The 72,089-nt window shown below is 33.5% G+C and overlaps 1 protein-coding gene across 1 annotated transcript; it reads right to left on the bottom strand.

The window, feature by feature from the left end:
* Nucleotides 1–28,125: 28,125 nt before the first annotated feature.
* LOC141668485 (uncharacterized) lies at nt 28,126–32,552 on the bottom strand. The gene is made up of 3 exons (XM_074475377.1): nt 32,419–32,552; nt 31,832–32,311; nt 28,126–28,551 (listed from the first exon to the last, which is right to left on the bottom strand). The coding sequence occupies exons 2-3, from the start codon at nt 32,303–32,305 to the stop codon at nt 28,477–28,479; spliced, it is 549 nt and encodes a 182-aa protein (XP_074331478.1). The 5' UTR covers nt 32,306–32,311; nt 32,419–32,552; the 3' UTR covers nt 28,126–28,476.
* Nucleotides 32,553–72,089: the final 39,537 nt, after the last annotated feature.

The following is a 72,089-nucleotide window of genomic DNA, read 5'->3' on the forward strand; positions in this document are numbered from 1 at the left end:
TGAACCCGATAATCTAATTTGTTGTTAGGGTTCTCAAGCACAATCTCTTCACAAAGGTGGTTAGCTAACATCATAAGAAATCTAGCATAATACACATTCTTGCCTCTTTTATTTAACTCTCCAAGTTTAAAACCTAACTCAAACAAAACAAAATTACTAAAATTAAAATATTTATCTGTAACTAGCATGTAGAGCATGTTAAGCATGGAAATATTCACTGAATCAAAAGTACTGATCTTTCCTGAGAAAACCTTTGTAACTACATCACACATGAAACTCCATTCTTTCCTAAGACCCATTCTCATAATGTCACTCAGTTTAGAAGTAGGAAGTGCATAGTTCATGGAATTAAGTATATTGATTATATTAGTGTCAATGTGTGGTGAGGTCACATTATCATCAGAAATTTTGAAACATGCTTTTATCACATCACTATTGATACATAATTCTTTACCTTTAATGGTGAGTGTGATGGTCTTATCTTTAGAGTTGTATGTAGCAGTGGTCCACATCTCTTCAACAATTTCACAGAAGATTGTGGGTGATTCCAGCATGGCGTAATTGAGCTTACAATTCTTCACAAAGTCCATCATCTTGTGATAATCACCAGAATGCTGAATACCCTTGTTCACTAGTGCAGTGAAATTGTTCTTCTCATAAATGAACCCAGTTTGAGACATAATCTTTACAATAGGTGCCATTGTTAGAGAATAAGAGCTTGAAGAGAAAGAGAGTAAGTGATTTGAGAGAGAATGAAATTAGAGCAGTTGAATTGAGAATGATAAAAGAAAAGCGATTGAAATGAAATAAGCTTTTATACTATCTCAAAAATAACTGATAAAAATAAAAAGTAAAATAAAGTAACCAATAGAAATTGCCTAAAATAGCCGTTTAAAAATAAACTGTAAAAATTCCATCCATTATTCGTCGTGTTATGCTTACAAACTGTAAGTATACTCGATGTATAATGTACAGGGAATTAACGGCTGGGATTAAGACAATTCGACATATGAGGATAAATTGTTATCCGTCGAGACATAAAATATTCCAGAAAAATAATTGATTTTTATTAGCAAATAATATACCAACGGATGATCAAACTCGATGGATAAAGATCATCCGTCGAGATGTAAATTTTGACTTAGCCTAAATTTCATCTATGACTGAAAAATCAATTAAATTTCTGGCTGCATTTCAACTTGCAAATTAACTCATATAGATTTAAGAGTAATTAAGCATACCTTACCCACTTACCAACCTTGAAAAGGTGGATTCATCCAGTGGCTTGGTAAAGATATCTACAAGCTGCTTCTCACTTGGAACAAAATGTAGCTCCACAGTACCATTCATTACATGTTCCCTTATAAAATGGTACTTGATATCTATATGCTTTGTCCTTGAATGTTGTACTGGATTTTCAGTGATGGCAATTGCACTTGTGTTATCACAGAAAATAGGAATCCTCTCAACTTGCAAACCATAGTCTAGCAATTGATTTTTCATCCATAATATCTGGCACAATAACAACCAGCAGCAATATATTCAGCTTTAGCTGTAGAAGTAGAAACTGAATTTTGCTTTTTACTGAACCAGGACACAAGCTTGTTTCCTAGAAATTGACAGGTTCCTGTTGTACTTTTTCTATCAATTCTACAACCTGCATAATCTGCATCTGAATAACCAGTTAGATCAAAACCAGAATCTCTAGGGTACCAAATGCCAAGTTTTGGTGTTCCCTTGAGATATCTGAAAATTTTCTTAATAGCTTTTAAGTGAGATTCTCTAGGATCAGCCTAAAATATAGCACATAAACATGTAGCAAACATTATATCTGGCCTACTGGATGTTAAGTACAAAAGTGAGCCAACCATGCCTCTATAACTTGAAATATCCACAGACTTTTCAGTAGTGTTTAATTCAAGCTTAGTTGCAGTGGCCATGGGAGTTTTTGCAGATGTGCAATCCACTAGATCAAACTTCTTTAAAAGATCAAAAATGTATTTAGTTTGACTAATGAATATTCCATCACTAACTTGCTTAACTTGTAAACCAAGAAAGTAAGTCAGTTCTCCCATCATACCCATTTCATACTTACTTTGCATCAGTTTGGCAAACTTTTTACAAAGTTTCTCATCTGTAGAACCAAAAATAATATCCTCTACATAAATTTGAACAAGTATACTAGAGCCATTAACATTTCTGTAAAATAAAGTTTTATCTACAGTACCTCTTGTGAAGTGATTTTCCAAAAGGAACTTTGATAAAGTGTCATACCAGGCTCTAAGTGCTTGCTTCAGTTCATAAAGTGCTTTCAATAGATAATAGACATGTTCTGGAAAATTTGGATCTTCAAAACCAGGAGGTTGACTGATATAGACTTCTTCCTCCAAATCTCCATTCAGAAAGGCACTTTTGACATCCATTTGATAGACCTTGAAATTGGCATTGGCTGCATAGGCTAAAAAGATTCTGATGGCTTCAAGTCTTGCAACAGGAGCAAATGTTTCATCAAAATCTATTCCTTCTTGTTGACAATAGCCCTTAACAACCAATCTAGCTTTGTTCCTCACTACTATGCCATTTTTATCCATCTTATTTCTGAATACCCATTTGGTGTCTATTGGATTCTTTCCTTTAGGCTTGGGCACCAGCTTCCATAAATTATTCCTTTCAAATTGGTTTAGCTCCTCCTGCATAGCTAAAATCCAATCAGGACCCAACAAAGCTTCTTCTACCTTCTTTGGATTTTCCTTGGAAAGAAAGCTACTGTATAGATTGAGTTGCTCTCCTAGTTTGAATTCTAGAAGAAACATCACCAATAATAAGCTTAAAGGGGTGATCTTTTGTCCATTTTCTTTGTTGAGGTAGATTAGCTCTAGATGAAGAAACCTCATTGTTGTCTTGATGTGTGATTGAGTTTTGATTGTTAGAAACTCCCCCTGAGTTTGTGGATCTTTGATTTGAGAAAGGGGAACTTTCAAAAGGTGATCTATCTTGACTTCTTGCTCCTTTTGATAACCCGACGGATGGTGAATTTTGAATACCGACGGATGAAGCTGGTTGTCTCCCGACGGATAACACAGATTGCCTCCCGACGGATAAAGCATTATGCAACTCGACAGATGTTGAGTTTTGTGCTTCATTGGTAGTAGATTTATCTGCATTATCCTTAGACACTGTTTCTTGATCACTTTCATCATCACTGTCATCACTAACCATCTCCACATTTTTGAATTTGAGGCTCTCAAGGTAATCTCCATCTTTCAGTCCTTCAATCTTTTTTATCATCAAACACAACATGTATTGATTCCACAACAATGTTAGTTCTTAGATTGTAGACTCTATATGCTTTACCAACAATATATCCAACAAAAATTCCTTCATCTGCTTTAGCAACAAACTTTCCATTTTGATCAGTTTGATTTCTCAAAATATAGCACTTACAGCCAAAGACATGAAGAAAATTTAGAGTTGGCTTCTTGTTCTTGAACAATTGATAGGGAGTCATGCATCTAGCTTGATTAACCAGAGAAATGTTCTGAGTGTAGCATGCAGTATTTACAGCTACAGCCCAGAAATAGGTTGGCAGTTTAGATTCTTCAAGCATTGTCCTTGTAGCTTCAATAAGTGATATGTTCTTCTTTTCCACTACTCCATTCTGTTGTGGAGTTTTTGCTGCTGAAAATTCAAGCAGAATCCCATTTTCCTCACAAAATGCTCTCATGACAGAATTCTTGAACTCAGTTCCATTGTCACTCCTGATTTTTCTAACCTTGAAATCAGGATGATTATTGACTTGCCTTATGTGATTGATGATGATTTCACTAGCCTCATCTTTAGACTTTAGGAAATATGTCCAAGAGAACTTTGAGAAATCATCTACAATTACTAGGAAAAATCTTTTCCTTCAGATGGACAACACATTGACTGGTCCAAATAAATCCATGTGAAGCAGTTGCAAAGGCTCTTCAATTGTTGAATCAAGTTTCTTCCTGAATGATGCTTTAATCTGCTTCCCTTTTTGCCAGGCATCACACAGTCCATCCTTAGAAAACTCCACTAGAGGAATGCCTCTAACCAGTTCTTTCTTTATTAGCTCATTCATGGTCTTGAAGTTTAAATGGGATAGCTTCTTGTGCCATAGCCAACTTGTTGGGTTTCGAAGGCATAAAACGCAGCGGATAAACGTAAATAAAACAAAAAATTTCGAAACCCAAAAACAGGATCCATGTATAATTATGGGCAGATTATGGAGATAACGAATCATACCATTCAAGAGCTTAACTTTCACGAACTCAACGGAGATCCTAGCTATCACACTTTGTGTCTACCTCTCGGAGAAACACCTCTATGGTATCCACACGAGCACCTTCAAGAACGTCTCACGAACTTGACTACGGAATGGATGTACTAGCCTCCTTCTTGACGATCTGAATTGCCTCTGCCTCTCTTTGCTGCTAGGGTTTTCTCAAAAATGTACAAGCCTCTTTAACCTATCATTATGTATTTATAATGGTTGATTAAAATGGCCCATAACAACAAAGCCCAACCCTAGTAGGTATTGGATTAAATAATAAAAACGAATTTCTATTATTTAATTAATAACTAAGTCATACTTAATTATTACGGGCAAAAACATTCCTTTTAATTCGAATTTATATTATCTCAATTAAGTCTTACTTAATTATAATAAAATTCAAATAATCATCAATTAATTTAAATCCATAATTTAAATTAACTATTCCATTAAGTGCTCTATTTGTGCGACCCTATAGGCTATTATTTAATTGGCAATAATTTTATTCTCTAATAAAATTATAAACAATGAGCGGTATCTAGTAATACATCATTGTTACCCAATTAAACAATAATTAAATCGTGATTAGATAAAACCTTTCGTGATTAATGTTTTTCGTGTAATATAATCCCTTTAACCATACATATTATAGATTAAACTCGAGGCATGTATTTAGTCATCCTCTTCAACATTTAATCCGGGTTTACTTGATCCATGAGTAGATTATCGAGACAAATCATTATTTGAGCATGGCCATTCTTTTATAATCTCACTCAATCAAGAGGCCAATAATATCTCTCCTAATTATAAGAGGGTTAAATCCTTTATCTATCATTCATATTTCTCATACGACTCATGATATACCCGATGTCCACTTTTATCATCACCCGATCAAAAGTAACTTTTAATGAAGTCAAAGTATATATTAATCCTCGTATAGAAATATAATGATTTCAAGTCAAAGGATCGTTACACCATTATCACTGTGAGTCTTTCTTATGACTTTATTAAACATGAAGAATCTCACTGTGGGTCTGTCCAGTACCATGTACTCTCACATGTACCTATGTATTGACTTTAGTATCCCCATACTTATAACCAATGAGATGTGGTTATCTTTTCAAACAACATACTAGTCTATCTATGTATTATTATTGTCCTATATAATAATACTCGACTAGGGACCTTTAAGAATATGATATATTATATAATCTCAAGTTCAAGTCATGTACTTAAACTATACAATTTGTATCATGATTCTAAGGACATTTATTATGCTAACAAAATATCGCAATAATTAAGGTCATAATAAATACATTTATTGAATGATCAACTGACATAAAGATTATAAAAGAATAATGTATTGCCTCTAGGGCCCCTACACTAACAATCTCCCACTTGCACTAGAGCCAATCACCCATATATCTAATACCCATGGAACTAGTGTAACCATCGTGCTTCTGCTGCGACAAGGCTTTGGTCAGTGGGTCTGCAATGTTATCATTTATGTGCACTTTACATATATGTATATCACCCCTTTCATTAATCTCTCGAATAAGGTGAAATCTCCTGAGTATATGTTTAGCCCGGGAGTGTGATCTAGGTTCTTTAGCCTGTGCAATGGCTCCATTATTATCGCAGTATAGATCAATGGGATCTGCGATCGATGGAACCACTCCCAAATCAGAAATGAACTTTTGAATCCAAACGGCCTCCTTAGCTGCTTCACAAGCTGCAATGTACTCAGCCTCCATTGTAGAATCAGCTATTGTTTCTTGCTTTGAACTCTTCCAGCTTACAGCACCTCCGTTTAGACAAAACACAAAACCAGACTGTGATACAGTATCATCTCTGTCTGTTTGGAAATTTGCATCGGTGTAACCTTTTACAACGAGTTTCTCTTCTCCTCCATACACCAAGAATGAATCTTTAGTTCTTTTTAGGTACTTAAGAATATTCTTAACTGCCGTCCAGTGACCTTCACCTGGATTAGACTGGTATCTGATCGTCATGCTCAAAGCATACGAGACATCTGGGCGAGTACATACCATTGCATACATGATAGATCCAATTGCTGAGGCATATGGAACTTTATTCATGTGGTCCTTCTCCTCCAATGATTTCGGACACTGGTCCTTAGAGATCGTAATCCCTTGAGACACGGGGACATATCCCCTGTTTGCATTTTGCATTCCAAAATGATGCAAAACCTTATCAATGTATCTGCTCTGACTTAGACCGATCATCCTTATAGATCTTTCTCTATAGATCCTCATTCCTAGAATGTAGGATGCATCTCCTAAGTCTTTAATGGAGAAATTGCTCCCTAACCAAGTCTTAACAGCCTTTAGAGAAGGTATATCATTCCCCATTAGTAGTATATCATCAACATATAGTACTATGAATGCCATATAGCTCCCACTAACCTTCTTGTAAACACACGGTTCATCTTCGTTTTGAACAAAGCCATACTCTGTGACTATTTCATCAAAACGGATATTCCATCTCCTAGAGGATTGCTTCAATCCATAAATGGATCGACACAATTTACATACCTTGCCAGCATTCCTTGGATCGACAAAACCCTCAGGTTGTGTCATGTACACATCCTCTTCAAGGCTTCCATTAAGGAAGGCTGTTTAGACATCCATTTGCCAGATTTCATAATCATGGAATGCTGCAATGGCAAGTAAAATCCTTCTAGACTTGACCATAGCCACTGGTGAGAAAGTTTCATCATAGTCAATACCATGAATTTGTTTGAAACCTTTTGCAACCAGCCTAGCTTTATAGGTCTGAACATTTCCATCCATGCCCTTTTTCTTCTTAAAACCCCATTTGCACCCTACGGGTTTTACCCCTTCAGGTGGATCAACCAAAGTCCATACTTGGTTTTCGTACATGGAATCTATCTCGGATTTCATGGCTTCAAGCCATCTCTTAGAGTCTAGACTGTTCATAGCATCTTGGTATGTGAGAGGCTCATCTTCATCTATGAGCATCAAGTCACCACACTGAGTCATGAGAAATCCATATCTATCTGGCTCATGGCGAAATCTACCAGATCTATGAACAACCTGTGTTTGTTGAGCATTATCATTATTCTGCTCTTGTTCCACTTCAGGTTCAATGCTATTTTGCGGTTCTCGATCTTCATCGAGATCTATAGTTCTCCCACTGTTTCTTTTGGAAACAAAATCTCTTTCCATGAAGACAGCATCTCGAGCAATAAACACTTTCTACTCAGAAGGACTATAAAAATAATACGCCTTTGTTTCATTAGGGTATCCTACAAAAATGCACTCTTCGGATTTAGGTCCAAGCTTGTCAGATTCTTGATGTTTCACAAACGCCTTACATCCCCAAACTTTCATAAAGTTCATGCCTGACCGTTTCTCCTTCCATATCTCATATGGAGTCTTTTGAACCTTCTTAGTAGGAACACGGTTAAGTGTGAAAGCCGTTGTTTCTAGAGCATAACCCCAGAAACTAATTGGAAGATCTGCATGACTCATCATCGATCACACCATGTCCAACAAGGTGCGATTTCTCCTCTCTGAAACTCCATTCCATTGAGGTGTTCCTGGCGGAGTGAGTTGTGATACAATACCACACTCTTTCAAATACTCTCTAAATTCGGTGCTTAAGTATTCACCCCCACAATCGGATCGTAAGATCTTAATACTTGCATCTCCGCCAATTTGCTTCTCTACTTCAACCTTGTATTCTTTAAATTTTTCAAAAGAATCGGATTTGTTCTTCATAAGATATACATATCCATATCTACTGAAATCATCAGTAAATGTTATGAAGTAGTAGTAGCCTCCTCTATCCATTACACGCATTGGGCCACATACATCACTATGTATTAGCTCCAGACGTTTAGTGGCCCTTTGACCCTTACCAGTGAAAGGGGCTTTAGTCATCTTACCAAGCAAACAAGATTCGTATTCTTGGTATGATTCAAAATCAAACTTAACTAAGTATCCATCCTTATGTAATTTGGATATGTGTTTCTCATTTATGTGGCCTAGACGACAATGCCAGAGGTATGTTTAATTTGAGTCATTCATTTTAAGTCATTTGTTTTCTATATTACAGACAGGGTTATCTAAATCAAGAATATATAAACCATTAAATAAACGCGCAACACCATAGGTTAAATCATACAAAGCAAAAGAGCAACTGTTGTTCTTTATTGTAAATGAAAAACCTTTCTTGTCCAAACAAGAAACATAAATAATGTTTCTGCGAATCGCAGGCACGTAAAAACAGTCTTATAGTTCTAAAACAAGCCCAGAGGGCATAGATAAATAATAAGTCCCTACAGCTAAAGCAGCAACTTTTGCTCCATTGCCTACTCCTAGGTCCACTTCTCCCTTAGCCAAAGTTCTACTTCTCTGCAGGCCCTGCACATTTATACAAATGTGAGAAGCACATCCAATATCAAATACCCAAGACGTAGAAATAGACAAATTGACTTCTATAACATAAATACCTGATCCAGAAATCTGAACTGCTTTCTTTTTCTTCAGATCCTCCAAGTAAATTGGACAGTTTCTCTTCCAGTGACCATCTTTCTTACAGTAGTGACATTCACCCTTGGCCACACCACCTTTAGGCTTTAAAGCCTGTTTGGGACCTGACTTTGGCTTGGGTGTAGAATCAGATCCAATCTTCTTCTTACCCTTCCATTTGCCCTTCCCTTTGGCCCTACCTTTATTTCCCACCATCAGTATGGGAGCAGGTTCAGCTGTCTTCATGTTGGTCTCATATGTTCTCAACATATGCAACAATTCAGTAGGTGTTTTGTCAAATTCATTCATATTGTAGTTCACAACAAACTGAGTGAATTTTTTGTTCAAAGAATTCATGATTAGGTCAATACCAGTTTCCGGACCAATCGGGAAACCCAAAGTTTCAAGGTACTCAATGTAACCAATCATCTTCAGAACATGTGGGCCAACTGGTTCACTCACCCCTTGTTTGTAATTAAAAAGTGACTTACTCGTGTTGAACCTTTCTTGATGAGTTTGGCTTGCAAACATGCTTTGCAAGTGCTCATTGATAGTATATGCATCCATATGCACATGTTGTCTTTGAAGCTCAGCACTCATAGTTGCCAACATAAGACATGCAACATCATTTGCATCATTCTCATCCCTTGTGCGTGCTGCTCGTTCATCAGCAGTAGCACCCTCAGGAAGGGGGCCTGGAGGAGGAATATCAATGACATGAAGCTTGCGCTCCTGCCTGAGGACAATCCTCAAATTCCTCTGCCAGTCTAGGAAGTTGTTTCCTCCTGTCAGCTTGTCCTTCTCAAGGACTGAACGTACGGATAGTGTGTTTGTGTTGTTTGCCATTACTCAGTATCTACAATAATAAAAGTGCAAAATAAACATTAGATTGTCTGAGTTAAAATTTTATGTTCATATGATTATGATATATTCATAATATATCTCCCACTATTTTTTTTATCAAATTAATAGCCCTAACTATTAATTCGGAAAGTATATCCCATAAATCTTTCTAGTGAGCCAAGATCCATATTTCGTCATGTTCTAAGTCAACCACTGGTATCCTTAAAACATGATTATTTAGGTAGACAACAGTTGTCAATTATATCATATATAATTCTTGGATAATTTGGTGAACAACAATTGATCTTATCTATCTAATAGATTTTTAACCAAACTCTATGCTTCTAAGTTAATAATAGTTGAATATAACTGTTTATATTCACCTTATTATGATGACTCAGTTAAGTTAGACCCAATGATACAACGTCCGAATATAACCGTTTATATTCGTCATATTTCACCATGATAGATAGGAGTCCCCTGCCACTGACAGCCCTTCCCCTTATCGATCTAGGATTTAATGAGTGTTCATTCATTGGAAAGCATCTGATTAAAACTTAATATTTTTACTTAGGGATTTTTAATTTAGAACGATCATGATCCCATCATAAAGAGATTCCCAATTTTTCCTTCAATAAAATACTTCAAATCAATACTCGTCAATGGTTTGATTTCCAGGTAGTGGAGGAGTCACATCGGTCTCGCTTAAAACCCACAGCCTTACAAGTTCTATGAACCCGTTGTTGACAAAATCGCCCCATGTCAGAAATAAAGAAAATTCGTATTTTATTCCGTGTTTCATAAACACGAGAATCTCATGATCGTTTGTTAATTTTAAATCTTGAGTCGTTACAGATTTTATCTTGTTTAAAGGCATGTCATGGGTGATGTATCTAATACATACATGCATCATTAATCTAATTAAAACATGCATTTTTCTACTCTACACATACTATTTATACATCATATGAAAAGTGCGTAAAGTAAACGTGCAATAGTTATGGCCCAATCCTATGTGATCTTTTCAGGCTAATGAAAAGATCAAGGTCAGTCTATGGTGTAAAAATAACTATTACATATGTCTTCTCTATTGCTTCCATTGTCTCCTTGGCCTCCATAGGATGCCTCCTCTTTCCCTTGTCCTTCTTGGATGTTACATTAAGAATTATACTAATGAACTTACAAAAGAACTCGAATTACATTTGAGATAAAACAACTACAAATAGAAAACGACATGCAAGTCGTATTTATTAAAAACCAAAAGAATAAACCATTACAACTAAGGTCTTAAGGCCATAACTATGCACCATGCTCAAGTAACCATTAAAGAACATGATAGATCATATAAAGATGACATACTATTTATCACTTATCATGATCCAATCAAGAATAATAAATAAGTAAAGCATATGTCATAAGCACAAATTAAAAACGAAACCCTAAGCACGTGGATCGACCTGCCACTGACAGCCCCCCGATGGCGGAAATTTTTGCAAAATCAAGTATCAGAATACTAGCAAAACATGTATCAGAATACTATTCCAGAAGCATGTATCAGTATACACACGATCCATATCCCAGTTACCAAAAACATGTATCAGTATACATATTTTAAGAGATCGCATACATATGAGTTATGACAGATCTTAAACATACTAGTATCATCATATAGATCATTAACAGATTCATCATATCATTCATATAACATAATTGTTATCATGGCAGACTCATATAACATAACTGTTATCATGGCAGACTCATCACACATGCATACTTGTAAAAATACAGTAAACACGTAACCAAATCAGCCCTTATACACGTAGCTCTGATGCCATTGTTGGGTTTCGAAGGCATAAAACGCAGCGGATAAACGTAAATAAAACAAAAAATTTCGAAACCCAAAAACAGGATCCATGTATAATTATGGGCAGATTATGAAGATAACAAATCATACCTTTCAAGAGCTTAACTTTCACGAACTCAACGGAGATCCTAGCTATCACGCTTTGTGTCTACCTCTTGGAGAAACACCTCTATGGTATCCACACGAGCACCTTCAAGAACGTCTCACGAACTTGACTACGGAATGGATGTACTAGCCTCCTTCTTGACGATCTGAATTGCCTTTGCCTCTCTTTGCTGCTAGGGTTTTCTCAAAAACGTACAAGCCTCTTTAACCTATCATTATGTATTTATAATGGCTGATTAAAAAGGCCCATAACAGCAAAGCCCAACCCTAGTAGGTATTAGATTAAATAACAAAAACGAATTTCTATTATTTAATTAATAACTAAGTCATACTTATTTATTATGGGCAAAAACATTCCTTTTAATTCGAATTTATATTATCTCAATTAAGTCTTACTTAATTATAATAAAATTCAAATAATCATCAATTAATTTAAATCCATAATTTAAATTAACTATTTAATTAAGTGCTCTATTTGTGCGACCCTATAGGTTATTATTTAATTAGCAATAATTTTATTCTCTAATAAAATTATAAACAATGAGCGGTATCTAGTAATACATCATTGTTACCCAATTAAACAATAATTAAACCGTGATTAGATTAAACCTTTTGTGATTAATGTTTTTCATGTAATATAATCCCTTTAACCATACATATTATAGATTAAACTCGAGGCATGTATTTAGTCATCGTCTTCAACATTTAATCCGGGTTTACTTGATCCATGAGTAGATTATCGAGACAAATCATTATTTGAGCATGGCCATTCTTTTATAATCTCACTCAATCAAGAGGCCAATAATATCTCTCCTAATTATAAGAGGGTTAAATCCTTTATTTATCATTCATATTTCTCATACGACTCATGATATACCCGATGTCCACTTTTATCATCACCCGATCAAAAGTAACTTTTAATGAAGTCAAAGTATATATTAATCCTCGTATAGAAATATAATGATTTCAAGTCAAAGGATCGTTACACCATTATCACTATGAGTCTTTCTTATGACTTTATTAAATATGAAGAATCTCACTGTGGGTCTGTCCAGTACCATGTACTCTCACATGTACCTATATATTGACTTTAGTATCCCCATACTTATAGCCAATGAGATGTGGTTATCTTGTCAAACAACATACTAGTCTATCTATGTATTATTATTGTCCTATATAATAATACTCGACTAGGGACCTTTAAGAATATAATATATTATATAATCTCAAGTTCAAGTCATGTACTTAAACTATACAATTTGTATCATGATTCTAAGGATATTTATTATGCTAACAAAATATCGCAGTAATTAAGGTCATAATAAATACATTTATTGAATGATCAACTGACATAAAGATTATAAAAGAATAATGTATTGCCTCTAGGGCACCTACACTAACACAACTTTCATCCTGACTTCCTTTATTGTGAAGACATGTAACAGATTCTGTATTAGATGCGTTAAAATCAGCTAGGTACACATTTCCTTGTCTCACACCGGTGAGAACCACTTTGTTGCTTCTTTTATTAGTCACAACACAGGCTTCTGAGTTGAAGGTTACTGAGTTGCCTTTATCACAAAGCTGGCTGATACTCAACAAATTGTGTTTGAGACCATCCACTAAGGCAACCTCCTCAATGATGACATTGTCCTTTAAAATCAAGTCATATCCCACAATATAACCCTTGTTGTCATCTCCAAAAGTAATACTAGGGCCAGCTCTCTCCTTAAACTCTGTGAGCAGGGTAGAATCACCAGTCATGTGTCTTGAACAACCATTATCCAAGTACCAAAGATTCTTTCTATTTCCCTGCACACATCAAAATCAAATCAAGTTGATTTTGGAATGTCATACTGTTACGAACGGCATTTTATGTAATATTATTTGTGGATTTGGTATAATATTAAAGTCAAATGAAAATATATTCAATGATTGTACGCTAGTGTGAGTGAAAATTTCTGCATTATAAATTTGTTTTGTGTAGTATATGATTTTTCAAAGCAAAAGTTTATTTAATTTCTTTATTTTTGATTTATAAGGAATATTCTAAGCTTTGGAAAATTTTAGGTATTTTGTTCACAAATTTTGAAAATGATTTTATAAAGTCTCTAAAAATCCAAGTTATTTTATGGTATAAATTTTATAATTTTTGAACTTGTATTTTATTTTATAAAAATAAATCATTATAAATTTTAGTTGTCATATTAATCAAATTACATAAGAGACCATGCATACAAATCACCCTTCTATTCTCTCAAAGGGCAAATAAGACTTTTCCAACCCCACTAACTCATTTGATTATTACCAAATTACTACATTAGCCTTGCATGCAAAATGGCCTAACTTTAGCTAAAGGACATTTTTGTAAGTTCTCACTTCCACTCATTATTTGTCAACCAAAAAGCATAAAACAAAAAAATCAAAGTGGGAGAAATCATTCCACTCATTCCACACTCCAACACACCACAAATTTTCTCTCTTTTCCCCCTCCCACCTTGCTCTCGGCCGAAGGCCAAATCCCCCACCCCCCTTCCATTTTTCAATTCATTCTTCATCTTCCCAAGTGTAAATCTTTTACCCACATTCATCTTATATCCTTTCCAAGTGTTTTGAGACTTGAAAGTTGAAGTTCCATGGATGCATGTGTAGTTCTTATGTGATCTCCAAAGAGAAACTCTTGATTCTTGTGAATTCAAGAGCTCTCTATGAGATATATTATGTATATGTGCTAACTAAGTGTTTTATGGAGATATCATACTTTAAAATCCTTTGCATGCTACTGAAATTTCATTATATATTTATGTTTAGCCATGCATACTAGTTTTAAGACATTAAAATGATGATCAACCATGTTTTGTATGCTATTCTTTTCGAAATCATGTTGTTATGTTTAAAAATCTATAAATTCGAAATAGGTGTGCTTAAAATAGATTGTTTCCATGATAAATTTCTTATTAATAATTAAAAGAAGTTATATTTCATGATTATTAAGGATGAGTATTAGGTGCAAGTCGATTTTGCAAGCATTTAAAACTTTATGCCTAGCCGAAATCTTGTTATGTGCTTTCCATGAGTTGCATGTTATATATTTAGTTGCATGTTGTTGTTTTTGGGCATGGATGATCTCACCCAAGGTTATTTTGAGAATAAGGGAGTTAGTTCAGTAGATTACTATGTATAAGTCTTGGTTTAAGTATTGAGTTGTTGTTAGTTGAGTTTGTCAAGTCAAAACCTTGGAAAATGAGAGTTATAGTTTCTGCAGAAAATCAGTTTAGTACCCTGAGGTTTAGAGTGAGTTTTTACCATGTCATTGATGTGCACTTTGAGGCCCAAGCCACCAGAAGTTAGTATTGGGAGTATATAAAAGGTTTTAGGAGTTGGTTGGAGGTTTGCATGTCATTTGGTTAGGTGCCCAAGTAGAATAACAAAATCTGTCCAGCAGGGGACAGTTTTGTTGCAACTTAGAAATAGGGAGATTTGACCATGTCATGGGTAGGCCCTCATTAGGCCCAATTGGGCCTTAGTTAGAGGGAGTGTCAGAGAAGTTTTTTCAACCATAGTTCATAGGATACGAGTTAGAACCATGTGTCACAAGTTAATTCAAGTCAGGGCGTTTTCTGCCCAGAAAAACAGGGGAACCTTGGACTTTTAGCTTAGGCCCAAGAAGGCCCAAGCCAGGCCCTTGAGCCACATCAAGTTTGTGAGATGCCCTTAGGTCAGGAGAGTCTTGTGTAAAAGTTTTGAAGAAAAAATTGTAGTTTAAGAGTGCCTAATGCACTCAAGAAACTATAGTTGTCATTCTGAAATTTGCACCTGTGAGCGCTTTCACTTATCACATAGTTTTAGAACACTTAGAAGTGAGTATTAGGTCGACCACCATAGTTTTAAGATAGTATAAGGTCAGTAGAGAAAAAGGCACAAGTGAGGGTCAATAGGTTTTGGATAATTTAGGAAAGGCACATCGAGTTAGGAAGCCAAAATTAGAAGACCTTGTCTAGTTTAGCGACCAAGTGACTTAAGATGTGAGTCGAGATCATCCAAGCCTAGTGTTGCATTATGGTATATATGGTGTTATTTGGTGTTAATATATGATATGTGAATATGTGGCTATGTGTGTACTTTTGTAATTTAAAAGTGAATAAAAAAATTAAGTGCGTATAGGCCTAAGTGTCATCCGTGTTTAAATTCGGTTTGTAAATAGGTTAAGTTAGTGAGAATACATTATAATGAGGATTATTATTATTTATGTAGGATCTCGAGACGAGGAAAAACTTGCCATAAAGGTCGAGTGAAGCTCCAGTTGCTCCTACCAGTCAGATCAGACCAGCCTTTCTCAAGGCAAGTGATTCAACTTGACCTTCGTATTTACTATAAACAGTTCATATATATATTGATGCAATTATCCTGAGTCATTTGATATGTTTTAAATCAAGCGTATCTTATGTTTATCTTTGAATCATATAGAAATGCCATGAACCCTCGAGTACGTATTGCAAGTAGTTCAAAAGTCTTATCATGTCAGTATATTAAAGTAATTCGAATGCCATGATAAAATAAAGAGTTGTTATAGCACTCGGTTGATCCTCTTGATTACCATGCTAATGATTCCTAAGTAATGATATATCATCCTGATACTTGAATCCCTATAGAACCTTACCTTGATACCTGAAAGCCAGATATTTATCAAAGTTGTCCCTAATTGATTGATACCCCTCTTTCTTAACCTAAAGCTTGTCAATTCTGATATATCCTGAGCTAAAAATCATTTCTTCATACCTTAACACCCTTAGTATTCATGAAGCTTACATTCTTGATGATCCAGCACTTGAACCTTGATGAGAAACCATTGCTTTAAGCCCAATTTGGCACTTCCTTTCATGATATCCAATAGCCTCACTAAATTCCCTTGTCCAAACTTTGATACATAAAAACCATTCAGTTACCCTAATAGAGTTTAGTTTTGTGAATCATGGCTCTGAGATTTAGTACCATATTTCCCGTGTTTCGAGTTGATCTATAATCCTTTAATAAGAATGTTTATTGTAAAAAGAGATTTTGTCATAATTTGGCATCAGTTTTTGAAATAAATAAAATATGGGTTTTTCAGTCCCAAAGGGGGATAATTGTTTTCTTTGAACGGTGGATCTGGACTGAGACGTGAGTCCTTTCTACACTTATATTAGGCTTAAAAGTTGCCTAGGGATTCCCGTTAATGTTTTAGAACCCAGCGAGGTTCGGGATTACTTCGCGGCTGATCACCGGCTGTAATCCGTAGCGTCATAAAATGATTTTGATTAAGATATGATTTTAAAATTATTTTGATACAAGCAAAACGATGCCATCTCTCATAGTTTTATCTCTCGTTTCCATTGGTTATGTCTTTCCATTGTCATTCTTTAATGTATATCTCAATTTATGTTTTGTGTCGTACTGTTAGCACTTATTGAGCTTTTGGCTCACTCCTTGCTTTACCCTGATATTACAGCTAGCAGCTATGGTTAGATTCAAGCAGACTGCCCGTAAGACCTGTGATGCTGATGCTTATGTTCGAGCTCAGGTAGAATAAGTAATAATAGTTGTGTGAGGACTCGGTATTTGTAATCAGATGTAATAGTTGGTAGTGTTGGGCTATTCCAAACCCTAAACTGTAAGATCTTGGAGTTGGTTGTGTATTCTTTCCTTAAAATGTTGTAATAGCTATATTTATTTTGCTATTTAATTTGGGGGTGTGACACATACTGTTAGTAAACATGTTATTCCATTAAGGCATGCTAAATGGCATTTGTGGCATACTAAATGCAGCATAATAAGGATTAGGTGCAAATGGCATGTTAGCAAACTATGTATTCATATTCTGTGTAGACATAGCATTCATAGGCATGGGAGGCATGGTATTCATGTTAGGAAATTAAGGTGGCACAGACATGGAAGTAGGCATGGCAGATTTACAATTAACAAACAAATGATTTACACTACCACACTTGACACAGATTTTTCTAGGAGCATATTTATCAGGTGTGTAGTTATTGTGTTTGTTAATCCCTACTTTACCATTTCTATTGTTTTTCTTTTTAGTCTCTGTTTTTATCTCAATCTTTTCAAGTCTGTCACTTAACTGTTTGACAGTCATGTGACCAACATTAGCCTTTTTCCCTTTCTTAACCTGACTCGATTCTCCTGAAACAAAGTTCTTGGAAACAGACCCATACTTCTCATTCAGCTTAACAAGTTTGGCTTTACTAATGGGCTTACTCACAGCCGACGGATGAGGATTTTCATCATTCAATGGATTACCCTTTTTGTTATCCGACGGATGATCCTCATCATCCGTCGAGTCTATATCTGTCAGCACTCCATCTACCAAATTTGGTTCTAGTTTCTCTTTGTTCTTTTTCCAGGCTGAATCACAAAAAGACTCAATTCCTTGAACTTTGGTGATTTGAGCATGGACATCTCTGGATGTTTTCCATGCCTTAATCACCTCCTATTCACGCTCGAGCTGCTTCTTTAAAATTTCTTCTTTCTTCATGGACTCAGTTAATTCCTCCTTGGCAATCTTACACTCAATTCTTAACTTTTCAAAGTCAATGAACTGAGACTGAAGTACATAATTTCTCTCAATCAAAAACAAATTATTTTCTTTGATTTTAGCATTTTCTTTAGTAAGAGATTTAAGTGTAACACACAAATGATATAACTCTTTAGACATGTCATTTATGGCATCATTACACTCAGCTTTAGATAAATGTGCAAGGTTTGTAGTAATTACCTGATTACTTGAAGAGCTTGTCTCTGTTTCATCAGACTTGACCATTAGGGCTAGATTAACATAGCTAACATCTTCATCGTCATCCAGGCCATCTGCTGCCCTGTCATTTTCTTGTGTTATGAAAGCCCTTTCCTTTTGTTTGAGCAATTCAAAGTATTTTTGCTTATAATCCACAGGCTCAAACTTTTTCTTGATGGAATCTGACTTTCTACACTCATTGGCAAAATGCCCTGCCAAGCCATATTTGAAAGATTTGAATTTTGATTTATCCACCATGTTTCTATTTGGCTTGGCTGCTCCAAAGTTCTTCTTGAACTTGAGCTTGGAAAATCTCCTGGAAATAAATGCTAGGTGCTCATCAATGTCCTCCATGTCATCTTGGCTCAAAGAATCTTCACTTTCTACTGCAAGCCCCTTGCCCTTGTTCTCACAGACCCTTGAAGTTGATTCAATAGCTTCCATCTTCACTTCCTTTTCTTTCTCCAACTCAGCAACTAGTGCAATGGATCATCCTTTCTTCTTTCCTCTATCCATCCTCTCATCTTGCTCTATTTCAAGCTCATAAGTTTTCAGGATGCCATACAGTCTCTCCAAAGTAAACTCCTTATATTCTTGTGAGTTTCTTAATGAGACTCCATTCCTTTGGAAGAGATCTAAGGAATTTCATATTGGAGTCTTTTGTCTGATAGACCCTTCCATGCAACTTTAGAGCATTTAGTAGTTTTTGAAACCTACTAAAAATGTCAGTGATAGACTCACTTTCTTCATTATGAAAATGCTCATATTGCTGAATTAAGAGCCGCATCTTGTTTTCTCTAACTTGCGCAGTGCCATCACAGATGATCTGTATTGTATCCCAAACATCCTTGGCAGTTTTGCAGTTGATAATGTTGTCAAACATATCTCCATCAACTCCATTAAACATGATGTTCATGTCCATTTTATCCTTCTGGACTTGTTCAATGTCAGGATCAGACCATTCATCCCTTGGCTTGGGAACTGATGGCTCGTTTCCTGTTGCAGCTATCATTGGAACATGAGGGCCTCTTTCTATGCAGTCAACATAGGCCTCATCTTGAGAAAGCAAATGAAGATACATCTTTACCTTCCAATGATGGTAATTATCTTTATCCAGAAAAGGGATCTTGACTCCAACATCCTTCTTGTTCATCTTGCTGTATTGTTTTGATCTTTAAACTCTTTGTAAGTTAAGAGATTGCTCTGATACCAACTGTTAGTCCCTTAACAATATAACAAGAATTACAGAAGGGGGGTTGAATGGAATTCTTGAAACTTTTTCTTGAAATAAGAATGTTCTAACTCAAATATATGTATAAGTGAATTGATTAGCACAATGCGGAATAAAAACTTAAATGAATCAAATCACAAGTAATTAAAAACAGGAGTCTTTAAAAACTTTCGGGTGGATTTGAATGATTCCACCAGAGATATATATTATATATCGAGAGAACTCTGTGTGCAAAATGCTCACAGCTGCTTACAACAATTGAACAACTAAGGCTACAGAGAAATGCTAAGAATTTTGCTTACAAATGTTTCTCTGCTATGTTGATTAGATCGATAGTTTCTTAGTTGCTACATCTTGGTTTATATATCACCAATATTACAAAGTAATGAGACATGATAATAAAACAAAACTATTTAGTCTATTACAATGCTACGTCATTACTCTATTCCAACATCTTTGAATATCTTCATAATAACATGGAAATGGCAATGCTTCTTTGTTCTCGAAAACCCAGTTGAATAGGCTACCATATTCCATTTGCATCCACTCGACACATGTGACTGTGTTGTCATTGTCAACAGATATTTGAATTCTTTATCCGTCGGGTTCATGATCATCCGTCGAGTCATTGTCATCCGTCGGGTTGTCTAGTTGATCATTCGTCAACTTTATTGTAGTTTATCCGTCGGGTAGCAGTCTGGCACTTGACTTTATTTCATTTATGCAGAATTACAAGACATCATCTATGTACAATTAATCAACCTATTCTGCATATCTAGTTAAAGTCAACATGATTTGAATACTACTTACAGAATCTATACAATGGTGTATGCAGAAATGTGCTACAGACTTATTAATACATAAGCTACTCACTCGATGGATAATAAGTCATCATCCGTCGGGACTATAATGAGTCATCCGTCGGGACTATAAATCTTATCCGTCGAGTGCTATATAATTTCACTAAGTAAAATCTACCAAGGTGTTTTGTTCATGTAATCATCAAGTACACAACATATACACAACAGTACTCCATAGTGTAAATGAGTGTATGTAAAGGTCATCAGAATTCGAATTCAAATACTTTGGTTTTTTCCCAAAAATCCACCAGATACCGATATAATTAAGTATAAGGTAATATGATTAAAAGGATTCAATCCAAGGATTATAACAAAGGATCATTACAGGAATATAAGATATCAAGATACATACCTTCAAAAATTAAGAGGTTTATTTTCTTAGATTTCATAATTCATAACTTAGTTATGCTATGAGTTTGAAGACAAGATTCCAAGGTGTACTAATCTAATCAATTCATCAAAGTTGTTGATGAGTAGTGTTTTCAAGAAACTAAATTTGTGTTATCTTACGTTTTCTTTAAGATCCAAGGTTAGTAGAGATAGTTAGTGGTTAAGGCTCCCTAAGTGATTCTCCACTCTCCAAGGAAGGTATAACTCCTCAAAACCATAGTTTTAAGTTTGGTTTATTTGGATTTTTTGATATTTAGATGATGGGTTAGTAGAATGGATGTTTAAGCATGTTTAGAGCTTTGTTTGTTTAGTGTTTTTGTTGATTTTGGAGTTAAGAATGATACTTGTTTTTATTGGTGATTCTTGGCTTGCTTTGACTTAGATTCATAGTAAAATATTGGTTGTTGAGTAGATTTTGAATTGTGGATGAGTTGTTGATGGAATGCGATTGAATTCGTGTAGATTAACATAGTTAAAAATTGGGAATCGTTAACGTATAGCCGTCGTTAGGGCCATTTTCCTAGAAACTGTTTTTATGCATAACTTTCGGAACAGAACACCCACTGTTCTGAACTCACCATTTCCATGATTAGATAGGTTATCTTTTAATCTTCATTTTGATATGTGCTTCACTTAGATCCGATTTAGGGTTTAGGAGAAATGACCATTTTAAGTAACGGCATTTCGCGAACGAACCTTACCCCTCGCATAACGTTGAGACCATGTTTAAGGCCCTTAAAAGACTAATAGGATCACGAAACAATTATGTAAAGTGTATTAGAAAGTTGGTAATTAAAATGTTAAACGGTTAATTTTATAAAATGGTGGAGCCGAGGGTACTCGAGCGACTAATGTAAATCCTTAAGCGTAGAAGCGAGCGTTAGGCTATGAATGTATAACGTCTAGTTTCTTAAGCGACCGAGGATTAATTCTGGATAATGTATTGTTTTGTAGGTTACCAGACTCACCCCGGACCCATTTCCACCCCAGATCGCTCAGGAAAGTTGTCTATCCGTATTACTATGGTTGTGATGTTATATATATGTGTGTGTGTGTGTGCGTTATCTTAAGATAATTTCCTGGGTATTGTTAGAAAAATCTTGCGATATATATATATATATATATATATATATATATATATATATATATATGCATGCATGTTTTGAAATAAGATATTTCATTGTCAAATACTATTATTCTAAAGTAGAGCTTATGAACTGCATAATACCTATGCTAGAGATCAGTAGTATTTGCATATACCTTAGTATAAGGGACCCAAAGTTGAACATTTTTCTAAACGGGAGGCGATGTTCCCAAGTATATTATATTTATAATTTTCTATAACTATAAATCAAATAAGGTATATTCGATAGTTTTGAATAATAATCAAACATTATTTTCGATTATTCAAATAAAGATTTTACCTTCGTATAAGTATATCTTTTGTTAATTATTATTCGTTTCAAGTATTAGTTTCAAAACTTTTACTTCATTTATTTTTATAAAAGCTATTATTTATTGGAATATTATTAAAAGAATAATATTCAGATATTCTTATAATATTTTGGAACTGATTTATTTTAGTAAATGATCCTTATCTCAAACGTTTTCAAAAATATTTTCAAGTCTTCAAAATGATTTTAAAACTTAGAGCGGATCCCAAAACTTATTTTCAAATTTAAGATCTTCCTTTCGAAGGGGATTTAAATACTCTCTTAAAATCTGAGGGATCCGACTCTATGGTGTAGTTTTGTCACAACGAAGTTGCTGATTTGATAAAAGAGTTTTTGATTACTTGCCCAACATTCGGGAAGTAATTCCATCAAAATGCGTCGGCATAGGCGACATAGCCCAAGGTACGGTATATCAAAGTGTAAGTGGATGGGGTACAGTCCATCAACGCATAAGTGGTTGGGCGACAGTCCAACATGAGGTCCTAATGCGGTCAGGGTGATGACCGGCGAGGAATTCATCCGTCTACTAGTAGAGAAGTGACTTGATTGATATCTTTGCCTTATCTACAAGGTAACGGGTTTATGCCAAAACATTCCTCCTTCCAAAATCATTGGATATTACAACTCTGTTTATACTTTTCATAACAGAGGTTTTCAAGAAGTGTATGATATATATATATATATGTATATGTGTGTGTGTTTGTGTCTATATATATATGGACTTAATGAATTATCTCGTAACTTCATTTCTTTAAATGATATTTCAAAGATTGATTATATACAAGTTTTTCTTTGTAGCTTCATCTATGTGATGAACTTTTGAAACTAATTATACTTTGAACAGTGGTAGTTTAAGTGTAATATACGTGAACTTAATAATAATAATAATAATAATAATAATAATAATAATAACAATAAAAAGGTGTAGGGAAATAATAATAATAAGTACGATTTAGAATAGAAATAGAGATTGGAGTCCTATTCGTATTTGATTACTTGTGCATATATATAATCAAGTACACTCACCATATTAGATTAAAACCCTAAAATAAGAGAAAGAATTGTTTTGCGCCGCGTGAGAAGGAAAATAAACAGAAAGAAGAGGCAACAGATAGGTAGAGATACTTTGTTCTAGGTGTGGTGCTACTCGGTGACAACTGACAAGTGAGGTATAATATATTATTATATTTGTGTATAATGTTTGTTGTGATTCACTTTTCTTCCTTGAATGCATGTTACTCTGTTACTCTGGTTTTGCATGGTACCTCTTCTTATATACATTAAATTGACTTTATCATCTAATTTTTGTGTTCCTGGTAGTGTAAATTAAAAGTTGTGCACTGGTCCATAAATTACTAGTATTTAATTTTGATATACATAATTTTGTTCATTAATTTATTCTAAAAATTACAATTTGATATTTTGATATAATATTAATGAGTATAGGCATTTTGAATTAGGATCAGGTTTTTAAATTTGCATTAACATTTAATGGTTACCATTATATTATTAAAAAAAAACCATTTGACATGTTTTATATTAATTTATTTACGGTCTCTGCATGTTTCAAAAAATATTACTAATGAATATTAAATCTTTTATTTTACTAAGTTAAGAATTTGCATTAGTAATATGTATAGTCCGTGTTTGTTAGCCTAAAGTAGAACATTTAAGTTATTATGGTGCATGTGTTGTGTCAGGTTCGTGGAATTGGAAAAGGCTGAACTAAGTTTTAAAATTCTAATAAAATAATATGATATCATGGTATATATGAATTGTTGTCATTATTACATTACATTCATTTAGCTTGTTATCTAGTACACCAACTATGCTAGTTATCCTGTGCTTGAAAGTTATCATGTGCGGATTTTACAGTCAGCATCTTTGTATTATTTTACTACATTTTATTTATTATATAAGGTATATATATCTTATGGTTTAATTGTTTCTGTAAGCGGCTAATCAATTTTATAGATTTTGTCACGCGAGTATGATCACTATAATTTTACATGTGTTATTCTTATTGTGTAGTTGTAAAATAATAATAATAATAATAATAATAATAATAATAACAAATAAATTTTGTAATTAGATCGCGAGCCGAGAATTTAGAGGATTGTGTGCAGATTTCGTTAATATTTTAGTTGCGATATTCGAGATACGGATTATGTCCCCTTTTTATTCGACACAACTCCTCTTAACATTTGGATATATCTAGTTCACTCATTTCTGTATTCTGCTCGTTCCATTAAATATTTGATCTGACTGTTTTGACTTCCAAAAATGATTTTTGTAAAATTGATTTGGAAAATTATAAATATCTATTTATGCGATTTTTAAAATTTATTTATGACACCCTTCTACTTTGCAAATTTGTATCATTTGTCTGAGGTGATTTTTAAATTTTGCGAAAATATTTTTTATTTGAACCCTTATAGATATAGGGTATACCGAGTTAACCAGCTGTAGGGGTACTACAGCCATGTCATTGCGGCACCAATGACATGACACTTCCGTGACAGTATGATTGGTCACGGCGTATCTTTTTGTTAGCTCTTGGGAGGAGCTTTTGCGCATTTGATATTTGTTCAGGATATGTGGTTGCACCCAGAGTTTGATTTGTGATTTGATTTATGGTGACGTTGTATATGCCGTACACGTTATCCATTCTGTTGCACGCATTAGGTACCCTATGATATGTGTATTTGTATCCGTTCTGATCTCGGTATGAAATGTCCTAACCCCTCGTTGCTTCAACCTTACTTACTTTTAAAATTGTTGTTTTATTATAAATTGTTGATTATTTATTTCTGATCTCTTGTTTTATAAACTGTATTCCAAATCCGTACTGGGCATTTGGCTCATGCCGTATTCTTTTTCTAGCATGTGCTTAGGGGGGGTCTGAGACTGTGTGATGGAGAGCTACCCCATTTATTGATTAGGATTTCGGACTTTATCAATATCTAGACTTAATTATTTATTTATAGAATTCAACATTTATATTATTAGTTTAGACTGTTTGGAGATTTAATATTATTTTGGAGATTTCAGATTGTTTAATCATTGTTTAGAAATATATTAGTGCTCTATTTGCAGGTTTATGGATTATAATAATATCTCCTTTCATTTTAAAAAGGGGGCGTTACATTAAGTAGTTTTCGAGAAAGATATAAGTATATTGAAGTATTTTGCAACTTCATCTTTTAAACTTATATCTATTAAATGATTATCTTATGCATAAAAAGACTTTCAGAAAGTTATCGATACGGTACTTTGCACTATTGAACAAACTATATATATATTTTAAAAGTATACATATATATTGAATATTTTGCGACTCCGTCGCGTTAAGATATCAAACTTGGTTCATTTTTGCTTGAACAAAACTTTCATAAATATTATGAGAATGCACATATATATTATTAATCATAATATACATGTTATTTTGGTGAGCTATTTTGCTCATCCTTGATTTACTCATTCATCACACAACAACAACTAGACAAGATGAACATGACCAAACTCCCAATTCGCGAATGGACCGGAAACATTCCACAGTTTCCTGTAGGCGTTGATGCCGCTGTGGCTGAGGTAGGAAATACCAATAGGATAGGTTTTCAACTTTTGATATAATAGACTTATGTATATCTATGAATTGTTATAATGGCAAAGAACATGTAAATTTATTCAGAAATACTTTTGAGATGTAATAACTTATAATTTGTGGATAATATTACTTGTATTATTTTCGGTTTTATCTCTGAAACTATAACGTGTGGCGTGTGTGTGTAAATTGTGGGGTTTGTATGCAGTAATTAGTTGTTGATTCAAGATTAAATATTAACAATGGAAATGGAACTCATGAAAATCTGGATCCCCGACCCCGGGTTGGGGGTGTTACACATACATGATTTTCTAAAACTTACTTCAATTTTGATTCTAATTGAAGTCAACTTAATTTATCAATTTAAATTCTAATTTATATCGAACTATATTTTATATTTCAGTTGATATGAAAATCAACTTACTTTATAAATTTATATTTTAATTCATATTGAGGTCTATATTACTTTAGTTAATATTATATGAATGAGAAATTAAATTATTATATATATAGTAAAATATCCTTATTACATATATATAGTAGAATATTTAATCATATTGTATTTATTGTTACATTATTGTATTATATTAATTTGGTGTTTGAATATTAGAATAATTTAATACTTTTATATTTATGATTTGTTAAATTTATAATCATATTCCATCTATTAGAACATTGTATGGTAATTGATGTTTGAATAATAATATTATAATATAATTATTTTATATTTATGATTGTATTAAGAATACACTTTGTCTAATAAAATATAATCTTAGCCATTTATTTTTATTTATATCAGATCAACAGTACGTGACCAAAATTTTGGATAATAAGTAATGTCCTCTTATTATATATATAAGAATATAATAATACTATAGATGGATATAGTAAAAATATTTATAGTACGTATTAGAATCACAAAATTTAAGAGTAATAATTAAGATAATAGAAATTACATCAAAGGTGAAATCTTATATCTAATTTTTTTAATCAAAATGTTAATATAAACTAGCACAAAATTCAGTATATAGTTTTCTATATCTATTTCTGTAATAATGAAATTCACATATAATTATTTTATGCTACATACTATTCTGCTTTATGAAAATTTTATGCTTATTGTTAGAATTTTAATTTGAATAAAATTTATGTTATTTTCTATGTGGTTTTATATTTAGCTTTTATGAACCTAATACAGATTAAAGATTACTTATAGCAGAATATTAATTATCACTTAAACATATTAATAATTACAAATGAAGTTGACATGAAATTTATTCCGAAATAGAATAATAAAATCCCACATTATTTTCTTCTAGTTCAGACTTGTGTTGTTTTTAACAATATTTAAAAATAGCGAGTAAGATACCTCGTACAAGAAACTAGTTAATATCCGTACAAGAAAATTTTGTTACCAAGTCCCGACTTAGGTAATCTTAAAATAAATTATTTATAACTTAAAATTAGTAACTGCAACATGACAATACAAGTGATAAATAGAAAAATATTTATGAATTATATAAGTGTTTGTATAAATTTACTTTTAAGTCAGCAACATATTTACTAAGTTAAATTTAAATAAGTAATTATTAAATATAATTATTTTAATTCATTAATTTTTTGAAAATTACTTAAAAGATATATGGTAGAAATTAAAATTAATAAAAAGGGGAAAAACTAAAATAAGTTGGAAAAAAGTACGCCGTTAATAATTTTCAACCGATCTACTTAGAGCAAGTCCAATGCAAGCACTACAAGAAAAGTGGCTAAATTCGATCGATTTTCACGCGGTCATTTTTTAGCGAGTCGAATTTATGAAATCGGTTATTTTAACTAAATTTGACCTACTAAATATGACCGAATAAATTCAACCGGCTAAAAATGGCCGAATAAATTTGACTGAAATCGGTTGAATTTAGAACTGCCCCTTTCTTTTAAAAATTTGAATTTTTACTTTAAATTTGAAAATTCCGCTTAAAAATTTAAAATTCCTCAAAAAATTTAAATGTCCCGCCTAAACAAATTCAGCCGTATGTGGCCGCTTTTGATTCAAGCACTTTTGGTTGAAAGAATAGTACAACCTATTTTAGATGAAAAGTAATTTTGTCTGCTATTGGTCAAATAGTAAATTCAACCATTTTTACTAAATTCGACCATATTTATCCAAAAATAATCTCTTATATTCAACTGGTTATAGTCAAATTTAACAACCCAAAAAGAAAAATTGTATACGAGGAAAACATACATTGACAAATAACAAAGTAGAACACTTGACCAAACATAATTAAAAACCAATACTTGGTTTACAATACCAAAAGCCCATGAGTTATGTCCATTCTGCTAGCATTGTTGTGATGGCCTCAACCCCGGGGTCAGGAGCTGACGTCACGATCAACAATAAACCGAAAGATAATATAATTAGAGTCATTATTATCACAACATAAACATAACCCCCCTTTCCAAGATCTTTTCCAGGTTTAAGTATTAACCAACTCAACAGACCACATCTGGTCTGACAAAACTACCTCAGAGGAGCCTGGTGCGGAAGAAACTGGAAATCTGCCCTGACTACGATGGAAAGGGGTCTTCTAGACATCTGCAAAGAATATATACAAAACATTTTGTAAGGGTGAGCGATCAATCGCTCAACAGTACCACTATATGAATAACAAGTAAAACAAATTACGATAAAACAGTTATAGGAATAAAATTCATAACATGTTACAAAATAAGTAAAAACAAGTATAAACTGGATATCAACAACTAGCATGCTCTGTACAACAATATCACCAGTCGTGTGCTATGTGTAAATACCAGAGTCCAATTTTAGCATACTATTTACAATATATTTTATCACGACATGCATGTATTATTGTAAAATATTTATGTTTATAGTTATATAGTTATATACATTCGAATGATATTCCCGATATTTTACAGGATACGTTCCCGGATTTTTGGAATTAATTTCCCGAAAATCGGGCAACGTCTCCTTTTTTATCGGACTACCCTTCGAAATATAATCGACGTCAATATCCAAATCCCAATCAATTACATAATTCCAATCTCGATACAATCTTTTAATACCAAACAAATATTTCTCGTTCTGAAAATAACTTAACGAACTAAATTAATATTTTAAAATTTTAGGACTCAGAATAATTCATCACGGTCCACTGTCGACTCGCCGAGACTGATCGTCGACGACAGTAAAATTCGGTGGTACCCATTAATTTCGGGCGTCCTAAACAAATTTCACCAATAAAAATAATTCCTATTTCGCAAATATCGTAAAATTTTCATCACGAATTAACTGCAATTCGGTAATTTCGAAACCCATGGCCACGCGCACACGCACGGCCGGTGAAGAGAAAACCAGGGCGGCAACAGAACGCAGATAGCACCACAACCACACAACCGGACAACATACATATAGATACGCATGTGTATATGTATGTACACAATCCAACAGGAAAAAATAAAAGCAACAGCCGGGAACAGCGACGGCGGCCGAAAATTTATAGCGGCCGGAAAAACATAAACCAGGCGATGCAACTTACCGTGAACAGGGGAGGATGGGGAAGAGTTGAGGGAGAGAAAAATTGAAAGGAACAGGGGAAAATCGAGGGAGTATAGAGATTAAGATGAATCCGAAATGCTTAAAATGGGGGTGGGTTTGTATCTGTGTGTTTTTGTTCTATTTTTATTTATTTATTTTTTTTGCTTAATACGTAGCAGTATAAAATGGGAGAGGCCGCCACGTTTCTGTCTGGTTTTCTAGGATTAAACACGTGTACTACCTATACAAGTGGTTGTCTAACATAGGGTAGTTCGATTCTGTAGGTTCTAGTCGGAAGACCCGAAAGTTGACGTCGGACTAGAAATAGCTTAGTGATCAGTTGACAATCTCAGCAAGGTTCCAAGCGAAGGACCCGAGTTTTAAAGTCGGATCCAGGATAGTCTAATAATTAGGCGATAAATACCAAACGTCCAAGTCGGTCAAAGGTCAATCAGTGATAGTTATAAAGCTCTGCAAGGCAAGTACCCCTGACCATACTTTTATGGTTCATTATATATAAATGAATCGTTGTTTTATTTTCGAACAGGAACAAAAACGTTTTAAGTGACGTATCCCCTGTATTGAAAAATGTTGTTTAAAATATGTTTTTGGAAGAAGTAACTTCTGAAAGTACCTATCTCAAATATGTGATTAAAATGGAAAAGAGATTTTGAATAATGTGATGTGATAGAATTGTTTTTAACACGAGATATGTAAAAGTGATTTTGAAAACTGGATAAAATGAATCAGATATTGGATAACGTTGCGTAAGCGGCTATTTCGGTTGTGCATCCTATCTTCACCGATTAGTCCAGCATAGTTAATCAGAGACCTAGATAGTCTCTACGGATCAGGTTGATTTGTGTGAAAGCCTGATCAGCTTTCCTAGACAATTTGTGTGATAGCCCAGCCAGCTATCATAGATAACTTGTGTAGAGACTTGATCAGCCGTCCCTAGATAACATCTAATATATGTTTGATTTTGGTTTTGTGGTTCCCTTAACGAAACAGATGAAATTGTGGTTCTAGAAATGGAACAGTGGTTTTGGAAATGAAATCGCATGTTAAAATTGGACTCTGGTATTTACACACAGCATACGACTAATGATATTGTTGTATAGAGCGTGCTAGTTGTTGATATCCAGTTTTTACTTGTTTTGTAACAAGTTATGAATTCTGTTCCTATAACTGTTTTATCGTAAATTGTTTTACTTGTTATTCATATAGTGGTACTGTTGAGCGATTGAACGCTCACCCTTGCAAAATGTTTTGTATATATTCTTTGCTGAATGTCTAGGAGACCCCTTTCCATCATAGCCAGGGCAGATTTCCAGTTCCTTCCGTACCAGGCTCCTCTGAGGTAGTTGTGTCAGACCAGATGTGGTCTGTTGGGTTGTTGTATTAAGTTAGTTGTGTCATAATTGTTTGCAATAAGTTGGTCGTATTAATTGTGTAACCTAAATCATACTTAAACTTGGAAAAGATCTTAGAAAGACGGTTGTGTTTATGTTGTAATAATGACTTTAATTGTATTATCTTACGGTTTATTGTTGATCATGACGTCAGCTACTGATCCCGGGATTGAGCCCGTCACAATTGTCATGGTGTTAATACCATCATTAGTGCTAGAAGGTCAAAATATCATTAGTTACATGCCTGGATAAATTGAACAAAAGTGCTACACAGCTTTGCTTTACAAAAAGGGAACTAAAAGTAATTGGCTAATTGCATACATAACAAGCATATTCAAATTATAGACACACAATTTTCGCCATTCATTTATTCTGATAAAATACACAATAAACAAAATATCTAAGAACAAGGTACCTTGCATATATACTTCCTAATAGCATGAGTCTGATACATCCGTAGTTTATATTAAAAAAAATTATGATGACATGTCAATGCAAAATTATGCCCCAAATCTAATGAGATAATATGCAACAGATTAGTGTGTTGGAATGTGATTGAACAAATCCAGAACTTCCAAAATTATGATTGAAAATTACATGCAAATATATATAAGCCTTTTCACATATTTATCATAAAAAGGGAGTAAACATAGTTGCAAAATGCAAATGCAACTTATAATATCCCAAAAGAACATAAAAGTCAATTTTTTAATAAGGGTTCCAATAATTTAGTAACTACAGAAAAAAAATTATTTAACAATTTCACATGACCTTCATTGAGCAGTTTAACAAAGATCCAAAAACAGAGAGGCGACAAAAATACTAACGATTAGGCGAAGTTCAAGAAATCCACATTCATGAATTCACAAAAAATAAAAAAACCCAAGTAATTAATATAAAAGTACCTCTACAATGATCTTGTCATTGTTCTTCAAGATATGACCAAGCAAACCGCTTGCAGTCCGCAGATAGTGGTTGAGCATTGATTGCTGACTCGGGTCCGGAAGACTAGCAGTGGCTAATTTATGCACCTCCTTGTCGAGAACCGATTGCTTCACCTCACGGGAAGGTAAAGAACAAACCATCTGCCTCACATCATTTAAGATTTCTGACATCATCAAGTAAATGTTGTTAAGTACATCCACCAGAGATTGAGATTCTTTCACTTTTTGTTTTTTAATCAACTGCAGTGCATCCCTTGCTCCCAGAAGCTCTACCAAGGTGTCTTGCTGATGAAGGTTGACCTTGCCCTTCCTTGGGAATCTTGCCTCCGCCAACACAAAAATATCTGTCTGGTGCTGAAGTGCCCTTTGAGTACGAGGGGATGTCGGTTCATCATTCTCAAGCTTAGGTGCCAATTGAGCTTGCACCCTTTTCATTTTTTCCTGCAATATGTGAAGTCACACAACAAAGTTAAATTATGTTCTTACTATTAATGAATCACAAAGAACATGCAGACATAACTAAACTTAATATAATAGATGAACCTTACCACACTATACTAGCAGAAAACAACAGAGCAACACGCAATTAGGATAGACTAAAAAGATGTTAATTTATAATTCTTCCTCTAGGGGTAAACAAATTGGTTATTATTTATAAATAATTCATGTCATTATATCCTGGCGGTAACCAGAAATAATGTCACAAAGGTTATCGCAAACAAGAAAAAGGAACCAGAAAATATATAAGGGTTAAATATCAAAGTGACCACTCAACTCAAACCTATATATCACTTTTGTTATCAAAATATAACGGGGTAACTCAAAATATGTGCTCGAAAATTAAAAAATTATTTTTATGAAATTCTAGACATTTTTCTTGAATTCTATTACAACCACATTAAAATGTATAAATTATAGTATTTTTGATAATATAGTGAAATTTTTAAAAATTGATCTACTATTTATTTTTATTTTTATAGTGATATTTTTTTTATTTAAATAAAAATAATTAGTAGATAAATTTTTAAAAATCTCATTATATCATCTAAAACACTAGAAATTCATAAATTTTCATTTGGTTAAAATATGATTCAATAAAAATGTATAGAACTCCATAAAAATAATTTTTAATTCTCGAGCACCTTTTATGAGGTATCCGTTTGATATTTATTATGACTTTAGTGATTCAAATGATACCCCGTTAAGTTTGATGATGAAACTGATATACGGCCTTCAGTTGAGTGACCACTTTGATATTTAACCCAAATATATAATCACAACTGAAATATTTTGTCCAACTATAAGTTATAGGTCATCAGCACTCTAATAGTCAGCCTAAATTATACCAAATATCTATAGTTACACTACTGTTATTATATCCTATTACTTATAATTATTTAAGATATTTTTTACTTACTAACATAATTATAAATAATATTAATCAATGCTCCACTAAAGGTAATAGTTAAGAGAAATAGAGTAAATACCATTAAAGGTAATAGTTAAGTTTATCAACAAAGTATTATCAACAAACTTTATAGTTCAAGTTGATAATTCCGGTGAGCGGGGCGGCTTCGTCCGACGCTGTGCCTGGACCTTCTGGGTGTTAATGAAGTGTAACTGATGATTGGGTATCTGTAAAATATGCAAAATAACACCGGAAGGGGGGTTTGCCTCTCACGGCGCCTCCGGTGTAAGAATAAGAATACGGTTTTGGGGAGATGAAGATGTATGTTTGTAATAGAGAGGTTGTTGTGTGTGTATATGAGTGTGAGAGAGTGATTGTGTAAAAGTGTGAATGTTTTTCTAACCCATAAACCCTTCATCTTTGGGGGTATATATAGCCCAAGGGTAAGGTTTAGAGATTGTTACCTCTAGATCAGGTCCGTTGGTTCTTGGGGGAGGAGGACGCCTGACTTGGGTGGATTGCCTACACGTGTCCAGGGGAGGACAACCTTAAGGGTGTCCTAACGGCCTTCTGACACGCGCCGTGTTTGTCTGATATATTGGTTGTTGATAGTTGTTATCGTCACGTGCCCACGTACCTTTCCTTGGCGGGTTGTGGAGTGCGCATGTGCTTGGTGGGACCCCCCTCATGGCGATCTTGGCCTTGGTCCGGATCCAGGTAGGCAGATGATCTAGGTCATGGTCTGGATCCTGGTAGGTAGGTGATCCAGGTCATGGGCTGGACCCTGGTAGGCAGGTGATCCAGGTCCCGGGTTGGATCCTGGCTGTGAGATGATCCAGGTCCTAGGTTGGCCCTGAGCCTGGGTCTCTCCACTCGATTGCGCTGGGTGAGGGGGGTCTTGGTTCATCAATTAAGTCTGGTACCCCTTAGATCCAGGTTGGGCCCTAGCCGGGTTGTTTATACCCTATCACAAGTAGTATCAAATTAAACGTTAGATTGAAATGGTATAATTTTAGTAAGATAATACTTCTTAAATTGAGAAGTCTGATAGTAAAAAGCAAGGTGTGACTAGAATTCTATCCTAATTGGCTTTAAGTGCTCTCCTGAAGGTTGGTAGGAGTAACAGAACTTACAAAAGAATAATATAATTAGAATTTTTTATCAGAAAGGATTGTCAAATCATGAAAATCCCACTGTGACTACCAAGTATGATCTAATAACAAAAAAGTTAAAGCATGGAGATACATAAAGGGAAATGAAGTATAAATTACGAGCTTGTGATTATTCAATAAAACAAATTACCATGAGGGGTAAGGAAAGTAGATCAATTACCTAGGGAAGCAACTTATTTTAAAAAGGTAAATTTAAAAAGTTTGTATACATGTTATATACGCTACCTTAAAGGATATAAAGAATCTATGATATTACTGTATGCTACTTTAAAGGGAAATAATTCGTTTACATGTTACTGTATGCTACTTTAAATAAAAAGAAAAGTTTAGGGGTATAAGTAGTTGTTATCAAACACTTATAATGTTAAGATGTTAAAAGGAGTGGCCTGATGTTTGCAGGGCTAATAAATATGTCATGCTCTTAAGTACGAAAGAAGTGTAAACATAGTATAAATTCTGAAGATGTAAAAACACTCATATCTCATGTGATACCTTTGTCTAAAGTAAAAATTGTTGTATGATAAAATTAAGAACTGAATGTATATAACTGTAAGCTGCCAATATATGTTAATTATAACAAAATCATGATAACATAACCCTCTACGTTGAAAGCATTATTATAGACAACACTAGAACCGTTGGTAACAGAAGAGATGAATAGATCCTTAGCAAGAGAGTTTTCTAATATAAAAATTAAAAATGCAGTGTTTTATATGTCAGTGGATAAAATCCCGGGACCAGATGGGATGAATGCAATGTTTTATCAATAACACTGGGACATTGTAGGGCCGCTCAGGATGAATGCAATGAGTAATTTGATTAAAACTGAAAAAATAAAGGAAATAAATAAATTGATTTCATGAAATAGATATATAACAAACCTGCAGATCTTTCACAGCTGGTTGAGTGGGGTCGTACACTATATTCATAAATTCATCATCACAGATAGGCAACGGTCCTTCTTCCTCTCTTTCTTTATCAATTTCCTATCATATGAAAAGATTTTATGAAACATTTATGTGGAAATAAAAAATTAAAATGCAAACTATTCAATATATTTACAAGAGAAAATCATACCTCACGTCTCTGTTCAAATGATTTGGCCCTGCTGCGGGATATAAATTCCACCTTTTTACGGGAATTTTGGCCATTAAGCGAATTCTTTTTAAAGTCTTCTTCCTTCCAATAATCGACAAAAGAATTCCAGACGATTGGGGAGAAGTAGTGAGGCCTAAACCATTCATCCCTAATGTCGATATCATCTTCACCATATTCAGATTCCAGAAAATGAGACACCTTTTCCAAGAGTCAGCTCCTTTCAGCACTAAGATAAGACTTCCAATTCCTCTTCAAATTCTCTCTGACGACCTGATCACCGTCTTCATCTTCATAAGGCTCAGGATAAGCATAATAATCCTGCAAAATTGCATTGTATTAACAAAAACAAAGGACTAAATTTATACATGGTCATCTAGCTAGACCCTGGCCGCTAGACCATGGAAAATCCCAGATACACATCATACAAAATTAAGTAAAATCACCTCAATAGATATTTTAAAATTGTATATATTTGAAAACATTTATTTTTTAAAGTATATGAATACAGTGCAAGGCATATATAGAACAATTAAGTTTTAATTAAAAGCAAATACTTACTTTGAAATTATTGATACAAGTGTTGTAAAAAGCTGTACGTAAAGCTCCCTTTGTCCATATCGTAAATTTATCCCATTTCATGTGAATAATGTAACACAAATTTTTCTTGGATTTAGCCTCCTTCAATGTGTAACAACATAATGAAGATATACTAGATTAATTACATTAAATGTGTATGATATTCTAATAAACTGTATAAATAGTTGATAAAAACATAATCAGATGATTGAAAATCTTAAGCTAACTTGCACGAAAGCTCACAGAGTATAACTGATGACAAACATCAGATGCATTGATAAATAGAATGGGACCAACAGTTTTTGAATGAAACAACAACAACTAGGAGAGAATTTATAAATAAAGAATTGTGTATAAACCAAGAAAGAATCAAATTAAAGAATCACATCTGCTAAATTTAAAATATTACATATAATTCCTAATAAGAATCTATCTAATTACTTAGACTTTCACCAACTAAACAGGTAAAATGCCATGTATCACAATCTTCGATAAGATTGAAACATTATGTATACACATGATTGATTATACTTGTTAGGTATGTTGTAGGCTTGATAATAACTTATCAAAACACTCTAAGTAGATAAGCTAAATGATTTTGTAACTATCAACGGATAACCACTCTTGTTCATCTGTTGATAGAGTAGCTTATATTTCAATAAGTTTTTGTAGCACATTTTTGTATACTGTAATTACTTAAAGGTTCAGAAGTTGTTGGAAATTCTAAGTCATATTGACAACTAGCAAGATATGCAAAATAGGTTGGCTACTTATAATAAAAAATGCCTTGTAATTTTGCATAAGTGAAAGAGTATCAATTTCTAAGGAAACACTCTCAACGGATAAACTGCAAAGCCTCGACGGTTGACTCAAGATGCTTTCAACGGATAATCCATTAGAGAAACAATGGATAACTCAAGTCAAGTATCGACAGATAATACTGAAGTCTCGACAGATAACAAATTCAAATAACAGTTGAAAGAAACTTGACAGTCACATGGGTTGATTGTGTACAAAAGGAATGTGGCATCCTATTTGCAGGTTTTAGAGAACAAAGAAGCATTTCCATTTCCATGCGTAACTGAAGATATTCAAAGATGTTGAATAGAGAAATGAAGCAACATATGAATAGACCTAGATTCTTGTTTTTACTGTTTATCTTATTCATATGTAACTTGGTAGTATATAAACCAAGAGTAGCAAGTGTTTAGGTGTGTGAATAATAGGAGTTGAATAGAAAAATAGATAAAGCTACATATGTTAGGAATTCTCTCTGTTCGTCTTTGAAAAACACTTGTAAGTAGCTGTATGCATTCTTGCATCACAAAGTTCTCTAATATATATATATATATATATATATATCTCGTGGAAAATTCAATCCACCAGAAAGTTTTTAAACAGTCTTGTTTATTTACTTTGTGTTTGAATACTTGAATTCTTTTAATCCGCACTACTGTATATTCATTCACAGTTATATATATGTTTAAAAGATTTTTAAATTTCCAAAATAAACCAGAATTTCATTTAACCTCCCTTCCGTAATTATGTTGTTAGATTGTTAGGGAATAACAATACTTAATTTATCTTGCTTGACTTGGTATAAAAGCAAAGAAATTGCAAAAAGAGCAAATATAATTACTCCAAAATATTAAATTCTATGAAATATATTGCAAGATTAGAATACTTCTATTACCCTTTTCCTTTCCTAAGAAAATAAACTGTTGTTCTTCCATTTTTTGGTGGCTTCCTATGGTAGTCCCCTTCACAACAGGTTCACATTTTCCTCTCAAATACAATCTTACGGCTGCTTTCTGCATCCTTGCGAGTCCCTTTCACAAAGCTTTTTTCATCACTACCTGTGCGAGCTCCACCAACTCCTCTACTAGTCATAACATTCGTACCTTTGTTACCGTTATTCTCATTACCCTTCCTTGAATTTGGACCACCCCAAACCACCAGCAAAATAAACAAGAATTAAATTATTAGAGTATTAGAGCTAGTACGACAAATCAAAAAAATGATTTAAAACTATATAAATACACAATATGTATATTTGTAATGCTTTTTTGTTAGGATACGATGACATTCTGAAGATATATTTGTAAGGTGTAACGTAACTAAATCTCAAATAAGTATATAATAGCCATCTAAAGAACACAGAAACCCATCTCAGATGCAAAAAAAAAACAATCAAAACATAGATAACATTAAAAAAACAAGGTAATAATCCGTAAAGAACCAAGACTGATAGAAAGCAACATACAAACCTTCAAAATTAAAGAAAAGCCCCAAATATAAACCCCAAAATTAGGGTTTACATACTCAAGAATATAATTTTATATATACATATTATAATAGTGAGAGAGACAAAGAAATATATAGAGATTAAGAAAGAAGAGATATGGAGAGACGGGGAGAGAGAGGGGAATAATCTAATTTTCTAAGAAAGATTAACAAACCTGTGAACCAATTAACCATTTGATGAACTAATTTGAGCCTTCTTGAGCCATGGAATCTGAGAGTTATGGTTGACTCGCAAAACCCTAATTTTGATTGAGAGAGAAATATGGAGGCGGCGATGAAATGAGCAAAAAAGGAAAAATATGTATATATATATTATATAATAGACCGCAAACGGTCGAATTAAGCCGTGCGGTTTTTTTGACCAAATCTGGTCGAACTGAGTGGACGTGAATTTTTTACTCTCAAGATGCTACTGCATAAAACCCTTGTTCTACACTAACACAACAAAAAAACACCATCCAATTTTTCATAGTTAAAAAATATTTAAGTTAATTGCAATTTATAGAAAATTAGATTGAAAACAATTTTTTAATACAAATATCATAAAAAATGATGGATTACATTAAATCATCATCATCACTTATTTCATCATTTTCTTCTCCATTCTCATCGTTGTCTTCATCTTCGTCTTCATTATTTGCTTCCATTTCTTCTTCCTCATTGTAATTGACAAATAGTCATTTTCAAACATCCTCAAGTCAACAAAAAAATTTGAGGGATCATGAACAATAATTTTTTCGACGTGTGATGATGAAACATTTGACGCTTCATTTTGTAAAGCAACATCATTGGTTTTGGTATTTTCTTAAGTTGACACACTTTCATAAAGTAATCATCTTTTAGTTTTGATTTGACATCCAAGATAGTCATCTGGTGTTTATCGACTTTGACATATTTAGTGTGATCAAACCAATGATATTTGAAGACGATCACTTGATGTCCATTATGATAAAAGAGTTTCAAAATTTCTTCTATTCTTCCATAATAGTTTCCATAACTTTCTTCGTAAGAAGTCCCTATAATTAAAAATGTATTAAATTTGGATGTGATTAAAAAATACAACTTCGATAAATAGGAAAAAAATTGCTCACTTATGACAACTACACATGAATTTGGTGAAGTGAGGTCATTATCATTTCTACAACCAAATTTATAGCCATTACACCTACACGCTTTATAAGACTCCACTTTAAATATTGGACCTCTTATTAGGTCTATAAATTTTTAATTGAGCTCTTCATCATCTGGTACCTAAAAATGATATGAAAAAAACACAATATATCCATTTTTTTTAAACATATGTGTATGTATAAAATAAAATGCATACCCTTCTTTTGAACCAATCTGTAAATTGTTCTTTTTAAATTGTTCCTTCTGTGCAACATTGAGATGTGGGTATTGTTGTTGTACCAACTTTTGGAATCCACTGCATAATCAAGTTAAACAATAATAATTCAAGTTGTAAATGAAATTCATTTTGTTTAAAATGAAAATGACTTAAAAGTATCTTACCGCAAGTACTTTCCAACCTCGGAGAATTAATAAGAACGTAGTATGCCACCAGCCCATGTTCAGCACTACTCAAGTACCTATCTCTACTCCGTAGACTAGACTTTGTAGGATATTTGTAAAATTCTAACAAGTTAAGATCATAAAACATTTGAGATGCCCTATTTCGACATAATTAATTATGCATTGTTCCATTTTTTGAATCAAGATACAACGTGAAAAGTGTACACATTCCTCCTCAATGTAGCATTGTGCCATTGAACCTTCCACTCGAGTTTCGTTTCCAACTTTCAATTTCAAGTTGTGCAAGTATTTTTCAATAAAATACATCCAACTCCCATTAGCTAGGCCACCCAACTTACACTCGGTTGCTAAATGTAGTGGCAAATGCTCCATGGGATCAAAAAATCCAGGAGTGAAGACAGTTTCAAGCTTGGACATTATTCTCACTATATCTTTCTCCATTTTTTATAAATCTACGTACATGAGATTTGACGAGCATGAATCTTGAAAGAAGTTGCACAAATCAATGATGGGATCAGCTACATGTTTCGAAAGTTGATCACGATAAATAATAGGCAACAACTTTTGCATGAAGACATGACAGCCATGTGATTTCATACCACGAATGCATTTTTTTGCCCAATTCACACACCTAGATATATTTGAGGCATTCCCATCCGGAAGTTTCAATGAGGCAATCCATTTGAATAGCTTCTGAACTTGTTCACTCGAAAGTACTTATGGTGCATATGGTTCTATGCCATCACCTCGAATCCACAACTCATGGTGTACATGTAATTCTTTACCATCCTTTCGTGATTTTGTCTTTTCTTTGGTCTTCTTTGAATCAACAAAAATTGTATAGAAAATATTTTCAAAGACATTTTTTTTCTATGTGTATAATATCAATATTGTGACGATGCTAAGTGTCTCCCAATATGAAAGCTCAAAAATGGAGAAAAATGAGCCTATTATGTATCATGCCATAATCTCTCGATTTTCTCTTAGGTGACTTTTCTGGAGGACACTGAATCTACTCACACATAATCTTTCCTCAAAATCCTGAATGTCGGGAATAAACTGACCGTATCTCTATACTTCCATATCTAGTACTTCTTCTTAAGGGATCATCTTTCTCCAAAAAATATCGTGCAATGCAATAAAAATTTATTTTGCCACCATGTCTGAGTTGTTTACCTTTTACTTCTCCCATGTAAACTGGACATGACAATTTACATTTAGTAGAGCACCCGCTAAGCATGGAAAGTCCCGAAAAGTCGCTAATTGTCTTTAAAAGTGCCGCCTTCATGATAAAATTTGTACATGAAAATATGTCATATGTTTCCACCTCGGTATTCCATAACACTTTCAATTCATCAATTAAAGGCCTAAGATAAACATGTAAGTCTTTTTCGGATCTTTCGGCCCGGGAATAGGAAGATGCATGAACATATATGGAGCCTTAGTACACTTAGAGGGAGGAAGGTTGTACAAAACAACAACCACATGCCTATCGTACACTCATTCACGTGTTTGTCACGAAAGGGGTCAAATTCATCTATAGAAAGTCCGAGTCTTACATTTCAAATCTCTTTTGAATCTTTGAAACCTTATATCAAATTATTTCTATTCATCTCCATCCACTAGGTGACTTAGTTCTCCTTCAACTGCATTTCTGTCATGGTACCATCTCATACATTTTGCAGTCTTCTCAACCATGAACAAACGCTGCAATCTCATGGTAATTGCAAAGTAGCGCAAGATTTTTCGTGGAATCTTCTGTTTTTACGATCTTTTTACACTTTGTATTGATCTCTATTGCAAATATCACAATTTGTCTTGTTGTTATGTTCCTTGTAAAATAATATGCAATCATTCTCACAAGCATCAATCTTTTTATACTCCATATTTAATCCTGTAATCATCTTTCCTACCGTGTAGTACTTCTCAGGAAATTTATGTTCATCAGGAAGTACTAATCCAATGAGGTGAAGCAAGTCATCAAAGTTATTGTTACTACAATTATTCTTGTTTTTCCAATGAAGCAACTTCATTACGAACTCCAGTGTTGTAAAATTTGTATTATTTGGATAAATTGGTTCAGAAGAAATATTCATCATCTTGTGAAAATCTTTTGAAGTTTCATTCCTCTAAATTATCACAATCCTTTAAATCATCATGTGCATCACACAAGTCATCGTCTTTGTCACCGAGGTTGGCAGAACTCGTTCCGGCCTCTCCAGATGACATATCTTTCTCCCCATGACAATCCCGCCTAATATACTATTGCATGATACCATGTCGATCTAAATCAATTTTCACGGTACTAGGGTACTTATAAAACCGATTCCTACAATCTTTGCACGAACATCTCATTTTACCATTATCTTCTTCTTCTTCAAGATGTTCTATAGAAAATTTGATGAAACTATCCAAACCAAGTTTGTATTCTTCCTTATTAAATCGATTATGAACAATCCAACTATGATCAGATTTCATCTACAAATATGCACATAATGATATTAGGTTAATATCTTGTTAGGTCCTTAATCAACTATAGGGGGATGAATACAGTTAATACAATCAATTCGATAAAGTTTCAACATAATCAATAGTTTTTATATTAACTGATAAAAAATTATTATAAACGTACTCTCTCGAAAGGATGAAAAAATATCCTTGAGAGCTGCTAGGTTATGCGAAAGATGTAACAATATCGCAATGCTTATAGCATGAACCTAAACTGTGCTTTATATAGAGCATAGCTACACAATGTATAAGGAATCCTATTCTATCAACAACACGGAAACCAATACAATGCTTCTGAGATAATGTCCTTCAACTAATTGAGTTCTTGTTTCCTTTTCCTTATCAAAAATCAACTGATATGACAAATACTGATTTCATCATCCGCTGACATCATCATCTGTCGATATCCTTATCCATCGATGTCATCATCATCCATCGATATAAGTTCTGATATGAACTTATATCGATATAGTTTCTGCTTGATATCATCAATTGCTCCTAACAATCTCCCCCAATTTGTTCATTATGGAAATATGGACAAGTTCCAATTGATGATGTCAAAACTATCTAAATGCAGGAATCAAATATGCATATTTAATCTTGCTTCAGTGAATATCAGACTTTACTCTTCATCCGAAACTGCTTCTTTAACTTGAGCAATGTCAAAGGTTAATTCCAAATCACCGGCTCAAAATGCTTCATTAATCTTCCTTCTTTGGAAAGCTCGGCTGATTTCTTCTTCTTCACATGTTTCTTCAGTATCATGAGCTTGAACTACTGTATAGATTGGATCTATCAGTGTTTGAGATTTAAATTCCTTAGATACTATTTTCTTCTTCGCAACAGCTTTGGATTTAGACTTTAAAATCTTTGACTTCTCTCATCTCTTCTCTTTTCCTTTAAGCTTCATGTCAGCAGTTACAGTAACTTGTGATCTGAGATCTTCTTCCTGACTAATTTCCCTTATAACTACACCTCTGGTTGGTCTGTTAGAAGGATCATCTTCATAAAGTACTTGAAAAATAACAGCAATATCAGCATTTGGTGTCTTCATGAAATTCTTGAAGTCTTCCTCCATTTGCCTTAGCTGTTCAAGATCAACTCTAAGATTTATTTTTGCAAATATTCTTTTACTCACCTCAGAGTCAAATAATTGAATCTTTGGATCCTTGTTGAACAGAGTTGTCTTTCTTCCTTTCGATTTTAGAGTTTGAAGAAATTGACTTACTTCAGCACCAGCTTCTATCTCCAGAATACCTTGGTCTTCATCAGCAACAGCTGTGACTTGTGAAGAATTTTGCAGTTTTGTAGTCACAGTCAAATTTTCTACTCTTTTTTCATTCCTCTTACTCTTTCCACTTTGTCTAGATTGAAATCTAGTAATTGCTTTTGATGAACCACTAACTCCAACTAGCTCTTCACGCTTTCTCCTTTTACTGTCCTTCTGTCCCCCCTTATTACCACTATCAGGATTTTCATCATCAGTACTTATCAATGTCAGCTGCTTACATTTAGATTTAACAATTTTCTCCCCCTTTTTGGCATCACCACCAAGCAGTAGAGAAAGAATCAGCTCCATTGAATTATGTACTTCTGTAAGTTGAGTAGACATTTGAGCTTGTTTAGCTTTCAATCTAGCTTGACTGGCTTCAATTTCAATTTTCCTGACAACTATTAGTTCAATTTGTTTCTGAATTTCCTGATGAGTAGTCAGCTTTGAAGCAATCAATGATTCTTTAATCTGATTGATTTGAGTAGTAGTTTCTTCATGAGCTGTGTGTATAGATCTGATAACTAAAGTTGATTCTTTCAGATGATTGAGCATATCAGGATTTGTAATCTTCTGTTTAGCTGTTTCCAGATGTGCAACAACTTGTGTTCTGAAAATAGGTTATGTATTATCTTTCCGATGAGCATTCCAGAGATTATCAGAATAATCATGCTTTTTCTTAGCATCTAACTCTTTCATTTTCTATTTCCTCACATGCATAGGCCTATCTTCAGGGAAGAAAAGGTCATCCTCAGGATCTTTAATAGCATTAGAAACATTAGCTTCTTCACCATCATTAAATTCTTCAACAACAACCGGATTTTACACTTATTGCTGAACTTCATCACCAGCTTCAACATGTAGAATAGAATTTGAAATTGGTGTAGTAAGTGATCCAGTAGCTTCAAAAACTTCCACACCTTCAGCATTTAACTCCACATCTTCAAGTATTATAAAAAATGAATTGGAGCTTCAAGATTAACTTCCAGGACTTCAGTTCCTGTAACTTGCTGTGGTGATACTGAAATGGATGAAACTTTATAAATTGACTGTTGTGCTACTACATCTTCAGCAACAACAGGGATTTCCTCAGGTGATGGAGAAGTAGAGTAAATGGACTATTTTTCAACAAAAATAGGGATTGTCTCATGTGGTGGAATAGTAGAATGTATGGACTGTAAGAAAGTATCGGTACTTAGACTTGCAGGGAGATTATTAGCCCTTAGTACATCAGAGTTTACTTGATGTTCAACTGACTGCTGTTCAACATCTGTTTCTTTAGTACTCTATGCATCTGCAAACATATAGCAAATAAAACTTAATCTCTATATTCTTTTACAGTAGTCTCACTACTTCTCACACCACACATCTCATGACTTTTAATAGTCAGAGATTCCTCACAAAGATTACCAAATCATGACTTTAATAGTCATGATTTATAACATGAAAAATATAATATATGCTGAAAGAACTAGATCAGAATTTAGAATAAATGCTGATAAAGTAATAACAATATTTATACCTTGTGAATCTGAAGATGCAGATTCTGTGCGAACATTCAGTTGTGGCACTGATAAAATATCAGTAGATAGTTGAAATAGATGAACTCTGCCTTCAGCATCAATAATATGAGTTACTGCAGCAGAAGTAAGGCTTGCATTGCAACTTTTATGTAATGGTTCTTGTGTAGCTGGAGAATCAGAAGTTGCTGGATGACTTTGATAACCAGGTTCTTGTGTAATCTTCTCCACAATTGCAGTAAAAGACTCCTGAGTAGTTTCAATAAGAGGCTCTTGTTCTTCAATATCTGATGCACTACTTTGAGGTGCAGGTTCATGTGGGATTAGATCAGGAAATGTAGCTGTTGTACCCTTTTGAGATACATGTTCTTGTGTGCTAGATCCTGGAAAAGTCCTTTCTTTTATAGCCTCTTGACACTAGCTACTACTTGCTCATGAGAGACTTCCCTCGCTCTCTTGTGATATTGCATGACTGTAGTTTTAGAAAGTTCTACAAGTACCTCAGTAGTGGACTGGATGATAAAATTTAGAATTGATATACTCCGTGTCTCCTAAGAAATTTCCTGTTTAAGCTTGAGCAAGTACTGATTGTAAGAAGCTCTGACCAATCTTCTTTTCTTTGATCTGGGATTTGCATTAGTATCAGCGGCTGTGTCTTTTTCAGTTAATGGAACAACTGGTCTTGGAGAAGAATCAGACAAAAGGCTTAGAAATCTTGAAGTTAAGGTAGCATGGTCCTCATCTGAATCTGATTCTAATCCAGCAAGTACAAATTTCCTATTTACAATTTCTAAAGGTTTTGAAGAATGAGAAACTTGAGGTGCTTCATCTTTTGGCTTAGTTATAGCATGATTTGTAGCTCTTTTAGCCAATTCTTTCTTTCTTTTTACCATAAGTGTCTTTTGAGAGACACCTGAGGTGGCTTCTATTGGAGATTGTTTCAGTGGTTGAGTTTGTGTTTGGATTTGTGTTTGAGTTGTTGTGCTGGGGTGAACTACAGGGGGGCTTTCAATTTAAACACTAACACTATTTGATTAGAGGGGATAGGGATATTAGGAAAACAAGCATTTAAAATCAACTGACAAAATCTAGCATAATATACTATATTTCTATCAGCATTTATCCTATCTCCAATAAAAGACATAACTACTCTACCATAATTGTAAAAGCCCCAAATTCGGGGTCAGAATTGGGTGTCACTAAACAATCTTTACATAATATAAACCTGTATATTGAAATAACATATAGATGGCCCCTCAATTCCGGATCGTGTACAGGTTATGGTATGAAATAAGAATATAACCTTCTAAAATTTATATCAACTAATTAAAATTTCATTACCTCTTTACTAACTTCCTTATCTTATTTACTCCACCACCTTCAACTTCTCACAACTGGGATTTCTCCAACTTTGTTGTATACTAAGAGCTACTCACTTTACTTCTCATTTAAAACTGAAAGAAATAAGAATTCACAAAGCAAGAGTGAGCCAAAAATGCCCAGCAAGTATCATAATTGATTTCCAAGTATCAATTTCAAAATAAATTTCAGGACATAATCTTTAAATAATTTTTAAACATTTTTATTTATTTGATGTAGTTGAGCAAATAAAACATTGGCCGTTACTAGCCTTTAATCAAAAATTAAAAGTGACGACCAATTCCCAGATTCACCACTTGAATCAGGGTTTTGTCCAGTTTTGTAATCATAAAACTTTTCAAGAGGGAACGTCATTAATGGCGATCAAGAATAAATTAGACTGAACATTAAACCAACATATGCACTATACCCTGCTGATCAGTCAGCATATAGTGCGGATCTATACACACCTATATAGATTCACCAACATATCGAGGTACCCAGGCACATTTTTGGCCTATATAATAACGGATTCATCCATCTCTGGCCCTTAGGGTCTAGTCCATCACTGGCCCTCATCATAACCATCCAGTTCCTAGAGTATTTTAATGTCAAATCACTTTGATTTCAAAACATTCCGATTCAGGGTTCGCAAATAACCCGAAATAATAGGTATTTGCTCAAGAGATCACAATTCATACTAGGGAACAAGAAAAAAAAGTTACTTGCATAATTAAGAGTAATTGCAGCGAAATATAAATATATTTAACTATTTTGAATTTAGAATAGGAAAGAAATACTTGCAGTATTTCATAAGAAAGTTCAGGAATACTTGCCTCAATTGATCGGCTTTTTAACTTTCAATCACCATTCCATGTTCACCTTTACTCGGTATTCACTCGTCCCATTCCACACATAATTAGGCTTTATTTTTTACTATCATTGTTCATATTTGAATACCTTAAACTACGTGTATCTAACATAAGAGGTTTTGTTTCAATTAATCGAGAATGTATAATTATCTATCATACGCTTATCATTATCGTCTACCCACCCGATAAGAACAAATAAGGATCATATTTTAATCAGATAACGTTTAAAAGGTACGTTGACTCATAGTTCACATAACGCGTATACATAAGGCACATAATCATGTTATTCATATAACGCATAGTCACATAATTCATGTAACACCTAAGTTGAATAGCCAAAAGATAGGTCTCGATATTTTTAGAATCGAAATCGGGTCAAAAAGAAGTATTTATCGATCAATAGTTGACTCGGAACGATGCGCACAACACATGACCTTTTGATACAAAATAATTTAGGTTTCGAAAATATTTTTATTGGAAGCGGAATATTTTTCTGAGCCTAGAGGCGTTCGTTTCGTATTAAACGGACGAACGGTCTATTTATTATGAATTAAATAAGAAAAATTAAATTAATAAAAATATTAATTGAATTTTAAATACCTTTATATAAATTTTAAAAGCTCAAAATGATTTTTAAATCATTATTTAGCTTAATTATAAATAATCATATTTTATTTAACTATTTATAGATAAAATAATTAATTAAATGAGTTAATCAATTAATTAAATCCATATATAATTAATTAAAATAAATTAAAAATAATTAAATCAAATTTAGATTTTTGAAAATAATGAAGAAAATAAATTTTTGAAATTAAAATAGTTTAATTAATTATTTTAAATAATTAACTAAATTAGTTTTGAATTTTAAAATCAATTTGTAAAATAAATAATAGTTATTCTATTTATTTTTAAAACCAAAAATCCAGAAACACATTTTAGAATTGGATTTTGGGAAAGACAGGATTAAACTCGGGTCGGGCTTTAATCGAAAACGGGTCTTCAAGAACCCTAACTGGGTCGGAATAACCCGACCGGATTCTGGAAAAAGCCCCCCGGTTTCCGCGGCCACATCGGGGTCCGGCGAACTCCGTTCAGCCTCAAATAAGCTAATTTCAACGATTTCTTTCCACTAATCAACTGCATATCTCCCCAGGAACCTGAGTCAAACAATAACAACCATAAACAATCCATCCTCGTCGATTTCCGACGAGCTCCAAGCCATTGTCAGCGTAGTTCCGACCAAAATATTATTTCCCCGAAAACTAAACTAAAATTAAGGTTTTATATATGAAAATAAAGCCTGTGATTTATACAATCTACTACAATCATCCAGATTAACAAACAATCAAATAATAATTCAGAAAATCGAATCAAACGTTTAAAATTTTCATGAGTTCGACTATGTTATTCTAGGAATCGTTTGGTTTATTTAAACATACAAATCAATTGCAAATCACGTGAAGAAGCTATTCCAAGCATCAAAATCAATCAATAACCCCAGAATCAAAAAGCCACAATTCAAACTATGAACCCTAAAATTAAAAATTAAAAATTATCTATCGTGTGGTGATTTTGATGATTGAAATGGATAGAACGAATCAAGGGCTTCACAACGGTTACTCATACTTTGATTTCTAAGATCCACATCATTTCCAAATTTGAATTTGATTCTCAAGAACACTCAAGAACAATTTTCAAAGAATTTCCAGATTTTTTTAACTTATTTTTCTGATTTTTCTATAATTAAATAATAATGAAATAGTAGATAAATTATATTTATAATTATAAAAATAATACCCCAAAAATTATTTAGGGCCTAACTATATCATTTAATGAAACAATTATCCAAAAATTAATAATTAACGGGGAAAAATCTTTAATTCAATAAATACTAAAATTATGTCAAATATTCTCAAAACATACGAATAATTTAAAAATGCAAGACTATTGAATATTTCATAGTCCCAAAATCTTATAAAAATAAAAATACAATTTTTGTGGGCTTTTACGTCCCGGTAAAGGCCGGAAAAGTCAATTTCCACGAAAAAAACACTTCTTAAATTAACTGGACAGTATAACTTTTAATATAAATCCATTTAACATGTAATAAAATACACGTGGGATCGTATTGGATCGAAAAATAGATTACTTAATCGCTAAGTAACTGCAGAATTGATCCAATTTGATACCTGTTTTGGATAATTAACAAAACTGGCTTCTTATAAAACACTTTATACGAAAATAATGTATATTATCCCGTCTTTCAAGAATACGGGTTTTATTGATCAATAAAATGATTATCGTGTCGAAAATTTTGCGCCGGGACGCGTACGGGTCACACTATAATCCAGATTGAAAAATTCAAAACACGGAAAATGTTCGGAATAATCAAATTTGGTTAGAAAGGAGTTTTTTGAAGAGTTTTGGGTTGTAAAAATGCAAAAATGACGGAAGTTGGATGATTCCCAGTTTTATAAAGTAATTTTACAATTATCAGAAAATAATTATTAAATCTATAAATCCTTATAAAATCATATGAACATCCAAAATTACTAGAAAATACCATAATTATATATACTTTATTCTGGCCTTATTAAAAAAATCAAAATACTTACACTTTATCACATATAAACACCCAAACATCAATATCAGTCTTCAGATAATTCACCAAAATTCACATAATAATCATATAATGATTATTTATTGATAATTACACGTTATATCCCGGATGTTACCATAATCATAATGTGAACCATGAATTAGATAGTACCCTCTCTGCTGTGTCATAATGGGCAAGGCATCAAAGTTCAAAGATTTGTTGTTGAAGGCCTTTGTGATGCAATCAAAGAAGAAATTTCATTCCTTCCTTAGCCCATTCCTTTTAAATTGGCCAAGGTTCTTCAAATCCTTGTCATGGCCAATCTCAGTAAAGAATCTCCTCATCTCAATATCACCTACCAGTGCTGAGTAGGAGGTATGAGAAGTCAACTGTAGTGCATCCCTTACAGTTTGAGGAGTTATAACCCTTGTTGTATTGTCAAATTCAAATACAAGGCTTGGAGATCCATTGGCTCCTCCATCATCAAATACCCCAGTCGTCTAGATAGCAAGCACCTGGTCACCAGAGATTGTGGTTGGAGCTGTGAGAGCAAACCCAATCTCACTGGATCTAAGAAAGTCCTGAAAAATGTGAAAATCAACTTTCATGCTTTTGTTAGTCAGGATAGAAGAATAGTTGTTAGTCACAAACTTTGCACCACCATAATCAAATGGTTTTGAAGCAGCAGGTGAAGTCATGGTTAATTTTTCAAGAAAGATTTACGAACAGTACTTAGAATTTCAAAGTTTACGATTTTGAGAAGGGTAAAGTTACAGAGAGAAGATAACGAAGATAAGTAAAGTATTATATAAAATCAAAATTTGATTTTATAAAACACTTTTCTCCACTAATGTAGTCATATTTAGTTTAATAGGACACATGGCAATATACGATTGACTATAAAAGTAATCATGTAAACGTGTGTTCCCGAGAATAAAGTTATACATTAAACGAACGCGTTCCAAAACCTTACTCATTTTGAAAACAACTGTAACCATGAAAAATTTCCATTTGAGGTGAACTTTAACCTTGTAATTACAATACTGACTAAAAAAATATCTTCATAAAAATAGTCAATCAAAGTTTGACCATTATCAGCATGTAATCGCAACTATCAGGATTTATCAACTACTGATATAACATATTAGTAAAAACAAGTTTAAATAATAACAAAGTTAATTTCCACATCAACTGTAGAAGCAGAATACATTGATGCAGGAAGCTGTTGTGCTCAGATTCTATAGATAAAGAATCAATTACTAGATTATGGGTTAGACTATTCTTCTATTCTTATATATTGTGATAATCAAAGTGTTATTGTAATGACAGGAAATCCAGTGCAGCATTCATTGACTAAGCACATAGCATAACCGGTAGTTCAACATGCAATTTTCACATAAGATCATTTAGCACATTTTGCATGTTATCATGGCATCAACATTTAGCACAAGAATCAGTATCTAACAAGTACTGACAAGTAATAAGATACCATGCTTCAATAATATCAGCAAACTTAATTATCAGAGTTTGAAAATTGTCCTGAAATCATTCCCAATACATTCACCAATCTTGTGAATGTAGCTTCACAAAGAGGCTTGGTGAATATATATGCTACTTGTTGATGTATTGAAACAAACACCAATTCCACTGTACTAGCTTCCATATATTCCCTTATGAAATAGTACATGATACCGATGTGCTTAGTCATTGAATGCTGCACTGGATTTCCTGTTATTGCAGTAGCACTTTGATTATCATAATATATAGGAATAGAATAATAGTCTAACCCATAATTCAGTAAATCATTCTTCATCCATAGAATCTGAGCACAACAGCTTCCTGTATCAATTTATTCTGCTTCTGCAGTTGATGTGGAAATTGACTTTTATTTCCTGATATACCAAGAAATCAGTCTGCCATCAAGAAATTGGCAGCTTCCAAAAGTTCTTTTCCTTTCTATTTTGCATCCTGCAAAATCAGCATCTGAATATCCAATTAGCTTAAAGTCTGAATCTCTAAGATACCATAATCCAAGATTCATGGTGCATTCGAGATACTTAAAATTCTCTTCACAGCTAATAAATGAGGTTCTCTAGGGTCAGCTTGGAACCTTGCACAGAGACAGGTCATGTACATGATATCAGGTCTACTAGGAGTGAGATATAGGAGTGAGCCAATCATACCTCTATAGTTAGTTATATCTACTGAAAAAACCAGTATTTAAATCTAACTTGGTTGTAGTGGCCATGAGAGTTGATGTAGTTGAGCAGTCTTGCATTTTAAATCTTTTGAGTAAATTCGTGGTGTATTTGGATTGATTTATGAAGATCCCTTCATCAGTCTGTTTAACTTGTAACCCCAGAAAATAACTCAATTCTCTCATCATACTCATTTGATACTTGGACTGCATTAGCTTTGCAAATCTCTCACAAAGTTCTTCATTAGTAGATCCAAAAATGATATCATCAACATATATATATGTACTAATAACAAGTCCTTACCATGGTATTTATCAAAGAGAGTTTTATCAATTATACCTCTTGTTGAACCACTCTCTAGCAAAATAGAGCAAGTGTTTCATACCATGCCCTTGGAGCTTGCTTCAGTTCATAGAGTGCTTTATCCAGTAAGTAGACATGATCTGGATACTTTGGATCAATGAACCTTGGAGGCCATTCAACATAAACTTCTTCTTTGAGTTCTCCATTCAAGAATGCACTCTGTACATCCATTTGGAACACCTTAAACTTCTTGTGAGAAGCATAGGTAAGAAAGATTCTAATTGCCTCAAGCCTTGCAACTGGAGAAAATGTCTCATCATAATCAATGCCTTCTTATTGTGAGTATCCCTTTGCAACCAGTCTTGCTTTACTCTTTATAAAAATGCGCTCACTGTCAGTTTTGTTTCTGAACACCCACTTTGTGCCAACTAGAGATCCGTTCTTTGGTCTTAGCACAGGAGTCCAGACTTTGTTCCTTTCAAATTTATTGAGTTCCTCTTGTATTGCTGTGACCCAATCAGCATCTTGCAGAGCTTCTTTAACCTTCTTATATTCAGTTTGAGATAGAAAAGAATGGTTGAGACATTCATCTTGAGTGGCTTTTTTTGTTCTTACACCACTGTCATGGTTTCCAATGATTAAGTCGGGTGTGTGTGACTTAGACCATTTTCTTGTAGATGGAAGTTGACTCCTTGAAGAAGAACCTCCCCCTTGATCCATGAACTCTCTGTTATTTCTTTGATTAGTACCACTATTGTTTCCTGGTTCTCCCCCTGAATCAGTTTTCCCATTGTTATCAGTATTTGACTCATCAGAATTTGAGGAAGATGAGTCTAATGATTTTTTTATTGATGTCTCTTGAGATGAATCACTTGTAGTAGTCTCTGGATTTGAGTCATGTTGTTCCCCCTCAACATATGCTTCAGTGTTAGAAGTATTTCCACTGTTCTGTGGAACCTCAGAGCTTTGAGTTATATCAGGATTTACTATCTGATAGTCAGGATTTAACAGTTCATCATAAGGTACTTCATTTTCAAATCTCAAATTGTCATGGTCATCTGCTTCTTCTAGACCTGTTATCTTCTTATCATCAAAAGATACATGTATAGATTCCATGATTGTTCTTGTTCTCAGATTGTAAACTCTGAAGGCTTTTTTGGTCAACGGATAACCCACAAATATTCCTTCATCAGCTTTCTGATCAAACTTGGTCTGTTGCTCTGGATGAGTTTTGAGAACAAAACACTTACAACCAAAAATATGAAAGAACTTCAAATTTGGCTTCTTTCCCTTCACCATCTCAAATGGTGTTTTTCCATGCTTGTTAATCAATGTTGCATTTTGTGTAAAGCAAGCAGTTTGCACAACCTCAGCCGAGAAGTAGGTAGGAAATCTTGCTTCCTCTAGCATGGTTCTTACAGCTTTTATCAGAGTTCTATTCTTTCTTTCAACAACTCCATTTTATTCTGGAGTTCCTGGAGCAGAAAACTCTTGTTTTATCCCCTTGAGTTTGCAGAACTCTTTTATAGAGCTATTCTTGAATTCAGTTCCATTATCATTTATGATGATCTTCACTTTGTATGTTGATCCTTTTTCAGCTCCCTCACATGATCAAGAAGAATGGATGGAGATTCATCCTTGGTGTGCATAAAATACACCAACGTGTATCTTGTATATTTATCAACAATTACGAGTGCATACCTCTTCTCGGCAATTGACATAACATTCACTAGACCGAAGAGATCAACATGAAGTAGATGATATGGTTCAAGAATGGAGGATTCAGTTTTACTCTTGAAAGAAGTTTTCCTTTGCTTGGCTTTTTTCTGGCATGAGTCACATAAGCCATTAGGAGTAAAATTTACATTGGGCAGTCCTCTTACAAGATCTTTCCTCACTAGTTCATTGATATTGTTGAGAAAGTCTTTTATGTCAGTTCTAGCTTTCTTCCATAGATGCTCAACTTTTTAATTATCAATACTTGTGGAGACCTTGGCTTCATATAAACTACTATGTCTTACACCAGTCAATGCAATCTTGCCATCAGACTTGCTGACAATTTCACAATGCTCCTGATAGAAGTTGACATGGTAGCCTCTGTCACAAATTTGACTCACACTAATCAGATTATGCTTGAGTCCTGCAACTAGAGCTACATTTTCAATGATGACATTTCCAACTTTGATTTTTCCATATCCCAAGATTTTTCCTAAGTTGCCATCTCCATAAAAAACTCTTGGGCCAGCCTTCTCCACAAATTCTAATAGTAGGGATTTATAACCAGTCATATCTCCTGAGCATCTACTGTCCAAGACTAAAGCATTTATCATGTCACCCTGCAATCAGTTTTTTGAATCAGTTAGTGTTTTTAAGGGCCCGGACTTGCTTGGATCCTTTGGCCTTTTTAAGTTTGTTAACATATGCAGCAGAATACTTATATCAGAATTTATGTTAACATCCTTACGGTAATATCCGGGACATAGCATGTAATTATTTTTATCAATAAATATTTATTATGTGAGTATTATGTGATTTTTGGTGAATTATCTGATGATTGGTGTGGATATGCGGATGTTTATATGTGTTAAAGTATAAGTATAATAATTTTATTATGTCCAGAATAAAATATAGATAATTGTGATATTTTTCTGGTAATTTTTGGACTATTATATGATTTTATATTAATTTATGAATTTATTAATTATTTTCTGAATAATTACAAAACTATTTTCTAAAGTCGGGAATCGTCCAACCTCAACTGTTTTTACGTTTTTACAACCCGAAACTCTTCCGAAAACTCCTTCCTAACCTAATCTGGTAATTCCGGATATTTTTCGTATTTTGACTTTTTCAATCCGGATTACGGTTTGACCCGTGCCCATCCTGACACAAGCTTATCCATACAATAATCATTTCAATAAAGCAACAAAACACGTATTCTCAAAAGACGAGATATTATTACATTATTTTCATATAAAGTGTTTTATTAGAAGCTCGGTTTGGATAATTATCCAATACGGGTATAAAATCAAATCGTTTTTTGCAGCTACTTAGCGGCTAAGCAACTTATTTATCGATCCAATACGATCCAACATGAACCAATATTCCATAAATATAAATAGCCATTTTCTTATTTCTTTTTATTCATATAATCATAATCAATCAGTAAAATACAAAGAAAACCCTAATTATTCGTCACGTTCTTGAGAATCAAACTCACAAACGAAGGTGTTATCGAACTCCGATTCGGGCGTGCCATATATCAAATCGAAGCTCTCGAAAAGTTCTTACTGAATAAACCATCACTTTTGGTGCAGAAATCAAGGTTAATTTCTTATTTAATTACTTTAATTCAAATTATTTAAAGATTAAATTATGAAATTTTGTTCTTGATGTTTTTGATGTGATTTGATGGCAAAATCATGTAAATCTTTTCTTCCTGGTCATTTTGGTATATTATATGACTAATTTGGAGTCCAATAACATGTTCAAATTATTGTTTGATTCTCGGAATTAAAATCAGGGTTTATGTTCTTGAATAATTTCAATTGAAATATGGAAATTTCTGTGTTTGGGGTTATTACTTGAAATTGATTGCACTAGGTTGTAGATCGTTGAACAACGATTCGATTGGTATATTGGAAATTTACAGACGATTCCTGGAACAGCTTAATCTACTTCGCCGGAAAAAGGTTCGACTTCGCCGCCATCGAAGTTTCAGACGGATTTTCCGAGCAAACTATACGTTGTTTGTTGATTCTAAAATATGATATAGATTCCTGGCATGATACTCTATGATTCTGCATGCTTTTTAGAGTGATCTGGGCTCGAATGATATTTTCCTGCGAGCTCGGGGTCGCCAGCAATGGCAATCGCCGTCGTAGGTTGGGGATGACGGCAGAATTACAGAAATGCCCCTAAACTTTTGCCAAATTTATGTTTTAGTCCCTGTAGTTTCAAAATTTTATAAATATTAGATTCTTGTTTAAAAAAATTATAAAAATCATATTCTGCTTATTTTTATTTTCAGATTTTTTTTTAAATTATTTAAAAATTCCAAAAATTCATTATTTAATTTTTGAAAATTATTTTTAATTTAAAAATAAATCTTAGTTATTTAATTAATTAATTTTAGTTGATAATTAATTATTTAATTAGTCAATTAATTTAAATATTAATTGATTAATTAATTTAATTAGTTACTAATTAATTTTAATTGATTATTTAATTAAATTTAATTATTTATTTTTGCTTTAAAAATTCCGAAAAATAGTTTTGAGCTTTAAAATATTATTTTAAAATTATTTTCAAGGATCAATAATTATTATTAAATTATTTTAATGTCAGATTTGGGCGTTCGAACCCTATTATTTAATTATAAAATGATTCGGAGACCCGTTTTAATTCCGAAAAATATTCAAAAATTTGTATTAAATACTTGGAAAATCATTTTAACCCCGAGTCTTCTTTGTAAAATTATTTTGATCGAATATCTTACATGCTATGTGTTATATGTGATCTAGTTGCTGTATAATATGACTATATGTGATTGTTTGACTATTTTTGCTATAACTTTCAATCCGTAAATCGGATTTGGGTAAAACGAAGGGTAGATAGAAGCTTATAACGTCTATGTGACGATTAGAAGGATATGAGATTGAGTATTATTAGATACTTTTGATGCCTAGAATAGTAAGCAATGTATAGGAAAAGAAAGTCAGTGATCCGTAAAGAAAACTGAAGCGTAGAAAGAGAAGGCAAGTGATTGATGAATAGAAGCAATGCATAGAAGGAGAAGGGAGAGTGATTGATGAGTAAAACTGTTAGATGAATACAAATAGTGTTGAAAATCATCTATGATAAGGCAAGTACTTTTGAACCTTCTTCAAGATATATTGCAAATTTTGCAAACTTTCTCATAACATATTGTTAGTATTCAAAATAAACCATCTTTTATATCACAAACGCTTTAAACTATTCAACCTTGAACCATGATCATATCATTGAACGTGAGTTATAAGCCTTATTTCTTGTAAACCACCAACGGTTGATTTCCCAGATATTAAACCATATAAATGCGATACTACTCTACAAATACATGCCCACCATAAAAAAATACTGAACCAGAATTACTAGAGAATACAGAAACTGATATATCCTATACTACCCTATATCATCAAAGATCTATACCCTGCTTTATCATTGAACCACTGTTCATCAGATACTTGATTCTTCATCAGGCTTGAAGCCGTTTTTCATATTTATATCTTGATATACCCTGGTGATACCTATGAAATGGTTTATGCTCTGAGATAAATGCTTTATCCATGTTAATTATGATTGTGTTTTTATTGAATTACAATGGTTATCATATTGAATCTGTGGCGCCCCAAAACCCGGGGTCAGGAGTCTCGGAAGCCACGCTATCTAATCTCACACAACTCACACTACAATATGTAAATACTCACACTTCACAACCCCACACTTAACACACACACACTACAGGTTATTGTCTTGGAAACGAACCATCATTACTAGAGAAATTTTATTACAACCCAAATGTAATTAGTCTTACCAGGGGTGACCTTTAAGTAAGGTTAATCCGCCGACCGAATATACGCTTCTTACTTCTTATTTTACATAAACCATACTTATAAATAAGCCGAACTATAAACAACTGAAAACTAATCCAGCTTATTCCGACTACCTGAGGTACTGCACCAAACAATCTACAGAACAGCTGACCATTTCCTACCCGTTTCCTGGCTGTGGTTCTCATGGCAGGCATAATAATGTACAGTATGAAAATGACTGTATAATAACATTATATATTGTATATATGTTTTATTTAAAAGTAGATTTCTCGGTGTCCCACACCTTCTTATGGGAATAATTCTTTTAAGGGGTTTTTTTTTATAACTTGCGAATACCTTAATAGTAATCCCAACACCTATGCTTGGGTTACGGTATTGCATATCAATTCCAATTGGAAGATTTTGGACATCTCACAGGAGCCACCGCATACGATGATGAGTCGTCCTACGGAAAGTAACCTTCTTTACTAGTAAAAGGACTAATACCGTCATCTCTCGGGTATCACCCTGGCCGCATTCGGGCTACGTGTCCCATTTTCGGGTATACACATACTTCACAAGTTCCTGAGTACACAAAGTACCTTCGCCTGCGGTACCTTTGGTAGCCCATCCAGCACACGTAGTACCAGAGTCTACCCCTCTATTGTCCTTCAACAGAATTCTATCCATCCCGGGAACTTGAACCACATCGAAGTTCCCCAAGCGTTTTGCTTGTTGATAGAGATAATTTATCTTTTTAGAATATAAGTGTATATATATGTATATACGTACTTCCGAGAATTTCGGAGGAAGTACTAGGGATGTGAGTTGACCATTGTCAACAGATAATTAATAAGGGGAAAGTTTCTTCTTGAAACTATATTCAATATAATAATAAGTCGGGATAATATTCACCGACGATCTGAAATTATTCGAATGATACTTCTAAATCAGAAGGTATATCAGGATCTATGATCTTTAAATCAATAACAATCCTTAAATAAATAATTATTAATTAAATAGTAGTCTATAAATAATTAAATGATAATTGATATTCATCATACCTCGAATGAGTTATTCGTTTAAAACATTTATTTAAATAGTATTCCTCAACTAGTTTGTGTTTACATAATTAATAATCTATAATGATTAATCGGGTTGAGTAAATAAACGTTGAAGTATACTACTCCTATAATAAAGGAATACGTATATAGAATTTAATATCCGAATCAATAAAATATAGTTGAGGGACTATGCTCATTGGGAAATCGTTTTAAAAGTTCGAGGTGTTTTAGTGTTTCATAAGTGGACGATGAGTCCCTTTAAAACATACTATTATGGACTTATATCCGTCCTATAATACCTCCGGAGCGATTTCCGGGTTTTATCTTAAATCCCGACCGACCCTCGGTCTTCTATCATACATTACGCTTAAAGCGAAATAACATTTCACAATATATACTTATCGTTCCACATCGCTATATCATGCATAAATTCAAAACTACGTATCATGGCAAACATAGTATTTATGCGATGATAGTAAAACAATCTTTTCACAACACAACAGTAAAATGGAGTTGGGTTTGTAAACTTGCCTGGGTATCTCGAGGTGGAGGATGCTCTAGGTTCCGCTCGGAAATCTACAACCATAAACACATTTCATTTCGTTAGGTTCCGCCCTAATTCACGGTAATTCGCACTCATGCGCTACTCATTATACACCCTCTCAACTCATACTACCTTTAACATTTCTTTTAAGTCATAAACACTTTATGGTCACTTCATTTTCCTAAGTATCTTGAGTTCATTCTCATTATCGTTGTCGTCTCCGCTTAAGGATTCTTACAGTTTCTACTCGCGCGGTCTTAGCTCCGAAATTTTTATAAAATTGAGAAATCATTATTTTCACTTGAAATTTTTATGACAGTTAGAAAACTCCACATGTTACTCTCTGTAAAAATTTCATGATTTAATAATACTTTTAAGTCTATCCTTTATATTTTCAAAGTTCGTGATTTGTAGCAGTTTTTGTCGCGTAAAACACTTTTACTAAAACGATCATAACTTTTGATTCGTAAATCGGAATTAAGTGATTCAAGCGCCTAAACGATCCTTATAACATTTTATATCTTAAACAAAGGTTATTTATCAAGAATCTACAGTTTACAACTTCGAGACTTTCTGCAGAAACTTAAAGTTACGGTTTGTTGGTTTTAACGAAGTTACGTTTATGATCGGGGTTTCGTTTATGCCTTAACTATCAACACAACCACCAACAATCATCATATCATCATCAACACACAAACTCCTCTCAATAACATCATGTTCTTGAGGCAACAACAACCAACCTTAAATCTACTTAACTTAATCATCAAGATTTCATAAACAATACTTAGTATGCTAGGTTTACTAATACCCACTAAATGGATCTTAAACATGAACCTTAAATAAAGTTAGGCCAAAGATTTTTACCTTTCTTTAAAGCTTGAGATGTTTTCTTGAGGATGGTGGAGGCTTGGAAGTGCTTGGTATGATTTTTGGAACCTAAAACCACCATTAAAAATCAAGAACCAAAGAGAGGTTACTATTCACACTATTCACTAGTGAACTTCTTGAATTTATTCCACCCATCAAACCTTGATAAAAAGAGATGAAAGATTTTTCTTACCTTAGTTTAGTTGCTAGGAGACTTGGGAAATATTTGTAGGATTTTACAAGAACTAGAGCTTGGAGTTTTGAATTGCCATTTCTTCCTTTTTCTTCAAATTGCCGAATGGAAGAGAAAATGGGGGTGGGGGGGGGGGTATTTATAGCCCTTGGTTGCTTCTCTTGGAAGAATTTTTAGGTTGCTTCTTGGAAGGTGAGTTGATATCTTGCAACTTTATTTTTATTCTTCCTAGTATAGCATTCTAGGTTTATTCCTTGTCTCCAAATCCATGGACAAATCTTTGTAGCTTGCTAGCTTACAAGCTAAACTACAAGGTTAGCTCCTTAGCACACTATTTGCTAGCTAGCTTGGTCATCCTAGGGTTAGCTCACTATTTGATGAAGTAACCATGGTTACTTCCTTACCATGGTTTAGTTAGTGTGTTATGTTTAATTAATCGTTTACGCGTTCGCTCGGTTACTTAAACGTTCTCTGCGATACTTATTCGTAAATGGTTCGCAATGTAATTCTTTTCGTTTCTATCCCTTATATTTTTATTTATCCTAATTGAATATAAATCCGTAGGATTTTAATCTCGTACTTACATTGTGAATCCCGTAATCCTTGATAAGTCGTAATTACGGTTGTTTTTCAGAGTTCGTTTCCTTCGAAAACTAATACCGTTTACATACACTCATTTGGTACGTATAGTCGTAATATCTATTCCGAAACTCATTTTCTTATGCACTATATAGTGTGGGCTCAAAAGTTTTCCCGTCTAACAGGGTTACTATTCATTAAACATTTTACAGGGTCTCAAAAATTCGAGTTATTACAGAATCGTTTTAGAATTGGATGGTTTTATATATATGGACCAGATTCTTGGTCAGGCCCGATTCATGGTCATATTAGGCCAATGCGTGCCTTGGATCCAGTATATAGAGCAAAGATGGGAGCCTTAATCGGGGTTAGTGCGTGACTGATCAGCAGCCTAACCTTGATTTTTAAAATGAAAAGTGAATATCCAATTTTAATCATTGATTATCCAGAAACTTGATTCTTCTAAATTATTTCAATTGAATATTGTTTAACCTCAGTTATTGCTATTATGACTTGTTGAGCTAGTTAGCCCACTCTTGCAAACCTTTTAATATTTTCAACAGTTGAAAAAAAGAAATTGTTGGTAACGAGGATTCCCAGTCCAGTGTGCGAGCTAGGATTCCAGGTTAAGTTGGATCGAGCTAGCAGGAGCTTTATATTGTAGATGAGTTATGCAAGATTGCAAGAATGATATAATTATCAATTGTAAGTTGAACTAGTTGGAATTTGGTACAATGTAATAAAAGTTAAGGTTGTGGCTTGTTTTCATACTTAAAGCTGTTGCAATCCATAGTTGTGAAAAGAAGGGTCAATGTATATAATATTTTATATACATGTCTATATATTGTGTGTATGTGTGTTGTAAGCCCCAAACTTCTGACCCGGGTTTGGAGGGCGTCACAGGTTTGGTATCAGAGCTACATGTTATAAGTCAGTGAAACAAGCCTAGATTATCGGGAATGGATAGAGGATTAAGACTAGGATTAGGAAATAGAAAGATAGAACATCAAGAGGTGGAGTGCGACTATATAGTAGGTTTTGGTATGATTCATGAAAAGATTCGAGATTCTTATCTAGCGACGCGATTGTCAAACAGCGGTGATGGTAGATTCTTTTATCCCAGGATCGTCTGATCATTCGGAGCCTTCAGTCGGAGGACCATCATTTGATTCACACCCTGCTTTTCCACTAGTGTTAGCTATATTACCTCCTATTGTGACGGTTGCACCTTTACAAGCTATTATCCCAACCGCTGATGTAAGACTATCTATTCAAGGATCTCCCTAATGTTGATTTTGGTTCTACCGGATATTCAGCTGTGAGCGCATCTTTTCTGTCTACCCTACGCCTTTTTCTATACCATCAGTTAAAACCCATCTTATGAAGTAATAACACCTATGAGGATGGATTCGAGAGCTACAGTATATGGTGAATACACGAGATATTAAGAAGGGTGAGAAGAAACCTAGAGAGAGGATTCGTGTGTTCCGGAGAATAGCTGCTACCAGGTTATATGGAGCTACTAGTAAGTATGCCACCTATGATTATCTTGTGAAGTGAGCTAGATGGATTTCAAATGAGTTTGAGAAGATTGGAAGATATAGAGTTTTCTTGGAATTAGGTGATGGTGTCATGACCAAACATGATGCGTATAGTAGTAATGTGATGTGGTATTAGCCAATTTTGTTTTATAAAATAGATTTGATAGACCTATTATACTTAGTAATCGTAAAAGATAATGATGAGAGTGTTACCAGTATGGAAGACTGGAAGTGAAGTTACGAGTAGATGATATACGGAAATGAATAAGCTTTTATCTGATTATTTCCCTAGTATGATACTTTGTAGTGGTTGAGAAGGACGACAACCAACTCATGCAGTAATTACGACCAGGTGTTTGATTTTCAAAATTTTAAACAGTTTTCAAAAGAGATTTTCTTAATAGAATTTCTCTAAAAGTCCTTTAAATAAAGCAAGTCTTAAAACTTGGTTGTCAAACTACTACTTGAGTTTTTGTTTATTATAAAATTCAAATTATCCAGAAGAATACTTGTTGTAGAAGTTAATATGGTTCATTTAGAAGGCCAAGTGGACCCGCTATTATGAAAAAGATTTGATTGTTCCTAACAGAAGAGTGCAAATCTTATTTGATAAGTTTAACGATAGAACCAATGTACAGAGAAACTATTCATCCTATTTTTGAGACTATTAGAGTTTAAAGAATACGTCGATTCACAAGAAGCCGAGTACGAGCAAAGAAGATTGTGGAAATCACCAGACTTTCTAAATGAAGAATGTTATTAGCAAAGGAGTTGATATGTTGAATGATCAGTAGCATAAGAGAAATTTGAAGTTATGATTGTAAATCTCGTAAGAGTGCAAATAGGGTTGAACTATAAACATGGAAGTGCGATGCTAAGGATACAAGACCTAATAAATGAGAATTTATTCCGATGATCGATTTAAGAAAGCATTTCAGAGAACTTTCTAAAGTTAATATAGTTAGTGTTTGTGCCCTAGAGACAACACTATGATGTTTTAGTTTAAGACATTAAGATTATTAATGTTTATGTTCTATCGATTATTCCCTTTATAATTTATTAATTCTTAATTTACTGCGATATAAATGTTAGATTAATAAATGTCCTTGGAATATGATATATAATTCTATATCTCTAGGTACGTGACTTAGAAATGAGATTATGAGAATAGTATCAATATTCCTAAAGGTCCTTAGTAGACTATTATTATTAAGAGACAATAATAATGCATTAAGACTGGTGTGTTTGTTGACTAATGATCACATCTTATTGATCATAGGTATAGTGATACTAAAGTCAAAAACATATGCAGATGTATATGTACATGGTGCTGGACAGACCTAATGTGAGATTATACATGTATGTTGTGTCATAAGTAATTATCAAAGTGATAATGATGTAATGGTCCTTAGACCTGAAGTCATTATATTTCTATACGAGAATTAATATACATTGATTCCATTAAAAGTTATCCTTGACCAGGTAATGATAAAAGTGGACATTGGGTATATTTTGAATCGTATGAGAAATATGAATGATCTAGATGGGATTTACCCCTCTTATTTTAAGAGTGATGTTATTGGCCTCTTGTGTGAGCTAGACTATGAAATGCGTGGCCACGCGCAAATGTTGATTTGATATGATAATCTACTCATTGATTAAGGAAACCTGGATTAAATATTGATGAGGATGACATATTACATGCCTCTGGTTTAATCTATAATATTTGGTTAAAGAGATTATATTACATTGTACATTATTCACGAAAGGTTTAATCGATCACCGATTCAATTATTATTACTTGGGTAGCAATGATGTATTACTAGATGTCGCTCATTGTTTATGATTTTAAATTAGATTTAAAATTCGTTGCCAACATAATAATAACCTATAGGGTCACACACAAAGAATGCTTGAAATATTTAATTTAACTTGGATTTAAATTATATTAAAGTAATTCAAATTATTTATAATATTAATTAAGTATGACTTAATTAATTAGATAAATATTTATATTCGAATTTACTAATATTAATTATGAAATTCATTTGTTAAATAATTAAGTGTGACTTAATTATTATACAAATAGGAATTTTGAATTAATAATAACTCCTAATTAGTTAAGAGTTATAATTCTTTTTCTACTCTCTATATAATATCTCTTATGTGGCTGATTTTGTATGCAAGACTTTTACTAAAACCCTAGCCACCAAGAGAGAAGATGGAGAGATCAAGAAGAAACGAGTTTGTGCTAGTACACATCCAATCCTTGAGTTCAAGCATTCGTGTGGATATCGATAGAGCGTTGATCGCGAGAGCGGGATGCGTGGTGATTGAACAATTTTTGGATCTCCATTAGTCAACCAATTTGTAAAGCTTCTTAAGGTAAACAATCTGATATATGAATTAAATGTCTATTTTTCGCATGGATCCTGCGGTGGATTTCGAAAATTCTAATTTTTCACATTTTTAATTATTGTTTCTGTTTCGTTTATGTGCTCGAAACCCAACAATGGCATCAGAGCTACTTGCGAAAAGTGTTTAATTTGTTTATGTGTTTACTGGTTTTATGATGATAACATGTATACAATATTCTATGACTATTATGTGTGCGATTTTGTATGTTTTACATGTTTTTATGTTTATATATGCGTATGTTAATATATGTTTTGAATATATGATATTCATGAGAGTTGTATATTCATATGATGATTATATAATTTGTATACATACTGATATATACATTTTTTGTGTTTGTTCTTATTATAAGAATCGTATTTGATATAATTTTGAACCAGATGCAGCGGATTTGTTGAAATATGTGTCTGGTGTCCGATTTTGGCTAACAATTACGCTATTTCATATGGAATCGAGCGTCTAAATGAAACTGATAGCTAAAGCTATCAGTGATTGATCTGTAAGGTGTTTGATATCTTTTGCGATTTAATGTTATCAGATTTAATTTCGAATTTTCTGTTTTTTTAATATTTGGTTTTTATGATTAGATCATGATGGGTATGATATGTTATTATCATATTATGTGTTTTAACATGTTCTTTTGTGTTAGTTGAGCATGGTGAATGGTTATGGCTTATGACCTTAGGTTAATGGTTTTGGTTTTTTAAATACGGCTTGCATGTCGTTTGATCTTGTAATTATTAAATCTCGAAAGTAACTCGAGTTCTTATTGTAAGTACATTAGATTAGTTTTTATTTTTCATTTGTGTAATGTACATGAAGACATGAAGATTTGAAGATCAAGGAAGGGTAATCTCACATGGAGGCCATCCAAGGAAGCAATACAAGAAAGAAGATATGTAATAGTTAGTTTGTATTTATTTTCCACCTTAGATTGACCTAGATCTTTGTCATTAGCTTGATAAAGATCACATAGGATGAAGCCATAACCAACCACGTTTATTTATTGCACTTTACATATATATGCGCATATGATGAATGTATGTGTAGAGTAGTTTATAAAGATGCATGCTTAATTAGATTAAGAATGTATGTATTAGATACGACACCCATGCCATGCTTGCCAAACAAGATAAAATCTGTAACGATTCAAGATTTTAAAATGAACAAAAGATTATGAGATTCTTGTGTTTATGAAACACGTGATAAAATACAAATTTTCTTTGTTTATAACATGGGGCGATTTTGCCAAAAGCGAGTTCATTGAACTTGTAAGGTTGTGGGTTTTAAGCGAGACCGTTGTGACTCCATCACTACCTGGAAATCAAACCATTGACAAATATTGATTTGAAGTATTTTATTCAAGGAAAAATTGGGAATCTCTTTATGATGGGATCATGATCGTTTTAAAATTATCAAAACCCTAAAGTTAATATTAAGTTGATCAGATGCCTTCCAATGAGTCCAATGCGTTAACCCCTAGATCGATCAGGAGTGGGTTCACCAAAGCGAAGTACTCCTATCTATCGTGAGAGATGTGTTGAAGTATATTGATATTTTTTTACTATTGGGTTTGACTTAACTAAGTTACCACAATAGGATTGTGAACTTAGAGGCATAGAGTTTAGCAAGTATTAGATAAATATGTACAAATATTGTTCCTCCAAGCTATCCAAGAGTTATATAGTTGATATAATTGACAAATGTTGTCTACCTAAATAATCACATTTTAGGAGAAAAGCCAAAGCTGACCTAACGCATGGTGAAATATAGATCTTGGCTCACTAGAAAGGATATAGAAAATACTCTTTCCGAATTAATAGTTAGGGCTATTAATTTAATAAAAATAGTGGGAGATATATATTGTGAATATATATATATATATATATATATATGAATAATCACTTGAACATAATTTAATGATCATATGCAGACTAAGTCATTTTTTTGCACTTTAATATTGTAGATATCAAATGACAAATAACACAAATAACTTCTCTATGTAATAGTCCTTGAGAAGGACAAGCTGACATGAAATAATTTCCTCAATTGACATGGGAACTTGAGGATTATCCCCAGGTTCAAGGATGTCACTCAAACCTCTCCCCTATTTCTTCTAGCTGAGAATGAAACATGTGTTGAACAAAATGCTTACCAGAAGCAAATTGATTATGGAACTGATGTTTCATGTCTCATGCTTGTAATTATGAGTACTGAGCCTCCGAAGCAACAAGAGTATAATGATGCTTGTGATATGATTGAGCATCTTCAAAGGATGTTTGAAGGATAGGCTCGTCAGAAAGATTTACCAATAATAAGGCACCATACTTTTGCATTAATGGGAGAATGATATCCGGTTGGACCATATGTTCTAAAGATGATAGGTATGTGTACCTTGATATTTTTGGGTTTCAAGAATGGTCTAGAGACTCAGCTTGATTTGATCAAACAATCTTTGAACAACTTCTATTCTCGGTTTGTTAAGAACAAAAGGATTGAGATAGACAGAACACTCACTGAGTAGTTAGGCATGTTTAGAACTGCTGAAAATAACATAGTAAAGGCATGAATTACGTCCATATTGATGATGTACACATGGAATGCAAATGGGAAAGGAAAGTGGACAGGAAAGGTGAAGATTTGATCTTATTCGGTGCCAAACCAAAGTCCAATTTCAAAGGGCTTTTGAAGGCTGATAGTGGTGTTGCTAAAGGAGATGATTGTCATTTCTGTGGAAATAACTAGATGAATGGAAGTTAAATTGTCGAGCTTATTTGGAAGATCTAAAAAAGAAGACTAGCAATGGTCAAGCTTCAGGTATAGGGTTAGAATTGGAGCAAAAGTTGTTGCTCTAGTTGAAGGAACTCGATACCTAATTTTTCCCATAAGGCGAGATTGAGAACTTGATAAATTGTTATTACGTGCATGCCTTTAGGGGATAAATTAAATTAATTTCTTGTCAGGACAAGAAAGGTTTTCATTTTAATTAAATAAACAATAGTTTTTTATTCTATTTTAATGATAAGGCTTATAATGTTGCACAATTAGTTAACAATTTATATGTTCTAAGATGACTCAAATCAAACATTACCTCTACCATTGTCGTTAATCCATATTAATGAGAAACGCATTTTTGAGTTACATATAGATGGATACTTGGATAAATTTGATTTTGAATCATACGGAAGATGCGAAGTTTGTCTCATTGGTAAAATGACTAAAGCTTCTTTTACCTGATCAGGTGAAAGGGCCACCGAACGATTATGACTTATATATAATGATGTATGTGGTCGAATAAGTATAATGGAAAGGGGTGGCTTATACTACTTCATAACATTTACTGATGATTTCAGTAGATTTGGATATGTGGTTCTTGTGAAGAATAAATCCGATTCTTTTGAAATGTTCAAAGAATATAAGGCCGAAGTAGAAAAACAAACAAGGGAAAAGTATAAAAGTTTTACGATCAGATCGTGGAGGAGAATACTTAAACCTCAATTTCAAGAGTTTCTTGAAGGAGTGTGATAGTATATCATAACTTACTCCTTCTGGAACGCCTCACTGGAATAGAAATTCTAAGAGGAGAAATCTTACCTTATTGGACATAGTGCGATCGATGATGAGTCAAGCGGATCTTCCATTCAGTTTCTAGGGTTATGCTCTAAAAACGGCTGCATATACACTTAACTAAGTTCTGACTAAAGCGGTTCAAATTACTCCGTATGAGATATAGAGTGATGTATGTCATAACATGTCATTTATGAAAATTTGGGGACGTGAAGCGATTGTAAAATGTTTAGCCTCTAACAAGCTTGGACCAAAAATAATTCTCGGGCCACTGTATTTCTTGAGGGAGAACTAATTTCTAAAAAAACAGTGGGAGGACAATACATCTCAATGAAGATCGAGAACCACATGATAACATTAAACCAGAGTTAGAATAAGATCAGGATGTACATCAAAATGTTGAAATAAATCTTTGTCAGGAAACACAGTTTATTCTTAGATCTAGTAGGATTCACCATGAGTTCGGGAGAAATTATGGATTTCTCAAAATGGTGATGTGATGCTTACGGAATATGATAAAGCCTCTCACCTACCAAGATGCTATGAACCGTCCAGACTCCGAGAGATGGCCGAAGGCCATGAAATCCGAGATGGAATCTATGTATCAAAATAAAGTATTGACTTTAGTTGATCCACTCAAAGGGGTAAAACCTATAGAGTGCAAGTGGGTTTTCAAGAAGAAAACTGACATGGATGGTAAAGTACAGACCTATAAGGTGCGACTAGTGGCAAAAGTTTCAAATAAATTCATGGTATAGACTATTATGAGACTTTTTCACTAGTTGTTGTGGTCAAGTCCATCAGGATTTTGTTAGCAATAGTTGCTTACTTTGACTATGAGATTTGGAAAAAGGATGTGTTTACAAAAAGGTTAGTGGGAGCCATGTGACATTCCTAGTATTATATGTAGATGACATATAACAGATTTGGAATGACATACCTTCTCTACAGGCTGTTAAGACTTGGTTGAGAAATAGTTTCTCGATGAAAGACTTAGGCGATGTTACCTAGATATTAGGGATTAAGATCTATAGAGATAGATTGAGGAGATTAATTGATCTAGTCATAGTACATACATTGATAAATTATTGCATCATTTTTGGATGCATGAGGTAAAGAGTGGATATGTCCCGATGTCTCTTGGGATAGTGATCTCATAAGATTACTGCCCTAAATCAATAGATGACAAGGGCCGTCTTAGAAAAGCTCCATATGCTTCGGCAACTGGATCTATAATGTATGCAATGATATGTACTTGTCCTGATATTTCGTATGCTTTGAACATGATGAACAAATACCAGTCTAATCCAGGTGAGGGTCAGTGGATAGTTGTCAAGAATTTCTTAAGTACTTAAAGAGGACTAAAGATTTATTTTTGGTGTATGGAGAAGATAGGGAACTGGTTGTAAAGGGTAACACTTATACTAGTTTCTGAACCTAATTTTTGGACAAACAAGGATGATTACGAGTTTATGTCTATTTTGTGTTTTGTCTAAATATAATTAATGTTAGCTTGAATACTTCACAGCAAGAACATTGATGATTCTATGGAAGCCTAATATATTGATGTTTTTGAAACATCCAAGGAGACTGTTTACGCATGTCCTTAGGTAATATCTCCTTATTAATGAGATTAATGATTAAGAAGATATAAATGTAAAGTGTATAATAATGATAGTGTTGCGAAACCACTGACTAAGGCTTTGTCGCAGCAGAAGTACGATGGTCATACTAGTTCCATGAGTATTATATACATGGGTGATTGGCTCTGGTGCAAGTGGGAGATTGTTAGTGTATGTGCCCTAGAGACAACACTATGATATTTTAGTCTATGACATTAGGATTATTAATGTTTATGTTCCATCGATTATTCCCTTTATAGTATATTAATTCTTAATTTACTGCGATATAAATGTTAGATTAATAAATATCCTTGGAATATGATATACAATTCTATATCTCTAAGTACGTGACTTAGAAATGAGATTATGAGAATAGTATCAATATTCCCAAAGGTCCCTCGTCGAGTATTATTATTAAGGGACAATAATAATGCATTAAGACTGATGTGTTTGTTGACTGATGATCACATCTCATTGATCATAGGTATAGTGATACTAAAGTCAAAAACACAGGCAGATGTATATGTACATGGTGCTGGACATACCCAATGTGAGATTCTACATGTAAGTTGTGTCATAGGTAATTATCAAAGTGATAATGATGTAACGGTCCTTAGCCCTGAAGTCATTATATTTCTATAGGAGAATTAACATACATTGATTCCATTAAAAGTTATCCTTGACCGGGTAATGATAAAAGTGGATACTGGATATATTATGAATCGTATGAGAAATATCAATGATCTAGATGGGATTTAACCCTCTGATTTTAGGAGTGATATTATTGGCCTCTTGTGTGAGCTAGATTATGAAATGCGTGGCCATGCTCAACTGTTGATTTGATATGTTAATCTACTCATTGATCAAGGAAACCTGGATTAAATATTGATGAGGATGACACAATACATGCCTCTAGTTTAATCTATAATATTTGGTTAAAGGGATTATATTACATTGTACATTATTCACGAAAGGTTTAATCGATCACCGATTCAATTATTATTACTTGGGTAGCAATGATGTATTACTAGATGCCGCTCATTATTTATGATTTTAAATTAGATTTAAAATTCGTTGCCAACATAATAATAACCTATAGGGTCACACAAAAAGAATGCTTGAAGGATTTAATTTAACTTGGATTTAAATTATATTAAAGTAATTCGAATTATTTATAATTGTAATTAAGTATGAGTTAATTAATTAGATAAATATTAATATTCGAACTTACTAATATTAATTATGAAATTCATTTGTTAAATAATTAAGCGTGACTTAATTATTATACAAATAGGAATTTTGAATTAATAATAACTCCTAATTAGTTAAGAGTTATAATTATTTTTCTACTCTCTATATAATATCTCTTGTGTGGCTGATTTTGTATGCAAGAATTTTACTAAAACCCGAGCCACCAAGAGAGAAGATGGAGAGATAAAAAAGAAACGAGTTTATGCTAGTACACATCCAATCCTTGAGTTCAGGCATTCGTGTGGATACCGATAGAGCGTAGATCGCGAGAGCGGGA

The sequence above is a fragment of the Apium graveolens genome, chromosome 6 (genome assembly GCF_009905375.1).
Source record: "Apium graveolens cultivar Ventura chromosome 6, ASM990537v1, whole genome shotgun sequence".
NCBI classification, from domain to species: domain Eukaryota; kingdom Viridiplantae; phylum Streptophyta; class Magnoliopsida; order Apiales; family Apiaceae; genus Apium; species Apium graveolens.

What these genes read in the sequence shown, in the direction of transcription:
- LOC141668485 (XM_074475377.1), bottom strand. Translation starts at nt 32,305, where the DNA reads ATGAAAAGGGTGCAAGCTCAATTGGCACCTAAGCTTGAGAATGATGAA. An exon ending in ATGACAAGATCATTGTAGAG is followed by an intron (nt 28,552 to 31,831) that starts GTACTTTTATAT and finishes TATTCTTTGCAG; the next exon opens with ATGTCTAGAAGACCCCTTTC.